The sequence below is a fragment of the Thermobia domestica genome, chromosome 3 (assembly GCF_964235325.1).
Source record: "Thermobia domestica chromosome 3, izTheDome1.hap1.1, whole genome shotgun sequence".
Lineage (NCBI taxonomy): Eukaryota > Metazoa > Arthropoda > Insecta > Zygentoma > Lepismatidae > Thermobia > Thermobia domestica.
The window spans coordinates 203,813,588-203,885,676 of record NC_137456.1 but is presented as its reverse complement, the minus strand read 5'-3'; the positions used below and the strand labels follow the sequence as shown (position 1 = coordinate 203,885,676).

The 72,089-nt window shown below is 36.3% G+C and overlaps 1 protein-coding gene and 1 long non-coding RNA gene across 2 annotated transcripts; both read left to right on the top strand.

Annotated features, from left to right (window-relative positions):
* Positions 1–13,211: 13,211 nt before the first annotated feature.
* LOC145681566 (uncharacterized) lies at positions 13,212–34,523 on the top strand. Its single transcript, XR_014130816.1, has 4 exons — positions 13,212–15,677; positions 18,546–19,029; positions 25,844–26,076; positions 34,434–34,523. It is a non-coding gene; the product is annotated as an uncharacterized LOC145681566 (long non-coding RNA).
* A 12,998-nt stretch (positions 34,524–47,521) lies between these two features.
* LOC145682085 (uncharacterized) lies at positions 47,522–54,740 on the top strand. Its single transcript, XM_081753680.1, has 3 exons — positions 47,522–47,547; positions 48,982–52,711; positions 53,981–54,740. Exons 1-2 carry the CDS (start codon positions 47,522–47,524, stop codon positions 50,063–50,065), a joined length of 1,110 nt encoding a protein of 369 aa, XP_081609806.1. The 3' UTR covers positions 50,066–52,711; positions 53,981–54,740.
* Positions 54,741–72,089: the final 17,349 nt, after the last annotated feature.

Genomic DNA, 72,089 nt, shown 5'->3' with positions numbered 1-72,089 from the left:
CATGATTGTAGCCTTCCAGGACTAACCGACAGAAAAATTGCCAAAAGTAAAAAATTCCAACTTTAAAGTGGTTTTATAGGGAACTGAAAAATCTTTCCCATGTTATTTATATGAGACAATTTTTACACCCTCAAATTATTGAGCACTTCCTGCAGGGCTACAATGATTAAATTTGACATGATTATAGCTTTTCGGGACAAACCCACAGGAAAATTGCCAAAAGTAAATATTTTTAATTTTTAGGGGTCTAAAGAGGGGATGAAGAATTTCCCCATGTTATTTAAATGAGACTTTTTCTGGACCTATAACCTCATGTTTTAGGTACATAGAATTGGAATAAAAACTTCAAATTCGGTATACTTGTGCGTTTTCGTTAGCTTTATCAGTGAATCATCAGAAATGAAAATTTCTAACCGTAAAGTGGTTTCATGGGGAACTGAAAAATCTTTCCAATGTTATTTATATGGGACGTCTTCTATACCCCAAAATGTTTAGGCACTTCCGGAAAGATTAGAATGATGAAATTTTGCATGATTGTAGCCTTCCAGGACTAACCGACAGAAGAATTGCCAAAAGTAAAAAATTCCAACTTTAAAGTGGTTTTATAGGGAACTGAAAAATCTTTCCCATGTTATTTATATGAGACAATTTTTACACCCTCAAATTATTGAGCACTTCCTGCAGGGCTACAATGATTAAATTTGACATGATTATAGCTTTTCGGGACAAACCCACAGGAAAATTGCCAAAAGTGAATATTTTTAATTTTTAGGGGTCTAAAGAGGGGATGAAGAATTTCCCCATGTTATTTAAATGAGACTTTTTCTGGACCTATAACCTCATGTTTTAGGTACATAGAATTGGAATAAAAACTTCAAATTCGGTATACTTGTGCGTTTTCGTTAGCTTTATCAGTGAATCATCAGAAATGAAAATTTCTAACCGTAAAGTGGTTTCATGGGGAACTGAAAAATCTTTCGAATGTTATTTATATGGGACGTCTTCTATACCCCAAAATGTTTAGGCACTTCCGGCAAGATTAGAATGATGAAATTTTGCATGATTGTAGCCTTCCAGGACTAACCGACAGAAAAATTGCCAAAAGTAAAAAATTCCAACTTTAGAGTGGTTTTATAGGGAACTGAAAAATCTTTCCCATATTATTTATATGGGACACCTTTTACACCCTCAAATTATTGAGCACTTCCTGCAGGGCTACAATGATTAAATTTGACATGATTATAGCTTTTCGGGACAAACCCACAGGAAAATTGCCAAAAGTGAATATTTTTAATTTTTAGGGGTCTAAAGAGGGGATGAAGAATTTCCCCATGTTATTTAAATGAGACTTTTTCTGGACCTATAATCTCACGTTTTAGGTACTTAGAATTGGAATAAAAACTTCAAATTCGGTATGTTGTACGTTTTCGTTAGCTTTACCTAAGTGAATCATCAGAAATGAAAATTTCTAACCGTAAAATGGTATCATGGGGAACTGAAAAATCTTTCCAATGTTATTTATATGGGACGTCTTCTATATCCCAAAATGTTTAGGCACTTCCGGAAAGATTAGAATAATTAAATTTGGCATGATTGTAGCCTTCCAGGACTAATCGACAGAAAAATTGCCAAAAGTAAAAAATTCCAACTTTAAAGTGGTTTTATAGGGAACTGAAAAATCTTTCCCATGTTATTTATATGAGACAATTTTTACACCCTCAAATTATTGAGCACTTCCTGCAGGGCTACAATGATTAAATTTGACATGATTATAGGTTTTCGGGACAAACCCACAGGAAAATTGCCAAAAGTGAATATTTTTAATTTTTAGGGGTCTAAAGAGGGGATGAAGAATTTCCCCATGTTATTTAAATGAGACTTTTTCTGGACCTATAATCTCATGTTTTAGGTACTTAGAATTGGAATAAAAACTTCAAATTCGGTATGTTGTACGTTTTCGTTAGCTTTACCTAAGTGAATCATCAGAAATGAAAATTTCTAACCGTAAAATGGTTTCATGGGGAACTGAAAAATCTTTCCAATGTTATTTATATGGGACGTCTTCTATATCCCAAAATGTTTAGGCACTTCCGGAAAGATTAGAATAATTAAATTTGGCATGATTGTAGCCTTCCAGGACTAACCGACAGAAAAATTGCCAAAAGTAAAAAATTCCAACTTTAAAGTGGTTTTATAGGGAACTGAAAAATCTTTCCCATGTTATTTATATGAGACAATTTTTACACCCTCAAATTATTCAGCACTTCCTGCAGGGCTACAATGATTAAATTTGACATGATTATAGCTTTTCGGGACAAACCCACAGGAAAATGGCCAAAAGTAAATATTTTTAATTTTTAGTGGTCTAAAGAGGGGATGAAGAATTTCCCCATGTTATTTAAATGAGACTTTTTCTGGACCTATAACCTCATGTTTTAGGTACATAGAATTGGAATAAAAACTTCAAATTCGGTATACTTGTGCGTTTTCGTTAGCTTTATCAATGAATCATCAGAAAGGAAAATTTCTAACCGTAAAGTGGTTTCATGGGGAACTGAAAAATCTTTCCAATGTTATTTATATGGGACGTCTTCTATACCCCAAAATGTTTAGGCACTTCCGGCAAGATTAGAATGATGAAATTTTGCATGATTGTAGCCTTCCAGGACTAACCGACAGAAAAATTGCCAAAAGTAAAAAATTCCAACTTTAAAGTGGTTTTATAGGGAACTGAAAAATCTTTCCCATGTTATTTATATGAGACAATTTTTACACCCTCAAATTATTGAGCACTTCCTGCAGGGCTACAATGATTAAATTTGACATGATTATAGCTTTTCGGGACAAACCCACAGGAAAATTGCCAAAAGTGAATATTTTTAATTTTTAGGGGTCTAAAGAGGGGATGAAGAATTTCCCCATGTTATTTAAATGAGACTTTTTCTGGACCTATAACCTCATGTTTTAGGTACATAGAATTGGAATAAAAACTTCAAATTCGGTATACTTGTGCGTTTTCGTTAGCTTTATCAGTGAATCATCAGCAATGAAAATTTCTAACCGTAAAGTGGTTTCATGGGGAACTGAAAAATCTTTCCAATGTTATTTATATGGGACGTCTTCTATACCCCAAAATGTTTAGGCACTTCCGGAAAGATTAGAATAATTAAATTTGGCATGATTGTAGCCTTCGAGGACTAACCGACAGAAAAATTGCCAAAAGTAAAAAATTCCAACTTTAAAGTGGTTTTATAGGGAACTGAAAAATCTTTCCCATGTTATTTATATGAGACAATTTTTACACCCTCAAATTATTGAGCACTTCCTGCAGGGCTACAATGATTAAATTTGACATGATTATAGGTTTTCGGGACAAACCCACAGGAAAATTGCCAAAAGTGAATATTTTTAATTTTTAGGGGTCTAAAGAGGGGATGAAGAATTTCCCCATGTTATTTAAATGAGACTTTTTCTGGACCTATAACCTCATGTTTTAGGTACATAGAATTGGAATAAAAACTTCAAATTCGGTATGCTTGTGCGTTTTCGTTAGCTTTATCAGTGAATCATCAGAAATGAAAATTTCTAACCGTAAAGTGGTTTCATGGGGAACTGAAAAATCTTTCCAATGTTATTTATATGGGACGTCTTCTATACCCCAAACTGTTAAGGCACTTCCGACAAGATTAGAATGATGAAATTTGGCATGATTGTAGCCTTCCAGGACTAACCGACAGAAAAATTGCCAATAGTAAAAAATTCCAACTTTAGAGTGGTTTTATAGGGAACTGAAAAATCTTTCCCATGTTATTTATATGGGACACCTTTTACACCCTCAAATTATTGAGCACTTCCTGCAGGGCTACAATGATTAAATTTGACATGATTATAGCTTTTCGGGACAAACCCACAGGAAAATTGCCAAAAGTGAATATTTTTAATTTTTAGGGGTCTAAAGAGGGGATGAAGAATTTCCCCATGTTATTTAAATGAGACTTTTTCTGGACCTTGGAATAAAAACTTCAAATTCGGTATGTTGTACGTTTTCGTTAGCTTTACCTAAGTGAATCATCAGAAATGAAAATTTCTAACCGTAAAATGGTTTCATGGGGAACTGAAAAATCTTTCCAATGTTATTTATATGGGACGTCTTCTATATCCCAAAATGTTTAGGCACTTCCGGAAAGATTAGAATAATGAAATTTGGCATGATTGTAGCCTTCCAGGACTAACCGACAGAAAAATTGCCAAAAGTAAAAAATTCCTACTTTAAAGTGGTTTTATAGGGAACTGAAAAATCTTTCCCATGTTATTTATATGAGACAATTTTTACACCCTCAAATTATTGAGCACTTCCTGCAGGGCTACAATGATTAAATTTGACATGATTATAGCTTTTCGGGACAAACCCACAGGAAAATTGCCAAAAGTGAATATTTTTAATTTTTAGGGGTCTAAAGAGGGGATGAAGAATTTCCCCATGTTATTTAAATGAGACTTTTTCTGGACCTATAACCTCATGTTTTAGGTACATAGAATTGGAATAAAAACTTCAAATTCGGTATGCTTGTGCGGTTTCATTAGCTTTACCTAAGTGAATCATCAGAAATGAAAATTTCTAACCGTAAAGTGGTTTCATGGGGAACTGAAAAATCTTTCCAATGTTATTTTTATGGGACGTCTTCTATACCCCAAAATGTTTAGGAACTTCCGGCAAGATTAGAATGATGAAATTTGTCATGATTGTAGCCTTCCAGGACTAACCGACAGAAAAATTGCCAAAAGTAAAAAATTATAACTTTAGAGTGGTTTTATAGGGAACTGAAAAATCTTTCCCATGTTATTTATATGGGACACCTTTTACACCCTCAAATTATTGAGCACTTCCTGCAGGGCTACTATGATTAAATTTGACATGATTATAGCTTTTCAGGACAAACCCACAGGAAAATTGCCAAAAGTGAATATTTTTAATTTTTAGGGTCTAAAGAGGGGATGAAGAATTTCCCCATGTTATTTAAATGAGACTTTTTCTGGACCTATAATCTCATGTTTTAGGTACTTAGAATTGGAATAAAAACTTCAAATTCGGTATGCTTGTGCATTTTCGTTAGCTTTACGTAAGTGAATCATCATAAATGAAAATTTCTAACCGTAAAGTGGTTTCATGGGGAACTGAAAAATCTTTCCAATGTTATTTATATGGGACGTCTTCTATACCCCAAAATGTTTAGGAACTTCCGGCAAGATTAGAATGATGAAATTTGGCATGATTGTAGCCTTCCAGGACTAACCGACAGAAAAATTGCCAAAAGTAAAAAATTATAACTTTAGAGTGGTTTTATAGGGTACTGAAAAATCTTTTCCATGTTATTTATATGGGACATCCTTTACACCCTCAAATTATTGAGCACTTCCTGTAGGTCTACAATGATTAAATTTGATATGATTGTGGCGTTTCGGGCAAACCCACAGAAAAATGCCAGAAGTGAATATTTTTAAGTTTTAGGGGGTCTAAAGAGGGGATGAAGAATTTCCCCATGTTATTTAAATGAGACTTTTTCTGGACCTATAATCTCATGTTTTAGGTACATAGAATTGGAATAAAAACTTCAAATTCGGTATGCTTGTACGTTTTCGTTAGCTTTACCTAAGTGAATCATCAGAGATGAAAATTTCTAACCGTAAAGTGGTTTCATGGGGAACTGAAAAATCTTTCCACTGTTATTTATATGGGACGTCTTCTATATCCCAAAATGTTTAGGCACTTCCGGAAAGATTAGAATGATGAAATTTGGCATGATTGTAGCCTTTGAGAACTAATAGTGAAAAAATTTCCAAAGTGATTTTTTAAAAAATTTTTCTGGGGTCGAAAGGGGATGAAGAAATTCCTATGCTATTTAAATGGGCGTTTTCTTGGGATGCAGAATCTTATCTTTCAGATAGTTGAGATAGGAAAAAGAAAAAAGAAAGTCGGTAGAGTTCCGCTCCGCTGCAACTGCCTTTGTCCCCACTTTGAACTCGTATTGCATACACGCCCTTATGACGCTCTGTGGAGGTCTCATTCATTCTGTTCTTACGCAAGTTCACAATGTAACTGAACTACCATAACCAGGCAGTATGCTGCACATACGCAGAACAACAGCTGACCTTCGTGTTATTCTCATTCGCATTCAACTCACGGTGGGAGGTCCAATTGAACACAGACCTCCAGAAAAGCGACAGAACTTTCTTGCTTACCTTTATAAATTAACAGAAATAAAAAATTCCAACTTTGGTGGGGTTTATTTATAGGAACTCCTTTTATATCTCAAAATTATTGAGCAATTTCTTTAGGATTACAATGATTAAATTTGGCATGTCAAAGGAAAATTGCTAAAAGTTAATATTTTTAGTTTTTAGGGGATTTTTGAAACGGGTATTACGGAACGTGTTTGTTACAGTTGCTTTATATGTTGTATTCTTATTGATCTCTTGTTAAAATGCACGGTTATTGTTACCTTAAGTTATCATTATAGCGGTTGCTGTTAATTGTTTAATTTCATTTAATGTTATTTGTTTTAAACAGTTGTGTACTACATATCAAATGAGTACCTCTGATAATTGTAATCGTTCCGAGGACAAGAACCTGCGCTCTCTACACAGCGCAACATTCGCATATGAGCATGAATCTCCTTGACATTCCTGGAAACATCTGTACATATTCATTACAGACAAAAGTTATAGACGCCGTGATAAAAATTGGCAAATGATACTATAAAACGGAGATTTTTTCGATTATTTTTTCAATATCTCGGACCGTTTGCAAGATTTGAGCCTACTTCCGTTTGAAGTTTCTAATTCATGTATGATAAGTGTATTCTTTCTTCTTGCATTCAGTATGTAATAAGCAAACACATTACATACACAATTAATTACAATGTCAGTTATAGATGGTGTTCAATGGGCAAAACACTGCAAAAATAAAAGTTCGTCTTAGACTGCAGAAATGATTATCGTTCCTTTTCAATTATTTGGCCATAAAACAAACGTCTGAGACATATACAACCCCAATATACAACGATGTGGTGTTGCAATGCATAATGCTTAGGATATGTTGCTCTTTTTTGTTTTTTTTTTTTAAATTTCAACACTTCCAGTGTACCCGTAAAAATGTAATAAAGAAATAACAACTATGCTTTTTAAATATTCAATTGGAACTGGACAATCTACAGAAAATTTGCAATCGATCAGTGAAAATGCCATCTATTTTGAGCCTGTTGTTTCCGAGATCTCATTTTCGAAAGGTTTCAGCACAAACATATAAAGTCCACAAACATATATTCTAAAGGAACTCCAAAGATGGCAGGGCCGTTCGTTTCCATTGATTTTCGAGAATACTTATTTAAATACAGTCTTTGAACACTAATTTTAAATCATAAACTTTATGAAAAAAGTGTATTTAACTGGTTTATTTAAAGCACACAGACTTAAACTGTTTGTCTCTCTGAAACGTAAAATCACAAGTAACCGTAAATAAAAGAATTCAAAGCCGAAGTTATAAGTTGAGTTGAGGCGCTTGTATTCGAACTGGCCACCTGGAATCTCTAACCAGGTAAAAAAATAGGGTATCCGTTGCTGGCGGAGAAAAATAAACTAGCCACTTAGGCATTCCATCCCCACTGGTTTATTTTTAGTCGCGATCTTCGTATATACGGTTGGATTACTTGCCTCTTTGAGGCTGAGGAAACAACCGTCGAATTATATTTAATACCTCCACGGAGGTTAACGCACCAAATTGATCTTTTCTGTTGACGACCTAGCTATTCCTCTTGGCTTAACGATTTATTTTGATACTCTCCTCTTCGGAGGAAGAGACAAGCGAAATTAGTTGACGACTTAGGCATCTCTACTGGTTACCGATTACTTTTTGTGCTTCCTCTTCGGAGGAAGCAGATTAACAACCTACAAACTTAGAGCATTGCTCTAAGAACAAACCATTTCAAAGGTACACTGTTACCCTCTTTTGTGGTAAGCTGGCGCCATCTCCTACTTTAAGTATAAAGATGGTCTCTCAGAAGACACCAGTGAAATCTGAGAAAAAGGCCCAATCATCCAAGATTCCTAATACCAGGGGCAAAATAATAAGATCAACATATAAACCAGAAGACTTCCTTGTGCCTTTAGGTAAAAACAAGCAAACGACCGCTCCAGCGAAGTCAAAATTGAAACCGAATACAGTTAAACAGACAAGTAATTCGCAGCCATCAACGTCGAATAACACGGAAGACATGGATTTCACAGTAGTGGGAACACTTAAGCGGCGTAGGTCTTCCTTGGAAAATCTCAACAACGCTGAAAAACTATTTAATAGCACTCAAGAATATCCACCTCTTCCCACTAGCAATAAGTTCGCTGTTTTATCATCCGAACAAACAGACAATAAGAGTGCCAGTAGCATCACTGCGCCGAATAACAAGCCCTCCAGTTTTAAGCCCCCTCCAATTTTCATATATGGAATTACAAACACATATACCTTTATCAAGACCTTGTCACGAGCATTGAAAGAGCCCCCTCTAGCTCAGCCCAATAAGGAGCGCATTCGGATCCAAGCGGCAAACAAAGATGACTACAATTCTATCAAGGCTTATTGCGAACAAACAAAAACTGAGTATGCTACAGGCGTGGCGAAAATGAAAGGCCTATTAAGGTAGTTGTCCGAAAACTGCCTATAGACACCGACATAGACGATCTGAAGGAAGAACTATTGCGTCTCGGTTACAAGCCAATAAACGTCCACCAAATGTCTCGTAAAAGCAAGACGGATGACAAGAAAATAATGATGCCACTGTTCTTGGTTGCTTTAGAACGTACTGCAGCAGTCAAAGAAATATACGCTATAAACAACTTGCTTCACTACTGGGTTCAAATTGAACCTTACTAGCCTCCCTCAGTCTTGCAATGTTACAGATGTCAACGCTTGGGGCATTCGCAAGACACCTGCCAAGCCCACCCGAGGTGTCTCAAATGTGGGCAATCACATTTTACACAGTCATGTACTAAACCAGACACATCCACACCCGCCACCTGCGCAAACTGTCAGGGAGATCACCCAGCAAATTACCGAGGCTGTCCGGTATTTAAATCCTACTCAGAAGCTCTCAAATTGCCGGTGCAACAACCGAACAAACACCCAGGTATACCTAAGAAAAATTTCCACACACCATCCTCAGAGAAAATTTCCATTCCCACTGCTGATAATATACAACCCGTGATTAAGGATAACAATGATGATGAAGCTCCCACTTCTTCTCACACCCAACCAGTTACTGCCGTCCAACAAGAGAACTCTAACGAAGATGTTGACTTAAAATCAGTTCTTTCATTTCTCAAGGGCTTACATTTCCGTAAAATACTTACACACATTAAACGTGGTATCACACGTTTTCGACAAGCTGCAGACTCAGCTTCCAAGGCTGCAGCAGTAATCGAAACAATAGCGGAAATGGTTGACGATGGCTGTTTCTAAATCCGGCGTCCTACACCACACACTAATACTTGCCACGTGGAATGCAGATGGTCTTGAGGGGCAGAAACAAACGCTTCTTCGCTTTCTAATAAAGCATAGAGTTGATGTCATGTTCATCCAAGAAACACATTTTACTGCTCGCATCACTTCTTGGCGCCTATCTAATTACATTGTATACAGACAGGACAGAGTGGGTAGACAGAAAGGAGGATTGCTGCTCATAATCAAAAAGTCATTACCAGCAAGGTCGCTTACAATACCACCACTACTTACTTTAGAGGCACTTGCTGTTGAGCTAATAACTCCAGGAGTTCCATTAGTACTGGTCACTGGTTATAGGTCTCCGGCCACACAGTTAGAACCGACTGACTTCGACATCATCGCAAATTTAGGGCCCAAAGTTATCTTAGCTGGTGACCTTAACGCAAAGCATGGAGAATGGAACTCCATTACTCCAAACACTGCTGGAGACGCTTTGCACGAATATCTCCTCACGTCCAACTTTATCATCAGTGCTCCACCAGATCCAACTCATTATCCAAAATTCGGCGGCCAACCTGACGTGCTTGACGTTGCTCTTTGCAAAAACGTATCCTTTAGTATTCATCCCTATGTTCTCTCGGACCTAGACTCAGATCACGATCCAGTCATTTTTCATGTCTCCCACCGCAGCATCGCCCACACTGCTCCTATTCTTAAACACATAGAAACTGATTGGGATTTGTTTAAACAAGAATTAAACACACTGATCGACCTAAGAGATCGGCCCGCCACCATTCAGGACATCGATCAGGCAGTCTCTCATATCACTGTAGCACTTCGTACAGCAGAGGCAGCAAGCTCCACTACTACCATCTCTCCAACGCAAACAGGTCAATACGACAGTCTACATCTGCAACTCTATGTTCACTTAAAACGTTGGGCTAGACGTCGCTGGCAGCACACACTTCATGCAGCCTACAAGACACTGTGGAATAAACTGCGTGCAAAGATCAAGATGCTGACTCAGCGACAAAACCAACAGTACTGGGAAGATACTTATCGCAACCTCACAATAAATGATCGTAAAATTTGGACATACTCTAAATCCTTCCAACGGGCTACTAATGCTTCCAAAGCCAGAGTTCTCCAAGGACCACAAGGACTGACTCAAGACCCGCAGTTGCAAGCAGCTACTTTCGCTGACTCCTTGCAAGCACAGTTCCAGCCCAATAGAGGCCAACTTGATCCTTATTTCCACCAGCACATTAGAACTACCTTATATAGTATACGAACTCAAAACCCTACACATGGCATCAACCCAGTTACACCTCGGGAAATAGAAAAACACATCAAATGTCTACCGACAAAGACAGCATCTGGGCCTGATGGGATTCGACCTGAGATACTGAAACATCCAACTCGAAAATCACTGGTCTTTTTGGCATATTTATTTAATGCCATCTTTCAAATATGCTACTTCCCAAAGACCTGGAAGGAAGCTCGTATCATCACTATCCCTAAACCCGGAAAGAATCCGCTACTTCCGGAAAACTATAGGCCGATAAGTCTTCTGTCACACTTAAGTAAATTATTTGAACGTGTGTTCCTCCGGAGGTTGAAACAACATGTCGCCAACAGTGATCTTCTACCCTTGCATCAGTTTGGGTTTCGTGCTCAACATAGCACTACTACCCAACTCGTACGAGTAGTTGATCACTTAACAGTGGCTTTCAATAGAAAACACCACACCCTTGGAGTATACCTGGATGTGTCAAAAGCATTTGATAAAGTATGGTTAGCTGGATTATTATATAAGCTATACACTCAAGGTTTTCCGGATCGTTTTCTGCATTTACTTCGCTCTTATTTAATTGGCAGATCATTTCATGTGTCGGTTGATGGTGTCAAATCCTCGTCTAGGCCAATTAAAGCAGGTGTCCCACAAGGCGCTGTACTTTCACCGCTCTTATATAATCTCTATACAGCAGATCTTCCGACTTTACCAAACTGCTTTTTCGCAACGTATGCCGATGATACCGCCTTTTTCACAACAAGTAGTTCACTTGCACAGTGCTACATCTATATGCAACGTCAACTAGATAGTTTTCAGGAATGGGCAAGGCGCTGGAGAATTAAAGTAAATGCCGACAAAAGTTGCGCTGTCATCCACAGTAGAAGACGCATCTGCGCCCCTCGAAATCTAATATATGAGAACGCACACATTCCTCACGCCACGCATGCGAAATATTTGGGTGTGACATTAGATCATGGGCTCGCGTTCGCCCCACACATCAAAGATATAAAGCAACGAGCATTACGGAAAATCTCGGCATTGTACCCCATTTTTCGCTGCAGTTCAATCTCTCATGAGGTTCGCGTGCACATATTTAAGATGATAGTCCTGTCCACACTTTCTTATGCATGTCTTGCCTGGCAACATGCTTCTAATAGCCTTCTTCAAACACTCGAAAGTGTGCAAACGAGGGCCGGTCGCATCATCACTGGTCACGACAGATATACACGCAACAGACAAATTCTGGAAGATTTAGAGCTGCCTCCTGTTAGAGAAGTTCTACGGCATCTCCATCATAAGTTCTGGCATACTTTACAAAGACATGTTAATCCAGCTATAGCCACCATCGGCACCGAATGCGCTCTACGGAATGTTCATCGCACGCCACGCATTTAATATCTTTCCATAGCTCGTAATAACAATATCAGCTACTCTGCGACAGTTGCAGATGTAGACTTCCAGACATAACAAAACAATAGTAATACACAACTAGCCACCACCACATCTATCTATATTCTTTATGCCATCTTACTCATGGAGCCAGGGGCTTCGGCCCGATACTCTTCACAAAACTTCAACATTACCGTGACCGTGACCGTGCTTGTATTCGATACTCACTCAGAATTCAGAATCGATCATCGATTCACAGGTCTGAGGTCGATTGCTAACGCTCTACGAGCATTGTCTACCATTTTTTTGTTCATTTAGGGAGGATTGTACTGTTACAGACAATCGACATCCCCTTGCAGTCCGTATTGCTGACTCAAGTGGGAGCCCGTGGCCATCATCATATTCGTTTTCTCATCTCTTTTGTGGAGGGCCAGTGCTTGCACTGACCGACATCTCCGCGAGGACGTATTGTTGCCTCAAGTGAGAGCCACAGTGGGCTTCCTCTCGATCGAGGACGCTTTAGAACCTCATTTCATTGTCACTTTCATCCTCTTCGCCGCAATATTTTGCGCCCATCTGGATGGCGTCAGGTGGCCATCCAGGACTACCACAGCAACCTCCTGGGCCGTCTCTGAATCCCACATCAGTGGGCCAGGGGACTGACCGAAGGCATACATCTGCTTCTCAAGGCAAAAATACTGGTAGATCCCGATCACGCACACCGGATAAACATAACGCTTCCTCAACTCAGCCACCGTCTAAGCGTCATCACACCGTGAGTGAATCAGAACAGTCTGTCTCGTCCATGAACCTTGACGACGGTAATGAATTTCCATCTCTACAAGATTCCTCCAAACCTCGTTCCTATATATAATTTCATATGTATTTGATATTTGTTTTGTAGTTTCTAAATATACATGGTCCAAATTACATTGCAAATCAGTAGGTCCTCATTAGCTACAAAAGTACTGTTTTACTTATTAATGTATTCTTTTATTAAGCTAATATAATATTCAATATTCATTGCAAAGTCGACATCACAACATTTTTCGCTAACAGATTATGCTTTCTAGTTATCCTTGCTATTGGCGAGTTTTGATGTACGAGTGTATTAGACTTACAACAATGAAAAGGTAATCGAACTCGTAGACTGTGCTTCCTAATATTAAAATTTAATGAATGTAATAGTTCCTGACTATCGACCAAACCATTAACTATTTTGTACAAGACCACTTGATCAATTAATTCCCTGGTATCACACAAGCTATCATAATGAAATTCCGTTAAAAGGGTTTTATATGATATACGGTTTTATACGGTATAAAGTACTTCAAACGATGACATGCTACATAGACATTCGAAATATCCATTGTCATTATTATTTTATTTTATCGCGGATAGTCTAAATTGTTTGAAGACAAAATTGAAACGATATTATGTTTTCTTAATTACTTACTAGAGAAATTATCTATTTAAAAGTTGTTTTCCATTTTTGAATTTTTACCATAAAATTTGTTATATTCGTTTAGTTGAAAATTTCATGTTTGCTTTTGCTATTAATCCTGACAATACACCACAAAACGTATTATCCGAGCGGTTCTATATTTTTTCTGAAAAAGAGAACCCGCAACAAATATTAACTTGTCCAGTTTTCTCTAACTCGGTGTTTCTCAGTAAAAGCTTTGGCTTATGAGAAAATTTAAGTTTGTTTGGATTGTAACCTTATTAGAGAACAGATCAACCTGCAAAATTAAAACCTGTAAAATTGAGTTTAGAAGTGTGAAAGAGAAGCACGTTAAACCAAACATAAGACAGTATAAATTTCATGTACGCTGCAGAGGCATATGATAATTATAACCAATTTAATAGGGGGAATTATATTCCTAACCGCTATCAAGATTATATCCATTTAAATAGCAGTGGTTATAATGCTAGTGTGGGTAACATGTGTTCGTCTGGGCATGTGGAACCGGGCAGAAGTAGTCAGATGCGACCAGTTGAGGATCTGATTGATTTTGCGGGAACTACAATCTCTCAAGACACCTTAAGTCATAACCCTAACCTACGGCAAAATACCGGTATCCTATGTGAATTCGGTAAATTTAAAAATTAAGCGCATTCAAAGCAGTAGAAAGTTTGGTTAATAATATTCCCGTATTGAATTCCGTAGATGCCTACCAGGTATGTCAATTTTTGATGCAGGCTAACAGTTTGATAAAGCAGAATGTAGTACCTACATATATATATTAGTACTATTATTAGGTAAAATTACAGGTCCATTATTTTTAGATTTCCACCAAATCATAAATGAAAATGCTAATTGGGCTATAGTATGTAATAGAATTGTAGAAAAGTATGTAAGCAGTATTATAAAAACTGAAATAATAAGCGAAAGGCTGTATAGAGTAATGAGACCAGAGGAAAAATTTAACGAATTTATATTCGAAAAAGAAAATATTTTTGAAATATTCAACATGCATATGGGTGAAATAGAATTTTGTAACATGATAGTTATTTTAATCACACCTGAGATTCGTAATATATTTTTGTTAACCTCCAGTCCGAACCAAAAACAATTATTATTGTCATTTGCTGAAACATACGACTCAAACCGGAAATATAGTATAGATTATGCAAATGCAACCGTGCAGTCTCAAGTACCTAGTAGTTCATTTTCACCAAATGTTAGAATTAATCGTAGTCAAAATAGACAGTGTTATACTTGTGGTATGAAAAATCATTTTTGTCGTCAATGTAATATAAGAGAAAAAACTGAAAATCTAGTAGAAAACAAAAAGTGTTATAATATTTCGGAAGCAAACAAGATTACATGGTGCAAATTATGGTTTCGGTGTGTCATATTCCTGTACGTTGTTACATAGACACTGGCAGTAGTACAAACTATATAGGCAAAATATTACTGGATCAGATTAAGTTAAACTGTACTCCCAAAAGAAAGACAGTTAATCATGTGATCACTTCCATGAGTCAAGTACCCATTTCCATAAAAGAAACAGTGGAATTCATTTCTTTATAAATAATAGGAAATTTACAGACCGGTTTTCCGTGATAGACTCTCCAGATATTTCATTATTAATTGGTGGACAACTTTTGGAAGAACACTATGCGTGCATTCGGTACAAAGGAAAAGAACTGTGTCTAAGTAAAAAAGATATCTCTGTATTTTAAATTGGAAGAAAATAACGTGTCAAAAACAGAAAACTTCTCGTTTTGGAATTCTCGTTTCAGGGTTGCCGGCTCAACAGCTATGTCGACAAGCACACTAGGCATTGCTGGAGAGAGAACAAACAACCTTGGACAATTGACTGAACAACCATCAACCAGTCAGCGAAACCTTCAACGCCCACAGGAGAGAAAAGGTGGCAGAGGAGAGCGAAAAAGGAGGCTACCGGATTTCCCCTGCTGCAGGACAGCCCGTGTTGAATCCAGTATACCATACTATTCATGACAATGAGTTGGATGAAGTCATGAATGAATCCCAAGGTAATAATGAAATACTTACTGATATTTTTGATGAAAGTTTGTGTGATTATGTAAAAGATATAAAAACAAAATCCTCTGATGTCATCTCAGATAAATTAGGTACTATAAAAAACTAAATATGAGGTTCTGTTAAAAGATGATAAACCTAGTATTCAATCGCCTTATGCTTTACCGAAACATAAAATGAAAGAATTGAATAGCTACATAGATGAGTTAATAAAACAGGGTGTTGTAGAAGAAATTAGAAGTTCGCCATATATATCCCTATGTTTTTTAGTAACTAACAAGGATAATAGTAAGAGATTAGTAGTCAACTATTCTTCTGTAAATGAGAAAGTAATTATGCAGGCCTTTCCAGCTCCTAATTGTGAAAGCATAATAGGGAATATAGGTAAACATAAAATTTTCAGCGTTTTAGATGGAAAATCAGCCTTCTACCAATGCTTATTAGATGAAAAATCTAAATTATACATAGCCTTTGCTACTCCCAATAGACTTCTAGCCTTCCGAAGACTTCCGATGGGCCTGTGTGTTTCACCCTTTGTATTAGCTAACCTCTTTAATAATATATTTAAAGATCTATTAGGTGAGCAGTTAGACATCCTATGGGATGATTTTATAATACACAGTCCAGATGTAGAATCTCATAAAAGAATTTTTGAAAAATTTCTTGAAAGATGTAGAGAATGGGGAATAACAATCTCACCCAAGAAAAGTAAACTCTGTAAGAAAAAGATAAAATTCATGGGATACGAATTTAGTGAAGGTAACATGTGTATTGACGAGAATAGAGTCAGGGTGTTAAGAAATTTACCTGCACCGAAAAACAGAAGAGGTCTACATAAGTTCATAGGCTTTTTACGATGTTATCTTAGATATTTACCCAATTATTCAGAATTACTTGGTCCTTTACATAAGTTAAGGTCAGAGAAAACACCATTCAAGTGGGGTGAGGAAAAAAATAAAATTCTAGATAAAAGAAAAAATAGAAAATCATATAATTTTGAAAATCCCAGACTTTGATTCTCCTTTTATAATTCATGTAGATGGCAGCACTAAGAACTATAGTGGGATTCTTAGACAATATGACGAAAATGGTAACCTTAGACCAGTTTATTTTTATTCCAAATTGGTTCCTGAAACAGATTGGAATAAAAATGTTTTAGAATTAAAATCATTAGCTTTGGCTCTTTCAAAATTTGAACCATATTTGCATAGGAAATTTACCATCTACAGATTCTAAAGCCTTAAGCTGGATTTTTAAAAAATTATGGTAGAGGGAGAAATATGGTACTCATATAGAGAAAATTAGTAAATTTCAATTTGATATAGTTCACCTGAAAGGTTCTCATAACAGCCAAGCAGATTTTATTAGTAGACTGTATGATACTACTTATTTTCATCCTCCATCTCCAGAAATAGAAGAATTTTCAGAATATGAAGGAAAACCAGTATCTTTATCTTTTATAAATTTTTGGAAGCTTCCTTCTTTGAACATATCTTTATAGGAATTGCAGCGTCAAGATCCATAATTAAAAGGCATTATTACACAAATAGAGGAAGGTAAAACAGTACCAGGTTATTTAATCAGAGACAGAGTGTTGCTAAAAGAAACTAAAGATAAATAAAGGTTTTAGAGCCGTAGTACCTAAAGATATGAGGAATACTATTATGCAATACCATCACGATTTTCTAAGTTCAGGATCTCATCAAGGAATAAAGCGTACAATAGTACATATTGCAGGAAAATTTACATGGTCAGGAATGTTCAAAGATATTAGAGATTATGTACAGAGCTGTAAAACTTGTCAGGAAAACAAACCGAAAAATACGAAAAGGGTAGGAGCATATTATTCAAAAACAGTTACTATGTCGAATCATACTTTTTATATAGATGTCAAGGACCTCTTCCTAGTAGTTCTGGTTATAAATATATTTTGATATTTACAGATAGTACCAGTAGATATTCATTTTTAGAACCATTAAAACAACTAAATTCCAGAGTTATAATAAATAAGTTAGATAAAATCTTGTGTCATTACGGGTGGATAAATAACTTAGTATCACATAGAGCTGTATAGTCAGGGTATAAAACATATTACTACTAGTCCATACAACACTTGTTCGAATTTAGTAGAAAAAGTGAATGTCATATTTAATCTGATTTTACGTTGTTACGTTAAGAATAATGAGAGTCATTGGTCGAAACTCTTAGATAAGATTCAATTCACTTTAAATTCAAATATAATTAGTGAACTTGGTGTTTCACCAGCAGAGATTTATCTTTGTAGAAAATTTTTTAGTTCATTAGATTGTAAATGGTCTCTAAATGTAAATCTTTTTGAAAATGAGAAAAATAAAGAAAAAAATGTTAGAATTTAAATCAGATAATATAAGTAAACCGTGGAAGAGAAAAGAACAAAACTATAAAAGGAAGAGAATCCCTGCTGAGTTTACTATCGGACAAAAGGTACTTATATAGAATATGACTAAAGCGTCATTACAGAAGAAATATAATCCTAATGTCGATAAAATCTATAAGGCCCTATGAAATCCTGGACTTCCCGACAGAATACTGTTTAGGCTAGACTAGTAGAAAATCCAGATGTAAAGGTTAAAAGACATGTTAACTTGCTAAAGAAATATGAGCGTAGAAATTCTGTAAATGCCAATGCAGCAGCAACAAATATAACAGTAGCATAAGCTTGTTTTGTAAATATTGTATAGTATGTTAAGAAAAAACTGTAACTAAAAAAGTCATTTGTAAAATAATAGCATGCTATATTTCAAAGTAATTGCAGTAGATATACTTAGAGTTAAGGAATTTTTGTGTAAGAAAGATACTGTTTTCGGTTCATTATTTCACAGCATTTTTGTAACCTGGGGAGTCGCCAAACACGAATGGAAGATCCTTTGGAACTAGAGTTAGGAGGACGTGGTACCACCTTCTGACCAGTAGCATCAGGATTACTTGGATGGAGAACTTTCGCTTGGAAGCATCATTGTATTTCTATGTAATAAGGGCCCTTGGAATGCAATATGGAACTGTCCAAGCACCAGAACTTAGTGATGTGATAGAAGATCTAGTGGAAGTAAATAGTGAACAAATAATCTTTTCAGTGATTTGATCATAACATTTTGCGCGCCTTCCCCAGAGATTTTTGTTGTGACAAAATTTATTTGTTCGAAAAAAAGAATATTAACCAGCTGACGTATGCCTCTTGGACAGGACAATGTCTTAGGTGCATATTAGCTGGATACCTTATTATCTTGCTGAGGTAGTGAACGGTGCTCCTATCTATGAGCTTTCGTGCATGTGCAGCGAACCTCCCCTCTTCAGTTAGAAAACTGGGTAAGCAGAAGTAGGATTACCTTTATTTTTTCTTATTAGTCTAATTTTGAAACATGTTATCTTTAGATTATTATTATAATTTTGTGCTTCGAAACAAATCCAGTGTGCATAGTGTGTTGAAACAAAGAAAGGAAAAATAAAAATTAAGTTGTATTGTGTCAAAAAAGTAAAATTATGAATGGAAATAATTTGAACAAACCAGTTTGACCTACTAGATGCATGTTAGAATTGGACCGTGTAGATGTTAAGTTACCTGGATTCTTGGTATGTATTCCTTTCTTTATTATTGGCATGCAGAAGAATATGGACAATTTATGTTGGGTATAAAGTACTTCAAACGATAACATGCTACATAGACATTCGAAATACCCATTATCATTATTATTTTTCTATCGCGGATAGTCTAAATTCTTTGAAGGCGAAATTGAAACGATATTATGTTTTCATAATTACTTCCAAGAGAAATTATCTATTTAAAAGTTGTTTTCTATTTTTGAATAATTACAATAAAATTTGTTATATTGGTTTAGTTGAAAATTTCATGTTTGCTTTTGCTATTAATCCTGAGAATACACCACAAAACGTACTATCCGAGCGGTTCTATATTTTTTCTGAAAAGAACTCGCAACATCACCTAATAGGTTGTTTCTTATTATGCTTTCAGCGCTGTGCATTTATAAAACTACTTAGACCATCTAACAATGATTTAAAACAAAAATGTCGTCAATTCTATGCCAAAGAAATTGCGTAATCCTCTAATGGCTAGTTTTAGGAGACTTATTACAAGAAAAGATGTTCACGTACTCACATACTCAGCGAAACCATTCACACAGCTAGACTACTGTTTAATATTCAGCGTCACGCCACGTACTTTGCACCCACAGTACATTTCCAAATCTAACCTCTTGAAGTTTGTCTAATATGGCGGAATTCGTTTCCAATTTGTTCTGTGTATTTATTATGACTTACACATTACTCTTTCTGAGCATACGCTCATTACTAACGCATCAAGTGCTTTTCACACAATTATTACAAGAACAACAAATATCAGCTTTTGTACTGAACGAACAATATCTGGCTCTTTCCCTGAATTGTTACATACTAAAATATGTCTTACTCTGTCATGATGCCCCGTCGGGACCACGTCTCTGTGATGACACAGCTATCGGTATTGGCATTCGCCTGCCATATCGATCCGTCACAGCACCTCATAATTTTAATCTTTCTGAAATAAACATATTATGTATTTTTCGAGGCCGCACCGTCAGCTTTGCTACAATTATTTTCGCCCCGGAAAATAATTAACTATGACTTCTTTTGCTTCATTGACTCACATTCTAAGCATTATATCATTATGACGGACCTGCATTTCCGTAGTCGTACCCAGTGAGGCAAACAGCACTTTCTCGATTTTCTTCAAAACACAACTATTAGTGAGTTCACATCTATCAGTACAAGAGAAGTTAGTAGCACTATTCCTGATGTTATTACCTCGTCTTTTCTGACTCAGCTTATCACTATTTCGATACTGGACTCCTGATCATTTTCCTATGAAGTTAGAGCTACACTGCGCAGCGCAATCTTCACATTCATTACGAGCTAAGACACTATAGTTATAGTCATGCTAATGGGATCAATAGCGTTCCGCTTTTGACGCTGCCATCATTGCGCTCACTGTGCGTAATTCTCAACATAACCTTGATCTAGTAATCATTGCGCTTACTCCAAACACTTCAGTGTTGCTGACTGCTTCGTTCCTAGTACTCACGAACATCTTCTTAAACCCACATTATCGTCGAGATATCTTTCATTAATAATTGGGTCACGTAGAACTTATCGAGAGTTCCGAGTGAGCGGCAACTTAGAAGAATTTCGATTACGTCGCCAGTATCTCCACCTAACACAGAACTACATCGTTGCCTTGAAGAAACCACACTGGATCTACACACGTAATATTATCACTGCCGAAACTCATCCAAGCGAATATTGGCGTAAATTTCACCTACTTATTGGCACAAATACTTGCACGCCATATCCGCTTATTCATAACAATCAAGCTCTCACTACTGACACAGAAAAGGAAAATACATTCACATATTTTTTAAAGATATAGGGGAGAGTTCCCGACATCGCACCGGGTCCTAAATTGCACCGCCCTAGTTTTGAAAGAACTGTAGTACTAACATGCCATCTAGTAGTTAAATTAAGTACCTAAGCATCTCCCATAATAGCACAGTAAGGTGACGACGTTCAGTAAGTTATGTGTGTGTGCAGTTGCAGAACAATATAATTGGATAATTCCTTACTAAATTTCGGGGTTTTTCACAGTCAAATAGGAATTAAGGTAAGAGAATTAGCTTATGTTTCAATAAATAACATTAAACAAAATACCATTAATATTATAGTGACAAAGTCAAGTTATTCTTTTTCTTAATTTGTGAGTATTTAAAGAACCATTTTTTAAAATAATGGCAGTTTCCCAAATCGCACTAGTACTGTGTGTCTGAAATCGCACCAGTGCAGTTTTGACTCCCATGTTGTAATTTTTTCCACGTGTTTCTTTCTCGGTACAATCCATACAATATGAGTACATGCCAATATGGGAAATGGTCTCCGGAGTCTATGAATCGTGCTTTGAAGGAGTATAGAGAAAATAAAGTGAAATTAAATGAAGTAAAAAATAAATATTGCATTCCAAAGAAACATTTTTTTTTGCGACATTACCACGGTGAGGTGGATGTGGAACTGGAAAAACGGAAAATCGCCAAAGCTACTAAAAACGGTTCATGAAATCATTACGCTGCCCAGTCCAATAGCAGGAAGAAGTAAGCCTACCAACAGATAACCACAGAGAACAGAAGTTTTCCCATCAAGTCCTTATAAAAAACATCTTGAAGAACGACAAAGGCAATCAAGAGTATCTAAACGTGTGGAGAGACCTAATCTGTCTGAACCGTGAGCTAGGTCTGTATATATGCTTCAGGAAACCTTAAAACCAAAAGGTGTACTTGAAAAGTAGATACATCCAAATCATGCTGCTCCGAGCTACATATTCGCAATGTTTCAAATGTGGCTGTTGAACACGATTGATTTTACATCCTTTCTTAACAAAATTTAGTCGAAGATATGGTACAATGTGTTTTGTGTGAAGTCTGGATACATGAGTCTTGTGCGGGTGTTTCAGAAAAATGAACGTACATTCCAATGTTCATATAAGGTGAAGCTGTCCGTGTTTTCCATAAATAAGTTACAGATACGTTTACGTTTCATAGGATTATGAGCAACATTGCTCTTCATGGATTATTGCTTATTGAGTTAAAATATGGATTTTTTCTTTCAATGATGTATTTTTCCTCTATTAATAACACTCAGATAAAAGAATTGATATATCATAGAAATATTAATTCGTTTTACTTATAGGTTGCATTTCTACTTAATTAGCTTATTTCTAATGTTTATTTCTATGCTCCGTTATTTACATTGCAGTATTTTTCTCTATAAGATGTATTATTCCTCACCTTAATAAAACATGAACAAAATAATGTGATATTCAATGGAAATGATAATTTGTTTTATTCACACACTATTCCATGTATTCAAATGGCGTTGCGATTTTGGCTTCACGTAGTGCGATTTGGGAAACCTTTTGCGTAAATCGCACCAATCACAGGCTTCTAAACTATCGTTATTTTTATCATGATAATGATAAGATATCGTTATGAAATCACTGTGAAAGGATCGGGTAACTATAAAGTTCAATACGATTCAAAAATCATTTTAAATTTCCTCAAAAGTTTTGTATTAAAACCATTTGTGTAAAAGTGGTGCGATTTTGGCTACTCCCCCTATCCACTTCACTGCAAGGGTGGCACACGCCACAACGACTTCAGTCCATCATTGACCACCAAACTCATCCAATCTTAGCCCACTTACAACCGTCGTCTCTTCATCTTCTCGAACCAAATAGTCCGCTTACACAATCTATAACATTGGACGATATCAGTACAAGTTTAAGAAAGAAACGCAATACCGCATCAGGATTTGCTTGCATCACATATTTACTCATCAAACATGCACTTCATTCTTTTCTTCCATGTCTCAGTCATCTTTATATTTACATCCTTCGTACTGGTTTCTTTCCACTTGTCTAAAGTTCCTTTATTTCTCAAAGCAAAAAAAAAAAAAGAAAAGAAAAGAAAAGAAAATACCACGTGATAGTCAGTCGTATCGACTATTCATTTAACTAGCTGCCTCTGTAAACTCTTGACACACACATCCGACGTCACAATCTTGTGCCAATCCATCAAGCTGATTTTCAACCTCATTTCTGTGCCCTATATCAGTTATTCTCTCTTATCACGGTGATTTCTAATCAATAAAATTGGGTTTTTCCTTCTTGTTTGGTCACGTCTTATCTCGAAAAGGCATTTGATCAAGTATGACATCCTGGGCTTATTTAGAAATTACATTATCATACTTATATATTTCCTTTATACGTTCGATCACTTCCTTCTAAACAGGACGTCTGGCATACACATGTATCATCAGGACGTCTGGCATCATCCAATATTCTTACATTTTGGAGTTCCTCAACTCTTACATTTTGGATTCATCTTTGTCTTCTCATCTCTATTTATTTTACGTTCCCCATCTCAGACTACCAGCCAACGTACAAGTCTAGCAGTTTGCTGATGACAAAGGTTTACTCTCAACACTCCATACTATTCAGAAAATAAATCTACTTATACAACCTGATATTGATATATTTGTCCACTGGTGTAACGATGGAGATTGAGTATTCACTCTAAGAAGAAACGCTTTATTTTTTTTACCACCAAACGACACATCAGAGTGTATCGAAATCCGCATTCACTGCGCCCCATGTCGACTCTTACTTATCTTGACATCGTATTTGACACTAAGCTATTTTGGATCCCAAATCTTGAAAAGGCTGTCACCCAGGCTCAAAACAGACTTAAACGATTAATTGGTACAAGCAGAGGCTTAAAACCTTCTACTACCTACCTACCTGATACTACATACCTACAAAGCCTTCACCAGAAGTACCTTAACTTATGGCCCCACAACTTAGTTCTCTCCAATCTGACAAGTATTATAAGAAATTGTCTATCATGGGGGGGAGATATGGTGTACAACTTGCGTATCAAATAAGCTTACTGGGCCTTACGCAGAGTCGTTTTGACGTATGATTAGCGTTATACTAAAAGCCTGACTACTGCAAGAAACATGTTAGTCGAACTCTTTAATATGGTAGTAATCACACGTCAGAACAATTCTGCATAAGACCCACTAAGTCCAACTATGCTCCTATACAACCTACCGCTACATTAAGTTACGAATTAATTATTATAAATTGTAAAGCTCCTTTTGAAAATGAAAACCCCTTTCAATGCTTTCCAAGATCGTAGGTGGCAACATTGACTTATCAGGCAACTACGCAGCTAGCTTGCTGTCGAGACCAGCTGCACGAGTGGAAGGGGTGATGTCATAGCCAAGGCTTCCACTTCGCGAGCCACGAACAGCTACTGCTGTTAGCTGGAAGAATCGTAAGTGCAATGTAGGGCGGAAATTGCAGAGCTTGATAAGGAATATGGGACGCCGGTAGTGGATATATTCTAATGGAAACCCAGTCTGAAATTAATTTAGTGAGAATTCTTGGCTTTTGAAGACGGATTGAAAACAAATGGATGTGAATATAAGTAATATAGTGATAACAGGTATTTAGGTGTAAGAATAAGCGTAATTAGCTGTCTTTTGGAGGGCCTGCTTAATTTGCAACATTGTGCGTGTGTGATCCAAGGTTTTGAAGTGAGTTATATTTAATGAAAGTTTTCTCTATAAACCTCTCTTGGATTTGTTTTTTAAACGTCGTAGAAAAACCAGTCATTGATAATGGTCACTTTTTCTTTGAGAAAACCCGCTCTTATTTGGGGTTCTTATTAAATTTAATAAAAGAAGGAAAAAAGGGAAAATAAGAGTAAAGGAAGTAACCTCACTTTAGATTCTGTCCGAAACCTTCCGATTGAGAACTTGAATGGTGATTTCATAATGAACGATTTCCGTCAAAAATTCTTGTGAAAAAAATATAGGCCTATTAGAGATAATCCATGTTTGGTTGAGAGAAATAAACGAGGGTTCCTTATCAACAGTCTTCGAGTGTTTTGGAGTATTTAAAAAGTTTGTTTTCATGTTGAAAAAAATTTCTGCTTAAATCATTATTACTTTTGCGAAAAGTTTATTGTATATATATATATATTTCGTTATAATAAATTGTTAACTGCCTGGGAATTATGGGATTTAGCATTTTAGAGCAAGGTACTTTAAATCCTTTCCCACAATTTCGGTATTCATTAAAAAAAGAAAAAACAAAGGAATATATTAACTTCAAGGCTATATATTTAAATTGAATGGATTTTTTTTAAAAAATATGGAAAGTATCAATGTGCTGAAAAACTTAAAATATGGTTATCTTTTGCCCTTGAGTAAAGTTGAATTCATGAGTTTATTCAAACACTTTTGTTCTCTTGGTTTGCTTAGAGTTAGCAACGAGAGAAGGGAAATGTGCAAACTATGAAAACAATTGATATTATCACAACGACGCAATATTATAGGAAGCTTACTCAGTGAAGATAATTCATAATACAAAAACAGGATACCTGATATTGAACTATGACCGCAATAAGGCAGTAACATAGGAAATTTAGTCAGTGCTTACGGATGCTTGGACGCGTGACATTGCATCATGCGTCGGACATTGTACACATGTACATGTGTCATCTGTATCGTATTCTAGGTGCGGCAGTTGATGAGAACCAATGAGAAGGCTAAAAGGGCAATAGGTTTCAATATTTAGGAATGGCGTAATTTATGGTCTGATCACCACGAGATTTGAGTGTGACCCGATATACTTTAAAAGTCTGAGGATCCCCAGCCCTCAGTGATTCGAGAGTCAGCCCTCAGGTGTTCCACAGTCAGTGCGACAACCATCGGAGTAACGACTCACTCAGCTTACAAGAATTCAGCAAGGTGCGTAACAAAGATTCTTATAGTACTATTCTCTTGTATTGGGGATGTCATATCAGATTCAACTATGTTTTGTCTCCCTACAATAAAGCTCTCACGATTAAGAATGAGAGTCTTATAATTGCATTTCGCCGTGTATCCTCTAAGAAATGTTGATAGTAAAATAACTATTGTGAATACTCAATAACCAAAGTAATGAGCTGTAAGTTGCTTAATCAATCATGTAAATAAGATTCCATCAATATTAACTAGAGCGTTTATTCAACCCCTGGACTTAAGTTCCTATTATTCCCAAGTAACTCTTGGTGTTTACCAATATTTTCTCTTGTGACAACCGCTAAGTGTTAGCGTAAGCAGTTCTCCAAATATATAGGAAAAACGAGCAAGATGAAACTAGAGAGCTGCCCCATCGTCACAAATGGGAGCTCGTCCATTTTATTTTCTCACTTTTCATTTTTCGGGACAAAGAATTGTCTGGTGCTGCTATGACATCCCTACTTTTAAGTTTCAGTGTTATGTTTATTGTGCATGTTTATTTAAGATAATTACTTGAGCCGTTATGGATTTTACGACAATTAGTTATTGATTATATTATTCATGGTGAAATAACCCCCATCTTAAATGTCAATATTTTTTGAATAGTGGAAACAATCTTTTAAAGAAGTAATTCGAGATGGCTTTGCATTGGTTCCCCTGTTTGAAATTTAAGAAATCTCCGCAGAAGCTTCATCATTGGTATATTGCAAATTCGGGTAAAACAAGTTGCAAATATTGTAGAAAAACTCTTGCTCAGGAAGCCGTGCTCACGAAGGCGTTTCGTTCTGAATTGTGTCCATTGGCAAAGGTAGTTACAGACTCGTCTGTGCAGCAAGCCAGTTTGCCAGGTACATGTCATAAAGTAGGCGAACCGCGATTAGATCATCCTCAGCAGTACAGTTTTACCAGATTCTAGCCGATAACGGAAACGCAGCGTTATAGAGAAAATTTGGCGAAGTTTGAAGAAGCTTGTTGTAAACCACCGTTGACTCCCTTAGATAGTACACGGTATAAACCAGTGGTTGCGAAGCGTACGATTTTCCTTAAGCAGGAAAGATTGGCTGACCCTTCATATGAAGGTGCAGCTTGTTCTTCCAAAGAATCCCCCGGTGTTATGACAAGTGATTTTGAGTTTGACCCAAGATTTGCTTCAACACCTTTAAAGAAAGAAGAAAAGAAACATATTATTGACTCGGAAGTGGTGGAGTATGAGGAAGTTCATTTTCCATTCGGTTCACCTCGTCAAGTGGGAAAATCCTTTTAAGGTAAACTGCGAGAAGTCTCGCCACCCGAATCAAGTAAATATGATTCAGATTATGAAATTAAACAATTGGCAACGAAGGAACCCTATGAGGAAAAGACCAGTGGAAAACGTGACGCACTAATTCCAAGTCCTCTTCCGTATGACTCGGATGAAGAACTTAGAGTTTATAAATGAAAAACCTTGTAAGGAAAATTTAAGTTTTCCTAAATATGTTCAAGTTGTTTCTAGCCCTCCTCAGGTGAAATATTCCCCCACTGCTGATAATGCACTTACACTATTGTTATATGAGAATATTAGACAAGAAATTTTAGATAACCACAATGTGAAGACTCCATCAGAGCATTCATTAACTTTAGATGAGAATAAGGCAATAGAAATTAATTCACCCTCTCCTGAAGAACCTCAATTAGACGACAGACAGAACCCTGAAGTATCTAGCGTAAAGGAAGATACTTTAGATCGAGTAGCTAATATACTAATAATGAAATTGGAAGGAAAAAATGAAATGAAATCTTTGAGTTTTACGTCCCACGGTTGTGCCAGTTAGGCTAAAGGAGACGGTGCTGATGAGTAATGAATAAAATGGTGGAATGAATAAAGTGGGAGGAAACGGGAGAACCCCGAGAAAACCCACGCACACGGTGTTTGTCCACCACAAAGTTCACTTGGCGGGGAAATTCGAAGGAAGTTCTAAAGAGTCTGTCGCTAGGTTTCTTGATAAATACCAAACCATAGCTCGTGCTTGTGATTGGACTGAACGGGAACAAAGTATTTATTTGGCAGCTTGTCTCGAAAATGCGGCTCTTGATTGATACCTATGTCATAAGGATGTCATTCAACAGATGCATTTTCAAGACTTAAAGGAAATGTTTTCTCAAGCATTTCCTGATGACTTATATAAAGATCAGCTGGAACAAAAACTGAAAAGAAAAATATTACCTTCCCTTTTCCCACCCGATAATTTCGTTTATACTTTACGAAGGGACTACTTTACTAAGGATCTTGTAAGACCTGAGATTTGAGAAAGAGAGTTATTGCGCTTATTGTATAAGGCGTTGCCTTCAAATTATGTTCAAGCCTTGGTGTTAAAAGAGGTGTCGACCATAGAGCAAGCCATTTATGTATTACGGTTATTGCATTTAGGTGACATTTATACTGAGTCTCGCAAGGAAATTAAGAAGAAAAGCAGGGAATCAAAAAGAATACATCATTCAAAACCTTACATGTGTGTCGAAGACACTCCTTATGTTAAAACAATATGGGTGTGTAAACGTGAAATAGGGAGAGATGGTAAACCTATTGAAGTTAGAAGAGCTCGAACACAATTATGTGATCAAAGATTGCCTACAATTCCCATTAGGATTTTTAATAAAAGTTAATGCATTACTGGACATGGGATCTCAAATCTCAGTGATGGTAGAAGAGCTGATTCCGTTAAATTTTCCTGTAGCTAAGAGAATGCGTGCTACAATCCGTTTACGAACATTAGGAGATAAATTAACTCAACCATTTCCTGTGGTTCGGTTAAGTTTTCAGGTAGGAACCAACGGTAGACGATCTCGTCAACTATGGTTAAATGTAGCTTTAGTTAAACAAACTCAATTGGATAAAAAAATGGTTTTAGGAATAGATTTTATTCAGCGTCATACGTACGGTGTAGGGTTATAATCTGTAATTATTAAAGGAAATCAAAGGCAGCCAAACATGAAGTTTAATGTTCCGTATTTGCCAAACCGAAAAGAACAAACAATATTGAATCTGTCACATGTTCAGTTCTATAATAACCCTAGAGTATACGAAAATGATTGTCAAACATCTAACCCCAGTACTGAATCTAACACGAACCGAAGCTATTTAGTGCTCTATAATTCAGGCTCTTTCTCTGAAAGTGACCCCCCTATTCAGCACTTGGAGACTGAATGTCCTATTCTGAAAATCAATTGCATTGAAGATCAACCATCGCGGATTTTAGTTAGAACTGCAGAGAGTATGCAAATACCGGCTGGAAAGGTTGGTTTAATAAAAGTCAGCGTCTGCAACCCCATTGTTGGAGACTATTATATATAACCGAATGATGCCTTACATAGATTACATAAATCCTTAATACCACCCACAATTTACGTGAAAGAAACAGGGTTTGCTAAACTTGCAGTTTTTAATCTTAGCAAAAGGGGTGTAACTATACCCGAATCCCAGGTTGTATGACATGTGGAGGAGTGTATTCCTGTATCAGAAGCGGGAGTAAACGTGGTAAAAGCCACCCCATTTTCTCCTGGGAAAGTTAAAAAACGAAACCGAAATTACAGCGTGATATGTACAAGGAAATTGATATCTCTCCAGACCTTACCCCTGAAGATCGGGAAAAGGTTGTAAAACTTAAATGAATTTCGACATTATAGCATGGACTATAGAAGATATGACGGTAACGCATGAATATGAGCATAGTATAGAATTGATTTCAAATATCCCTGTATCTTCATCTCACTATAGAAAAACTTTAGAGACAAAGAAGGTAATGAAGGAAGAAATAGTTAAATTGCTCAAACAAAACATTATTTTTCCTTGTAGATCTTACGCGTGTACTGTCATTTTAGTCAATAAAAGAGATAATTTTAAGAAGCTCGTGGTGGATTTTCGCAAACTGAATTCTATCTTTCTCCTGACTGCTTCGCTCTCCCGTTAATTAACGACGTAATACATTTATTCGCAGATATCCAATTTGTAAGCTCGTGTGACATGAGAAGTGATTTTTTCAAATCCCGTTAAGGAAAGAGGATAAATTGAAGACTGCATTCATTTGTAGTGCCAGGTTGTTTACCTTCAATGTTGTTCCTCAAGGACTTTCCACCTCCCCAGCAGCATTCCAAAGAATGATTGACAAAGTGTTTGCAAGGTTAAAATTTGACATAATGGCATGGTACATGGATGTTTTGATTATCTTTGAAAAATCTATAGATGAAAAGTTTAATAGACTTAGGAAGGTGTTCACACGCCTTCGGGAGACTAATTTAAAATTAAACCCATCAAAATCTCATTTCATGTATTCTGAATTACCGATACTAGGAATCATAGTAGGACGTGACGGAGTAAAGATTGATCCCAAACGAACTGAGGCAATCACTAAATTTCCCGAACCAAAATCTGTTCGTGATGTACATAGCTTCGTTGGAATGGCCAGTTACAATGGAAGGTTTATCAGAAATTTTTCAACTGTCGCGAGACCCCCTAATAGATTTGACGAAGTCAAATGTACCCTTTCATTTTGAAGATAAAGAACGTCAAGCGTTCAATATTTTAAAGGAAAAGTTGGTCACTGCTCCTGTATTAGCCATCTTCGATCCGGAAGCAGATGCTACCAAGTAGTATGTAGATGCATGCGAATACGGGATTGGTGCAGTACTAATGCAAGTTAACAAAGAAGAAAAACGACCTATTCCTTATTATAGTAGAAAAATCTCCGATCATGAAGCTAAATCCCCAACTATCCGAAAAAGAAACTATGGCTTTAGTTCAAGCTGTTTTGCATTTTCATGAATATTTAATAAGACTGCCTCACTTTACAGCATTCACTGACAGTTGCTGTTTGTGTTATTTGAGAAATATAAAAACCTAAAAGGGAAATTTTTGCGTTGGTTAGTTAGGCTAGAAACATAATTTCACAATTAAAGCAATAAAAGGTAACCCTTCAAACCGGCATAGTGATTGTATGTCGAGATACCCCACACAAACCTTAAGTGAGGAAGAGAATGCGAATCGAGAAAAAGACTTTGTATAAACATTATGAAAATTGACGCTAATGATGTAATTAAGGCTCAGGAAGAAGACGAATATTTTGGTAGGATATGTGAGTTAGTAAAGACCGATTCTACTCATAATGAACCCCGTTGTTACGTATTGGTGGATGATGTGTTATATCGTAAGTCTAGTAAGGATATAAAACAATGTGTTCCCCGAAGCATGTTCCCAGAAGTTTTGTAAGCCGCACATATATCATGTTTAGAAAGCGGACACTTCGGAGACCGCAGTGTTCTCTCGTGTCAATGAGCGATTTTATTGGTCCCGGATGGAAGCCGATATCAGAAATCACATCAAGACCTGTAGGGAGTGTCAAGAACGAAAGGACCCAACCACTAAACCATTAGGATTGCATGAACCCATCAAGCCCATAGCACCTTTTCATACCCGGAATTTGGATGTGTTTGGTCCTTTGCCCTCCTCTTATGGCTACAAATGTCATTACCGCTGCCGATATGTCTTCAAATTATGTATTGGCACGACCATTTAAAACTATAACAGCCAAAAATGTTGCGAAGTTTCTATTAGATGATATAATCTGTTATTTTGGCCCACCACGTAATATCCTATGTGATCTTGGATCAAATTTTGTAGCGGAAGTGATGCGTAAAGTTATGTCTATATTAGGAATAAATTTAGAAAGTTAGTACAGCTTATCATCCTAGGACAAATTCACGAGTGGAAAGATATAATCACACTCTGGCAAACTACTTGAGCAATTATGTGTCTACATCTCAACGGGATTGGTCTCTATTCATTAGAACCGCCTGTTATGCTTACAATACCGCGAGACACGAACACCATCCCTACTCTCCTTTTGAACTGGTGTTTGTTAGAAAGGCTGTGTTAGGTCTCGAACTCGAGACGCCATGTAGAACCCCATATGGAAAACTAGTGAAGAAGAATCTTCGTTGCATAAGAAAGCTGGCACAAAAGGCTCTAATTAGACAAGAGCAGAAACAAAAGGCCAAAAGAGATAAATATAGGAAGGCCCATACCTTTAACCCTTTGGGGATCACATGGTACAATTTTGTACCATACCGGTGTTTCATGGTACATTGCGTTATAACTCCTATTTGAGCTTTTTCGTCCGTTTTTTTGTTTTTCAAGTCCAGAGGCATTGTGGAACACGCTACGTATGGTTTCACACCTTCCTGCGTCCAGATATAGGAGGTGATGACGTCATATCTAAAATATATATTTTCATTTATGAAGCCTATGTTCATTATTTTTTTGGAGGGCTTATTTTTGCACGTAGAAGATTGAAATTTTGCACAAACATTCAGTTCACCGAGTAGTATTTACCAATTTTTTTCAGACTTCTGAGTTAAAACAGGGGAGATCCAGAGCGGCCAAGCGTTGAAAAAAGGTTTTTTTTTACCAAAAAATCCCTTTTTCGGGATTTTCCCTCCTTAGATACATGATGGAGACACGTGAGTCATACCGTCTGAAAGGCAGTTTTATTCTCAAGAGAATGATGGGCGAAACATGACCCTAGGGTAATTAGGGATGTCTCAGAGATTTTTTACAAAATATCCTTCCTTATACGGGAATAAGGTACATTGTCGGTATATATATTTTTTGGCGGGCTTACTTTTGTACCTAGAAGATTGAAATTGTGCATAAGCATTCAGCCTACCTAGTAGTATTTATCGGGTATTTTTCAAAACTCTGCGCTAAAACAGGGGGTCCAGAGTGGCTAAAATTTGAAAAAAGGGATATTTAGTCCCAAAAAATCCCTTTCTTCGGGATTTTCCCGCCTTAGATACATGATGGAGACACGTGAGTCATACCGCCTGAAAGGCAGTTATATTCTGAAGAGAACGATGGGCGAAACATGACCCTAGGGTAATTAGGGATGTCTCAGGGAATTTTTATCAAAATATCCTTCTGTATACGGGAATATGGGACATTGTCGGTATATATATTTTGGCGGGCTTAATTTTGCACCTAGAAGATTGAAATTGTGCACAAACATTCAGTCCACCGAGTAGTATTTAACAGATTTTTTTCAGATTTCTGCGTTAAAACAGGGGCGTCCAGAGGGGCTAAAAGTTGAAAAAAATGATATTTAGACCAAAATTCCCTTTTTTCGGGAATTTCCCGTCTTAGATACATGATGGAGGCATGTGAATGGTACCACCTAAAAGGCAGTTCTATTCTGAAGAGAATGATTGGCGGATTATAGTCCTAGGGTAAATAGAGATGTCTCAGGAATTTTTTTACCTGAGATCATGGTGTTTTGCAGTAATTTGGGTCATTGTGGGAATTCTTGATAAAATTTCTCCCGCCCTTAGTATTCAAGATAGAAACTTGAAATTTGGCACACACATTCAGTATACCAAGTACTATTCATCAGATTTTTTAGATCTCTACGTTCACACAGGGCCGTTCCGGAGGAGCCCAAAGTGTGAAAAAATTCCCCTCCGAAATGTTCCCTTTGACATCATTTTTCACTCTCCTGATATACGGTATGAGCATGCAAGTAGTACCATTTGAAAGCCGGTTCCATTCTGAAGAGAATGAGGTATGAACCATGATCCTAGGATAAATAGTGACGATGCAGTAGCTGCTTGACTGAAAGTCTAAAAAATACCCCAAAAAGCCGTGATCTCCAAAGGGTTAAGAAAAACGAATTAGCCCTCATTAGTGCACGATATGTAGGACCCTATAGAATTATATCTGTAATGTGTGTGCAGTACAGAGGGTAGATGGAAAGAATCAGCCAAAGAAAGTTAATGTTGAACGGATGAAGTTGTATTATCCAAGTTCTATGGTTCCAAATCGGATCAGCTTTGTTCGACCATCTCACACTGCAAAGTCTACTTAAAATAAGTTATTACAATAAGTTATTTTGATAGGCGTAGGAACCTCTAACGCGAAATTCTATTAGAGGGCAGGCTTTCTGAAAAAAATAAATAAAATATATAATGAATAAATAGATAAGAGTTGTCTAGACAAATACAAGACTGTTTTGAAATCCATATATGGTCGGAAAACCTGCCACAACAAAAAAGTAAGGGATATATATATATATACAACTAAAGAAGTTACTTGATTTCCTTAAGAAGTGTTACATTCCTGGTGTAGACAGACATGCCAATAGACGGACAGACTGACACAAAAACACCAAGTGAAAAAAGGTAGATAGAGAATTGTAGAGATTAAAAGATTAAAAATCCATCTTCCGTTGGAAAGGTTATAAGTCATGAGCAGCGTTAATGAGAATGTAATTAAAATAGAATACGCCTTTCGTATTTTGTAGGTCCAGATAGGGTCAATAATATATCCGGCTACTTCTATCCGGATGTCAAAGGAGCCAACAGCGATCAGAAGTTCCATTAGGACGCGAAGTAAGTGATAAGCAGTGTTTGGAAAAATCATTTTCCTTCTATTTCTCCCGTAAAAAGGAGAAGGCCTAATATAAAAACTGAAGTACGCTCAGAAATGGCTGGGATAATAATAAATTATCCTCTATCACCATTCCACCCTTTTTCTGGGAAATTACATGAGGACATCTCAATTCCTTGACGCGTACAAAACTTGCTCCAGTCTATATCAGTGGACAGATGAGGAGCAACGAAAATATTTGCCAGCGTACTTGCAAGGAAGTGCTGCCGATTAGTATCATGAAAAAGGAGTCGCTGTCGACTGGCGAAATTCGAAAACCTTGAAGGTCAACTAAGAAAGGCCTTCGCAGCCTCCTCCGAGCTTGGTGAACCTTGTGCCTTATTGGCAAGACGGAATAAAACACTTCATGACAGTTTTTTCCGAATATATGCAGTATTAAGATTATGCATTAAAATAGATCCTAACATGAGTGAAACTGAGCGAAAATGACACATACTAAAGTGATTGGACCCCAGTACTCTGGAATTTGTCATTACACGTGAGCCAGATAGTGTAGATGAAGTCGATAGACTACTTAAACTGTATGAATCGGCAAAGCTTCAAGCAGGTGTACGTGCCCTCTCTGATGCTCTCTTGGAGCTCCCTAATTTAGAATCCTTAACCCTTTCCAGCCCAATGATAACATTTAAAATCACTAACTTTTTATAATCATAAATCTAATATTAACTCATGCAGTTTCGCCATGTAATCATAACACTCTTCTTTCGGGTCAATCTCATAATTTAGTACCTCTACTTACTCGCGGTGAAGCAAAACAGAGGATCTAGGACGTGGCATCATTTCAAGAGGAAATACTGTAAACATATGTTTTTCCACCACACAAAAATATTCGGGCTGGATAGAGTTAAAGTTAGGATCTTAGCATAGAATCTAGACGACAGTTTAAATCAGTAAATCGAGGTGTACAGCGATTTTATCATCGTAGAGTACGTGGATCAAGAGGTCCCCGCCCTAATTTAGTCCGAAAATTCCAAAATATGAATATCCACGGGATATAATGTTTTTCTTGTGGTAAATACGGACACTATGCCCGTGAGTGTCGAAATCGACAACACCAAGATCAATATCGGAATCAATCGAACAATTCCGTCGTGGAAATCGCTATCATAATAGAGGCCAGCCGAATAATAGAGGACGTCCTGGAAGACGACCTGATAGGAAGAGAGTCAAATAATGAACGCAGAACTCAAAATGTAGAAACTTCCGACAAATGCCCAAAAATAAGGTGCGTACTAGTATCCCCCTTTTCTAAGATAGGCAATTACACAAGGCTATATTAAAAAAAACAACGAATATGTTCAGGATCAGTAAGCTTTAGTTAACTGGTATTAGAAAGAACGTTATTATACCCTATTATTATTATAACCTTGCATTGTAGGATTACCATGAACTATTATATGATACATCCTCGATTGGCTAGAGGAAATCTTAAGATTAAGTTTTGGAGATATTCCTGAAAGATATGTGAAGCTAATAATGTGAAGCAAAAATCCAGCTAATAATACTCCCTGGAGATTTTGAACAGTTTTAGCCACCCTTATTTTGGTGCTAGCACCCGCAGAGGCAACACTGTTATATGATAGCTGAAATTGCCTATCTATTACCCTATTCAATCATTATCTATTCCTACGTTAGCGTATGGCGGATTATCTATTATTCCCTTTGACTCACCTATTCTCTATGAATCGGCTGTGATAATTCTCACAAAATTTATCTATCAACAGGTTATCACTGAACAAAACGAATTTGAAAAATTTGATCAAATATTTTATCTGAAACCATATCAGTCGATGACCCCTATACAGGATTTCTCCACATTAAATCAACTGAGTTGTCTTCTCTAAACGAGTTTCTTAATATGAATGAATGTGGAGTATATATGTAAATATACGTGTATAGCAAAAAAATTTTTTTTTGCATAACTCTCATCAAACTTTTTTAATTAGGCTATTTATTTTTCAGATTGTTCCGATTAACAAAACATTACGGAAACAAAAACGGACACTTAATATATTCAACCCAGGTTAATCTCCGTAAGTAGTTGCTTTTATCATGACCACTAAATCTACCATTAAAGATCATGAGATACCAATGAGCCATATGAGTGGTCAAAATTCCTCTAACGATTCTAGTGTTAAATTCAAATGTAGTTTGTTTTCAGAATGAACTAAATATGTTGGCGTTACCCTGTAACCACTTGGCTTTTTGCGCACACTGTGCTGTATCCATGCAACACTGTTATTTGTAGACACCCCTTATCAGGATGTAAAAGAATATATGTTACTAAATGTTACTGTTACGCTTCAGCGATAAATATTAACTGTCCGTATATTTACATATAGATTTCCAGATTTAAAATGAACAACAGATCCATTCGAAGGCGAAATAGTACCGTCTCAATTCGGAGGCCGGGGATTGAATCTCTAAATTTGCCAGAGATGTTCATTTCCCTGGATAATCATTACAAATATGTGTTGTTCAAAGAACATGCTAAGGTAACAGTAGAATTCCCTTGTTTTTGTCTGCAGGATTTTTCTAAAACAAAGGATGTCATGAATTCTTATAAAAATTACTTTTATCTTGAGCTTAAACCCTTAAGGGTCTATAGAATAACATTTTCATTTTCGGCATGAAACTGTATGCTTTAAAACAAATCTCTACATCATTTAGACGCTCTTCCATGTTTCTTACTTTTGTCTGCTTTATTCTTCCTACTAAGAAATTGTCATACAAACTGGCCTTTATCATACTATCTGGTCTAGGCTATGACGAGATTCATTACCGTTTCACTCTACTCAAAAATGTGTTCAGACTCAAACATCTTATGCCAATTGTTACGATTGAAAATATAATTCAAAGCCTAAAGTTCTATAATCAGCGAGCGTTAATAGTAGCTTCACCGAAAAGGGCCCTCTTGAGAACCAGTGCTTATGCACAAAGCGCCCTCGGATGGTCTAAGCGACGGCTAATTTTCAATCTTAGATTTCCTCCGTGAACTCTGAATACACACTCATTAAGAACTAGGAGTACTCCATATGAGTAAAACACACTATTGCCACTATAATCCTAAAACACACTAGTTCTATAATCCTTTTCTATCTGACCTGTGCGAGATTAGATAAGTTTTTCTCTCCTTTCTGCTGACGTAAAAAAAGAAATAAATGCCATTCTTGTCTATGCTTACATGTATTTATTCGCTTTAATTTTGTTTATTAATAAGTAAATATTATATAAAGTATGCACTACTACAATATAACTACCCTAGTATTATGTATACAATAGTGTCCTAGGAATGCATATATTCATATTTATATGTATAGTAGGATATATATTGTAGAATATATTATTAAAGATTCTATAGACATATCTTACCAACATCCTAATTACTATGCAATATTATTCTTATGTATAAACATGTGGGTTAAACATAGGTTATTCGTATTTGTTTCTTTAGATGGGTATATCGTAGGTTGTTACCATAAATTTAAGTCATATTCTACCAGCATGTTATATATATATATATATATATATATATATATATATATATATATATATATATATATATATATATATATAGATAGATAGATAGATAGATAGATAGATAGATAGATATAGATATATATAGTTTATTTCATATTATTCATGTTCACTATTAATAATAATTAATGTGCAATATTATCCTTATATTATGTATATAAATATAAGCTATATATTTTTGCTTCGGAAACATATATTATTCACATATTTTTACATCCAAGTAATATTCATTTATTATTACAATTATATACTATTCAATACATTCTTATACTGTATATTCATATAGTTTATTGTGGTATAGTAATTTTCATTCGACCTTATCTGCTAATTGTAATTAGTGTACTCACTGCTCTACATTTTCTTCCAGACCCAGAATACAATACGTGCAATATGTAAAAAGTATATTTACTTAATTTCCTTATTTAATCTTCCAAACACCTCCTTAAGATGCTGTTACATACTCTACAGTCCTGCTACATGCGATATACTACAACTACATACACCATGTTCATGCTTCATGCTACATGTTTGGGTTCCAAATGATCTTCAAGCCTTGCTCCACTCAGTCCAGCTAGTTATTGCATTTTAAGTGGCAGGGTGTTGCTTAGGGTAGCTCGTACAATTTCCTTTTCCACTTGGAGGAACACATGCAAGGGCTCTGAAGTATTGACCTTTCCTCGATGGATGCTCCAGCAGTAGGCGATGTTAATAATCCCCGTCTACTGTCAGAGCACCCCGAACGGTGGGTCATCCATGTCGATCCCCTTCAATCCCCTTTAATTTGTGTACAGCCCTAGTCAATGATTTTTCTATTCTCATCCTTCTTGGTTCGTTCTATCCTCCATTTGCCTTTAGTGTAATTATATTAATATTATTCTATTATACAGATTTCATATTGAAGCAGTGAGAAATTGGAAGCTCTAAAAGTATTATTCCCTGTAGGCACCTCCGTTACTGCAATTGTCGTGAATTATACTGACCCCCTTTTTTGTAGCATTATATTTTCTCTTTTCATTTTGGGAATAACACTCTCTTTATTCGTAAGTCTTGATACCCTTCCAAATTTTATGTCTCGTTATAATCATGTTTTGATTCTCTTACAGATAAACTTTTCTTGTTGCCTTCAGTTGTGAGTAATTACATTTTAGATTACTTTTATATACAATTTTGTTTAAATTGTTTGAAATAATTACATTATGTTATTAAAGGATATCACAGATGAGAAGTTAATATTCTCGAGTCGAGAATACATTGTGTTGGCCGATGCAGGTCAGTCATCAACTAGTTGTGAATGTCGGGATAGTACTCTAGCGAAAGGCCATGGCCTCCTTCCTCCCTTTCCTTTTTTCTCTTTTTCCGTCTAGCCTTGCAACATAAAGTTGCAATGTCACCTACATGCTATGTTCTGTACCTACACCGAAAGCCTTAAATATTTTGTAATGTATTTCATACTTGTTACGCAATCTCATCATTGAGCTTTATAACCAAATAACAATAACATTCAGTAAAACGTTTGATATGTGGGGCGATCACTTATTGTAATGAGTCATATATAGACAAATTTTAGTTCTGCATGTGAATCTGTCACGTACGTACATGGAGGTATGTTTATTCTAATTTTCTGTATAATTTCTACTAATGAGGATTACTTCTGATTGATAACCAATGACTACAATTGAGCATTGTTATGATTTAACTTACTGCATTCTGAAGTTTTGCGTATCGCGATTATTTTGCTTTTTGCACGTTGATGTACTAACAAACAAGTGTAGTTTTGTAACTACAGTGAAACCTCTGAATAACGGACACCAATGGGACATGAATTTTTGTCCGTTATTGAGAGGTGTCTGCTACAGAGAGGTTCAGAAATTTAATTTCTCCCAACGGTAATTGTATGCAGTAATATACAGTAAAAACATTATGTATGAGCGTAAATACGTAAAATTCAATATGAAAATACTGTATTTAGTACGTACAGTATTTGAATTACGGGGAGGGATGAAGGAGAAATTCAATTGTTAAATAATATTATTGCTGGGAATGTGTTAATATATTTGTATATTGCAAAAGATAATGCGTGTATGGTAATTTTCTTAAGTACATGTCATCACCCTGTAAAAAATCCATTAATTCACATACCGCCTACACTAAAAGTAAAAATAGCTTAATAAGTGCATACAGTTTTATTTTTAAGTATTGAAAATGTTGAGAACAAACTCACCAACTATGAATTTCTTGGGAAAAAGTCTGCAACAGCTGTCTGCCGTGTACATCCTACGGACACTAGTTTCTGTTCGAAATTTGCTTGTAACTGTTGGATCAATTGGAGAGCTTCTGCGTCACTGCGATTAATGGCAAATTTCTTTAACTGTTCAACTGTTTGACACGCCAATTCATAGTTTGGTATCTCGAGTTGATCCAACGAATTTGCTTCTGCTGTTCCCTCTTCATTTTCACTGCACTCATTGTCTTTCACATTGTTTACGATTTTAGCGATTTCTATACCGTTGTTTTCAATTGACAAATCTTTATCAATAGACGTGTAATCGGACGCCTCAACATTTCCGTGTCCAGCTTGAACGAGAAGTGTCTGGATAGAACTTTTGATTTCATCACCCTCTACGTTTTCCACGTTTGCCTCGCACGGGACAGAAAACCCAGCTTTCGAAGAACAGTTCCGAATGTTTTTTTTTTTCACTGCTTTCCACGACAAATTTACCCAACCAATGGCATCGAGTACATTGATCGATTTACTAAGTGCTGTAGAAGAAACTGAATGGTCCATTTTTGCAATAAGACGTCTGAGTATCATCCGCCTATAATGACTTTTGAATTTTCGAATGATACCTTGATCCAGTGATTGACAGACTGATGTGGTGTTCGGAGATAAAAAGAATTACCTCTACATTTTTTAATTTTAGTTGTGGGTGGGAAGAAGCGTTGTCGAGGAAAAGTAGAATTTTTCTTTTTTGTTTTGCCATTTTCTTGTCAAAATTTGTAACCCATTCTGTCATGATCTCCCGTGTCATCTATGATCTTTTGTTCGCTGTCCATTCTGCAGGTAGTTTTCTGACGTCAATTCCTTTAAAACAGCGAGGTTTTGCTGCTTTCCCAATAACTAATGTTTTTTCTTTGTCCCCTGCCATATTTGCACACAAAAGCACAGTTAATCCTTTGATATTTTCCTACCCGAACATTTCTCACCGCGAAAACTTAACGTCTTTTCAGGTAAAGCACAAAAGAGAAGACCCGTTTCATCTGCGTTATAAATATTTTCTTCACTATAGCCTGAAATAAAGGACTCGTTTATCCTTCCAGTCTTCAACCTGCTTTACTGGAACGTCGATTGATTCCCCACACATGGTTTTAAAAGTTATGTTGTGCCTGGTACGAAATTTTTCCAGCCAGCCATTCGACGCTTTAAAATTTTGGAACCCTAGCTCTTTTGCTGCTTCCCTAGCTTTCTTCGGAACTAAAGGACCGGAAATTGCTATGTTCTTACTTCTTGCTACTGAAAACCATTCGAAGACAACACTGTCGACAGCTAGACCTTCACTTTTTGGAAATTTATTTTTCCTACTATCGCTGCCGTTTTCACGCCACTGCTTTAAAATATTGTCCTTTTGTTGCAGAATGGAACTAATTTGAGTCTTACCAACATTAAACTTCTCGGCAGTTACCCGAGCACTGCTTTTCATTTTTTCAACCCACTCGATCACTTCAACTTTTTCGCAAATTGTTAAAGTTTTCCGCTTCGCGGCTACAACGGTATGTTGTATAGTGTTGTACTGTTGTACTATTATTTACCTGTACCGGTATTAGAAAGACGATCAGAGGTGCGACAACGGAGCATATTTTGTAAAGAAGAAGGAAAAGGAAATTGTAAAGATTATCATTGCTCCTTAGTTACTGTAATCGGATATAAATAAGAGAGCGAGAGGTTGTTAAGTGAAAGATTACGAAGTTCTCAGAAGAATTGATGTTTAAGAAATTAATGGTTTGTAATAGGAATATTAAACGAAGGTATAAATAAATAATATTTTACGTTCCTATGTTCTGTTATAGATATTGTGGCTCAAGAAATACTTATTAAGAACCAGTGGTGTTACATAATTAAATGGTGCCTTCATACCGGGAGTTTGTGTATCGTTCTGAAGTAGAGTAACAACGAGCACAATTGAGCCCAATATTTATGTCACGATACTAAGAAGTGGTAAACGAATAAACCGAGGTATGTCGGAAACTGAAGAAATCCAAGACCGACCTATGCAAAGTGGTAGTCATGCTCCTGATACCGTGACAGATCTTTTAAAGCAGATATCATGCCAAATGAACCAACTTCAACAGAATCAGGTTACTCAACAACAATTTGAGGAATTCCAACAAAAAATGGTTACTCAACAACAATTTGAGGAATTCCAACAAAAAATGGTTACTCAACAACAATTTGAGGAACTCCAACAAAAAATGGTTACTCAACAACAATTTGAGGAATTTCAGAATGTAACCCATCAGCAATTGGAGGAATTCCAACAAAAAATGGTTACTCAACAACAGTTTGAGGAATTTCAGAATGTAACCCATCAGCAATTGGAGGAATTCCAACAAAAAATGGTTACTCAACAACAGTTTGAGGAATTTCAGAATGTAACCCATCAACAATTGGAGGACTCCTTAAAGCAATTGCAACATAAAATTGAGGAACAACTGCAAGATAAAATGGATCAATTACAACCATTAGGTCAATTGGAGGAACAGATTTCCACGAGATTTAAGCAGTATGACCAAAGGATGGAACGAGTATCCCAAAATTACACTGAGGTGCAGGATGTGGTTAAAGCCATGGAATCGGTAATTAACGAACACACCTTTCACATCCGAGAACTTCGAGAGGATATGAATTGTTTGCAAGAGTGGTACCATGCTACTAAGGAAGAGCACGATGGTGGACATAGACATCAGTCCCACAGTGGACATAGAAATCAGGCTGCATATAATGGATTAGAACCAGTAATCTCTCATGATGGTGGGCAGTGTGCGAATTAGATAATCTATATTGGGGAGGATAAAATTAGGCCAAAGGACATAGTCTGAAGGTTCACATTTCAAAATGAGACAATAAATGCCTTACCCCCATATATATATATATATATATATATATATATATATATATATATATATATATATATATATATATATATATATATATATATATATATATATATATATATATATATGAAGGGCTCGGGTGCAATAAGGAGCTAACCCTCAAAAAGTTGTTTCCGAGATAATAGCTTTTGAAAGTTTGAAAAAATCCATAAATCGGAATTATTATTTTTATGTTGTGCAGTTCATTCGAAAAGCTTCACTAAAGTTTCTAGTTTATATAAAGACATACAATTATGTACAATTAAAATGAAAAGATGTTGAATTTGTTCTTTTTGTAATTCAATATTACTCATTGTTGGTTAGCTCCTTATTGCATCAGAATTTTAGGAGTCAGTTCTGTGGGATAACAACTAACATAAATGCACAAGAATTATATTGTGAACAAAAAATATACATAATAATGAAAAATCAAACTGAAGTATGTAAGGAAAACTAAATACTTTACAAGTTTAATGAATATGTAAGTCAGTCACAATGCTCTTAGCGCTGACATGAAATAGTGGCATATTATTGCAGGTCACAAATTACATTGAATTCAACCAAGGTTGACCCTTCTTATGCATCAATCATCAAGTCCATCCAACATTTCTACACACTCTTCTCCAGCTACTTCCGTCGGAACAAGGCTACGATAAAAATTATGGTATATTGGGGGGATCCATTCCAACAGAGACATTAGATCAGAGTATTTCCGGATATCTATAGGAATTCCTTCCTGGTACTTGCGTGGCAAATCGTTGAGGTTCACTTCTGGCTGTGGGCGGCCTCGTTTCTTTAGGTTGCACGTAGTCCATACAGGTGCTTCCTTCTGGTACGAATAGCTTACATGCAAAACATAGGGAGTAGCTGATTCCATCTTAAACACGGCTGCATCTGAAAACTTGAGAGGCTGTTTGGTGTCTGTGGTTATTTTCTTGGAAATTGATGACACAAGTGGTGTGAAATCCTTGAAGTCGGTTTGCTGCATGCGAGTTACATGAAATTTCTTCTTTCTGTTGGCACTGCTGATTACATGTGCCCACTCATCTGTTGTATACACAATGGGGTGATGCCTACGTGCGTACAGTTCTATGCGGCCAAAATCACGATCGCATGGCAGTTGTGTGTGGCCTACGACTGGAAAATGATGAAAAATTTTCTTAAATCGTCCACACCGAAGCAGTGCTTCATATAAGGCAATCAAGGTCCAATTCTTATTTTGCCCTTTGCAATTGTCACTAATAATATGAAGTTCTTCACTTTGCACGTTATTTCCCATAATGTATTTAAGTATGCAACTAGAAATTTCAGAGGAACCGCGTTTAGCTATATTTTCACTCCAGAGAAACATAAAGCCAATGTCCGAGCCACAATCATGAACTGCGAAATTATAACTCCAGAGTTTTCTCTTGTAGAAAGCAGGACCAACCGTTAATTTTGGAGTTGGGAGGGTCTTTTGTAAATCAACGCAGATTACATGATATTTCGTAGGATCTGAAGAAGCAAGCTGTGAGAGATAGGTGAGTTTCTCCTTAGCGGCTTCTGCCCTAGCTAGGTGTAGCGCTCTACTGGCTTCTAACTGTTTGGCTTCGTTTTCGTCATGTACAGATTTAGCATGATCCAAATTTATTTTATTCGAGTCGCAAAAGGAACAAGTGTCTGACTTAGGTAATTTAAACCCTATACAAAATTCCTCACAAAAAAGCCTTCGGAATCTGTCAGAACTAATGGACGTTGTCTGCTGAGATTCACACCACGGAATATACTTTGTCTCATATAGAGAATTTATCGTGAGATCGCAGTCCAGGTACTGCTTGTTCGCGTTTTGGCTCCGGCTGTAGTGACTGGCATATTTCGGTATGGATGTTATAAACTTCCTTGCAGATTCCAAACTGGCTTCTGTAAAAGCATTTGGCCGGTTGTGATGCCTACCCCTTCCATCACTTTTGGCTGTGATGTTTCCACCCTTGATTTGTTCCTGAAGTAGCTGTATTCGTTTTCTGCTGCGGTGAAGTCCATGAACTGCAAGAAAGGCCTTCTTGCACACACTAACATCTACACCATTAATTTTCAAATTATAAGAAAACGTGAATGATCTCCTCGAAGATTGTCCTTTTGTGTAGGAACGTTTCGTATTCTGAATTCTCATATTTTGCATGAGGTAGGTGTTTTGTGTTGCATAATCAGCCAAGTCCCAGAATGAATGAAAAATAAACTCTATGTCCCCTTTAATTTTTTTCCAGCAATTTTTTGGACATTTACATGGTTCACCCACTTTCCTGGCTGAAACAACATCCTTCGAATGACTGGAGGTATATTGCTCCCCTTTATTTCTTCTTCTCTTACGCTTCACTCTCTCCCAGTTATCCCTCTCACATCGTCTCTTTCTGGCTGGAGGACGTTTGATTGGAGATCCCTCTGTCGTCCTTGTAATGTGAAGGTCATTCTGAAAAGGATAAGAGTACGATTTTAATAAATACACACTAGGTTCTTTACAACAGGAAATTAGAAATACCTAATGAAAATATTCTAGCCATAGTGCTATTGAATCTACTGTATTTCTAAACCGATATGACGTCTCAACCCCACTGCTATTCTGCGTGCGCGAAATTTAGCAAAAATCCTAGTCAGTAACAAAAATTATTTCCATTTGATGAAAATTGTTTCGTAAATAACTTCAGAATGTAAGGGAAATTTGAATACATTTTTAGCAAATTGAAAAGACTGTAATTTTCTGTACATTCCAGCCACACTAGCATTATTCCCAAAATAATTTTACGAAATGGAAAGAACTTTTGTCACTGACTGTACAATCCACTCGAAAATCATAAATATTCGAAACAAATTCATTATTGAAAATGACAAAACAATTCTGATCATTTATCGTGACACAGTGTTGTCACACTTGGTGCAATTTTACCAAATTCAGCACTTTGTCATTCAACGGCCCATTTTCATCCCCTTTTGTGAAAAAGTTGGTACAATTGTACCCAATTGTACCCAATGTAACAAATACTTCTCACATTTTCAAAAATGTCAATAAGACTTTTCCTACATTTTACAGTACTCATACTGTGTGTTGGACTCTTAAAAAATGCTGTTGGACATTCATTCTTTGACGTTGCATCGCTTAACGCTAGAAACTATACCAGGAAATAAATGACGATACATTGGCGCATCCGAGCCCCGTATGAACTAGACGAGAAAGTAACAGTGTTGTGGAAATATATTCTTAAAATAATAATAATAATAATAATAATAATAATAATAATAATAATAATAATAATAATAATAACACACAAATACGTTGAACCAAGTGTTGAATATTCTGAAGAAAACCAGCCTATGCTCAAATAAGTCTATAATTTATGCGTCGTTGCAAAGATTTTACACCAAACGAAAATAGCACGAAAAATATATTGACATAATTCCTGCCTTACCGCGGTAAGTTGTTTCTAATTACGCCATATTGACGTATATAAAGATACCCGAACATTTCTCCGTTTTATAGATCTGTATCGACGCGTTGATTTGGACCCTTGAAAGAGGGGGGGGGAGGTCTAGAAATTTACTTATTTTAGTTTCGTGTTACAGAGTCATGTATTACACTGGAATAAATTCAACCCTTTTTGTTTCAATTTGGTACTATTTTTCAGCTCCCTTCAGACCTAGGACTGTGGCAACACTGTCCTGACATGATTGCTTTATTACCTTTCTCATTTCATAGCATTTACAGCACCGTTCTTGACGCTACATTGTCAGAATTTGTCATAATCAGAGAAAAATGTACATGTGTAATGTCGCTTTCTTTGTGGTTAATTATTTCAGCAATATGGCGCTAACCAACATTCATTATATTAGCAGCTGTTGTCATCAGAAAAAGTTCAAGATTTTTCTGTACCAACTCGCTAGAGTCCTGACGAATGCATAGGGAATTGATTTGCGTATTAAGATGCACGTAAAAACTCACACTTAAAGACCGTTTTTTACAAGCCTATATCTGAGGCAATAAGGTGTTAACCAACATTTTAACAAAATAACAAAAATAAAACTCGTTTCTTACCTCAGAGTCGGTGCTGTTGTTGCTTGACACTCCAAACACATACTCTGGGTCATCAAAGCTGTTTTCACCGAGTAGGGGGCCATCTTCTTCATCAGAAACACTAATATGTGCGGAGGTGCTCTGCATAACATTCTCGATAACTGACATCCGCTTGTACGTTTCTTCTCAAGAAGGATATCACGTGATTGCGCGCGATGACGACACAGCACAAGCACCATCTGTTGATGAATGAAGCAGACCTTCATGCCTAATGTAGTACACTGTTTATCTCAATTTTGACAAAAGTGAGGGTTAGCTCCTTATTGCACCGAGCCCTTCATATATATATATATATATATATATATATATATATATATATATATATATATATATATATATATATATATATATATATATATATATATATATGTGTGTGTGTGTGTGTGTATGTGTATGTGTGTGTGTGACGTCTGTAATAAATAAGAGATTTATTAATTTAATAAATCTACCGACAATAACTATGCACATATATATTGTCTGACATACACACACCCCACTAAACCTTTCTGAACGTGTTTTAATGTTGTACTCACTCTTGTCCCCGTAGCTCTCTAAGGTTTATTTATTTAATAATTTGGCTCGAGCTATGGGCTACGTTATTCAAATAAAGTAAAACATTACACTGAAGTTTTTCAGACAACATTAATTGCGTGGACAGCAAACTGTACAACGAAAAGATGGAAAAATGAAGGGTTAACTTTAAAAAAAAAAAAAACGCTCCAGTTGAAATGCTTATACAGACACGGACAATGACACGGAGAACCAGTCGTATTAACAAATGCTGAAACAAATCTTGAATTATTCGCTTATTCACCTAAAAATCACCTTCATTAACATGTCTGCTCACTAGGAGCGTATCCCCCAGCGTGTACGTTAACATATACTTACGAGAGAATACCTATATTTCAGATTTTGAGTACAGTTTCAAAAGTTCATTTCCGTAAACTAAAAGCAGTGATTACTATGCTAATTATCACAAATTAAATGCAACTTTTGAGTTGCATACACACAACCTACTAGGGAATGAAGACCATGTGCTAACAAAGAGTACACTGGAAAATGAAATAACATGTTATAACAAAAATTAAAATAAGATGATAATCGATACAAATATAGAGGCTGAATATGACATATCCGAACTTCGCCAAGTATGGTAGAAGAAGGTACAGTATTTGTTTACTTCTTCTTGGCCAACCGCTAATAACATTTATAAATCTATATGTGGCTTTGTTATACGCAATTAGTACATTCAAATTCACAAACGATGACGAACTGAAGGGTACGAAGGTACAGTTGCAAGTAACAACCGTAGTCATAATAATATAGTTCTACTAAACAACGTTGAAAATAGTGGGTAATTAGGTGGTAAGTAGAAATGACCAAAACTGAACAGTTTACATCGATCATTTCGAAATACAGCTAGAAGATTAAATTTACAAGAAATAACAAAAATCAGTGAAATTTTGAGTTATACTAAGCATAGTTTGAGGGGGAAAGCGAGCATCCCCGGTGGGGATACTTCAGCTGACTTCTTTGGGGGGGGGAACAAAATGTGATTGAGGGGGAAAATCCCCCTCATCCCGCCCGGTAATTCGCACCCTGATGGTGGGTATAGAAATCAGTCTCCTTTTAAGGAACCAGAACCAGTAACATCTGATCAAGTTTTGGAGGATAGTGAGTCTTCGGGATATAGTGAAGGTAGTACCGAAGTTGGAAGAAGAAAGAAATATTCATCCTGTAGGAAGTCAAAATGTTACGGTAAATATTCAAAATCACATAATAATGACAAACCTTTGCGATTTAGCGAGGTAAAATCATTGACCAAATTTAGCGGTGGACCTGATGATATTCCTGCACGGGTATTTATCGAGAAGTTTGAGGATGAATGCGACTTAATAGGCATCAAAGAATCGAAATTCTTGAAGATACTTCCACACGTCTTACAACCTCCATGCTTAACGTGGTTCAAAGCCATTCGAGAAAATCTCCATGCTTATTCAGATTTTAAAGCTGCCCTACTATCCAATTATGAAAACGACTTTATCCTTGCCAACAGGGATGCTTTATTACGTACTAAAGTTTTCGATCCCCGAAGCCACAAGAATGTTACGGAATTCGTAGTATCGACATACAACGAATTAAAAGCTCTAAATCCTAATCATCCTGAATCGCGTATAATTGCTTCAATTCGCATCCTATTGCCGTTCAGATTGCAACAAATGTTAATGTCAAATGCACAATGTGTCAATTTCAGTCATATGGTCATGCTAGTGCAGAACTTTGAGAGTCAATATTTGATGCAGAAAAACAATAAAAATCCCAATAGAGGTCAGGGTAATGTTAGCCGCAATCCTATTAATTATGCTCAGGTTCGCAATATAAGTGTACAGAATAGAAATACCTCCCACACACAAGGAAATGGCAATCGTCGTTTTAATGAACGAGCGTGTAATCTAAATAATAACGGTAACTCAACTCAATCTAATGGAAGAAATAATAATAGGAATTTCAGAAATAATCACCGAAATTATAATCGAAGTAACAACAATTATCGTAATTATGCACAAAATCGATTCATAGGTGATAGCAATTATAATAACAGAAATCCAAATTCTATGTATACATACAATCAATCCCATTCTACTCAAGAATGCGGAATACAATGTTCCTTAAGTGCGCCCTTTGAACGAATAACTTGAACCATTAAAAAGGCGTCCGACAGATTTGTATTAGATCGACCTTTGCTTATGTCTATGGTTAATGTGTTCTTTATTCAATTTATTACTAAAATGTACGTTAAAAATATATGTAATTTGAGAAATATTACGAAATGTCGATGAAATAAATTTATGGCAATCTACCAAAAATACTAGAAAGAAATGGATGGACTTAGTCAAAAATGTAGTCCCTCCTGAGATCATAAGTAAAGTTAATATAAATAATGTATAAAAGAGGGAACTTAATCTCAAATGAGATAAACACAGTATTTTATAGTTGCATAATTTAGTTATTGTATTTCTCCTCATGTTATTTTATTTTCAACTATTTTTCTAGTGTAACAATTATTTTCTTCAATGTTAACGTATGCTATATTGTTTTATTGCGTTCACAACACTATAATTACTCGTTAAGCCCTTTATGTGTTCTATATGTATATTCACGTAGAATGTTTATTCCGTGTTTACATTTGGATCAATTCTATTAGAGAACAAATCTATATTTAATTCAGTGCAATTATGCTTAATTTCATGAATTAAACTATATACATTATAGTAAATATATCCCAGTGAATCTAAAAATAATTGTGGACCGTATTATTATAGTTACTTTTCTATTGACGCACCTTGTAATTTATATTATAATGACAGGCCAAAGAATATGCTTAATTATGTGATTAATATATGATACTGATATAAAATGTAATCCTATGTATATACAAGGGCTGATCAAAATGTGTATTCTTGTACGGTCCAGGATTCTTTTCATTTATTGTTAATAAATAAATGAAATTCATGTTCGTGGCGCCAGATACAACGGTATGTTGTATAGTGTTGTACTGTTGTACTATTATTTACCTGTACCGGTATTAGAAAGACGATCAGAGGTGCGACAACGGAGCATATTTTGTAAAGAAGAAGAAAAAGGAAATTGTAAAGATTATCATTGCTCCTTAGTTACTGTAATTGGATATAAATAAGAGAGGTTGTTAAGTGAAAGATTACGAAGTTCTCAGAAGAATTGATGTTTAAGAAATTAATGGTTTGTAATAGGAATATTAAACGAAGGTATAAATAAATAATATTTTACGTTCCTATGTTCTGTTATAGATATTGTGGCTCAAGAAATACTTATTAAGAACCAGTGGTGTTGCACGGCCATCGCACTTAACTAAATGTAACAAACCCACAAATTATACGCTCAAAACGGCACTCTCTTTTGCACTGCATCAACAGATGAAGAATAATATTGCCGAAGATGTTTGGATATTTTCCTACATGAGAGGGGAAAGTGGGAGGCAAAGCGTTTTTCATTTATTTCATATTCTCAGAATCTTCTCAGAAGATGCATTAGAAACCAACTAACTTGTTAAACTCTTTTGTTTAGCGAAAAAGGTATGCTTTCTCCTCTACAAGAGCAATAAAACTCATTAGCAAGTGTCCTCTGAGAATCCTCAATGCGGTTGCGGAAGAAACATGTGTGTTTGTGTACTGGCGCGGTATCTTCGTTGGTGGAATGGATGAAAAGGCAAGTTATTGAGAGTGCATTTGTTTATTGGTTCCAATCACAAAGACTAGAGAAAGTAAAAAAGGAAGCCGGGAGAACTCCAACCCAGACTTGTTACAGCACCATAAGTAAAAGGAAAATGTTGCTTCCCTCCCCCCAAAAAAAGAGAGGAAACATTGCTCGTTGAAAATCTTATTGTAAAACAAACAATGTTTTGTTATCTATGAAATTGTCGGGAAAGATGCAAGGCCCAGAGGCAAAAGGGCTAAATTTGTTAGGGAAAGGAAGATCTTTCGCATAGAATTCTTGGCCACACGACTGACCTTGCGTAAGTGTTATTGCTTATTGAAGGTTTCCTAGGATTTCCACCAGAAAGCAATTTATTGCGGACAGAAAAAAAGAATAATTTCAAGTTCAGCTTGAAGTTCAAGAAGCTGTTCTGTTTGATGGTTAACCAGGTCAAGACTCATGATAGATACACTTGTGGGGAAAAGACTTTTCTGTCTACGGTAATATATCGCAGAACCGAGAATAATTCCTGTCCGTTATAAAGAGGTTATTGAAACGTTTGAGGAAAAAGGACTGTCCGCGTCTGCAGTAGCGTAGCCAGGATGTGTGTTTGGTTTGCTTAGAGTTAGCAACGAGAGAAGGGAAATGTGCAAACTATGAAAACAATTGATATTATCACAACGACGCAATATTATAGGAAGCTTACTCAGTGAAGATAATTCATAATACAAAAACAGGATACCTGATATTGAACTATGACCGCAATAAGGCAGTAACATAGGAAATTAAGTCAGTGCTTACGGATGCTTGGACGCGTGACATTGCATCATGCGTCGGACATTGTACACATGTACATGTGTCATCTGTATCGTATTCTAGGTGCGGCAGTTGATGAGAACCAATGAGAAGGCTAAAAGGGCAATAGGTTTCAATATTTAGGAATGGCGTAATTTATGGTCTGATCACCACGAGATTTGAGTGTGACCCGATATACTTTAAAAGTCTGAGGATCCCCAGCCCTCAGTGATTCGAGAGTCAGCCCTCAGGTGTTCCACAGTCAGTGCGACAACCATCGGAGTAACGACTCACTCAGCTTACAAGAATTCAGCAAGGTACGTAACAAAGATTCTTATAGTACTATTCTCTTGTATTGGGGATGTCATATCAGATTCAACTATGTTTTGTCTCCCTACAATAAAGCTCTCACGATTAAGAATGAGAGTCGTATAATTGCATTTCGCCGTCTATCTTCAAAGAAATGTTGATAGTAAAATAACTATTGTGAATACTCAATAACAACCAAAATAATGAGCTGGTAGTTGCTTAATCAATCATGTAAATAAGATTCCATCAATATTAACTAGAGCCTTTATTCAACCCCTAGACTTAAGTTCCCATTATTCCCAAGTAACTCTTGGTGTTTACCAATATTTTGTCTTGTGACAACCGCTAAGTGTTAGCGTGAGCAATTCTCCAAATATATGGGAAAAACGAGCAAGATGAAACTAGAGAGCTGCCCCATCGTCACATCAGTTTACTACATTGTGCGCTGAGTTAAAGTAAACTTGTATTTCAGGGGTCAGGGGCGTAAATAAGTGCCCCGCACATCCCGCATTGCGGGAGGCCTCAGGCTATCAGGGGCACCCAAATCGGGGGTGTTAGTCAAGTGGTTCCTCTTTTGAAATTAAAGGTATTATAAAGGAGGAAGGAACTAGGGCTGACCAACCGAGGTTCAAGTTTACATGTCACTCCGAATTATATATGTTGTGGCTACGCAACGTATATAATTCTAAAAGATTCTTCCAGCAAACAGGTGATACTTATCCATTTCTGTTAAGGTGGACAGGATATTTGAAAGAATAGAAAAATGTATCCCCCCTCTTTGTTTAAAGTTTGGAATTTAGAATTTATGAATGAAATTAAATGTTTTCATAAGCCTAACTCTGCGGTCATTTTGTAAAGTAGTAATATTGATATACCTATGTTTTGTGAAGGACGTTAGCAATATGACACATAATTATAATAGGAGGGATAGAGGTTCAAATTTTCCTTCGGGACATAATGAAGAAACTTTTAGTTCATGTAGCGATGAGTTTTTGGGGTATTCGTGTCATCCACTAACCCAAACTACTTTCAGTGGCGGAGCCAGGAGATAGTAAAGAAGCCTCAGAGAATATTGAAAATTCTCAAATAAGAATCAAACGCCATGTTAGATTTTACAAAAGGTATTTTCCTGCTAAAATGGGTGAAATTGTTGGTAATAATTAAAATTAAATTTGTAAAATTAATCCTAGGTTAATGGAAACATTTTATAGGTATAATTTAAAACGTTTGTTGGAACTTTTGGTGTTTGTGTTTTATGTTTCATTCTATTCCTGCAGGAAAAGTAAATCATCCCTCATCATTGTCAATGTCTTCGTATTGTAAACGTTTCTGTTAATTACCTGTAAGTTTGGGAATTTGGAAGGAAGAAGAATTCTAAAGAAGCAACGACCATGAGGTTTGGATAGAACATTTGGGGTAATATAACAATTTTAATAATTAATCTTTGTTTGGTCGGTATTCAAAATTGTGTCCCTCTGACCCCAGGGAATTATCTATGTTACGATTAATTATTATAAATTGTAAAGCTCCTTTTGTAAATGAAAACCCCTTTCAATGCTTTCCTAGATCGTAGATGACAACATTGACTTATCAGGCAGCTACGCAGCTAGCTTGCTGCCGAGACCAGCTGCGCGAGCAGAAGGAATGACGTTATAGCCAAGGCTTCCACTCCGCAAGCAACGAACAGCTCCTGCTGTTTCCTGGTAGAATTATAAGTGCAATGTAGGGGGAAAATTGTAGAGCTTGATAAAGAATATGGGACGCCGCTAGTGCCTGGAAAACCCAGTCTGAGATTAATTTAGTGAGAATTTTTGGCTTTTGAAGACGGATTGAAAACAAGTGGATGTTAATATAAGTAATATTGTGATAACAGATATTTAGGTGTAAAAATAAACGTAATTAGCTGTCTTCTGGAGGGCCTGCCTAACATTCAACATTGTGTGTGTGTTTGATCCAAGGTTTTGAAGTGAGTTATATTTAATGAAAGTTTTCTCTATAAACCTCTCTTGGATTTGTTTTCTAAACTCGTAAAGAAACCAGTCATTGATAACAGTCACTTTTCCTTTTGGGAAAAGCTGCTCTTATTTGGGGTCCCTATTAAATTTAATAAAAGAGGGAAGAAAAGAGAAAATAAGAGTAAAGGAAGTAACCTCACTTTAGATTCTGTCCTAAACCTTCCGATTGGAAACTCTAATGGTGATTTCATAATGAATTATTTCTGTCAAAAATTCTTGTGAAAAAATATTAGAGATAAGAAGGGGGGATGCCTTATGAAGAAAGTCTTCGAGTGTTTTGGAGTATTTAAAAGGTTTGTTTTCATGTTCAAAAAAATTTCTGCTTAAGTCATTATTACTTTTGTGAAAAGATTTGTTTATTGTATATATATATTTCATTATAATAAATTGTTAACTGCCTGTTAATTTTGGGATTTAGCGTTTCAGATTAAGGTAGTTTAGATCCTTTCCCACAATTTTGGTATTCACTTGAAAAAAAAAGAAAGGAATATATTCACTTCAAGGTTATATATTTAAATTGAGTGGTGGAAATTTTTTAAAAATATATGGAAAGTATCAGTTTACTACATTGTGCACTGAGTGAAAGTAAACTTGTATTTCGGAGGTGTTAGCCAAGTGGTTCCTCTTTCAAAAGAAAGTTATAAAGGAGGAAGGAAGTAGGGCTGACCTACCGAGGTTCAAGTTTACATGTCACTCCGAATTATGTATGTAGTGGCTACGCAACAATTACTACTGGTTTTGAGTTACACTATGAAGTGCTACAGGACGTTATACACTGATAGAGACAACGATTCACCACCACGATACATGGACTCCTGATGCATCACTACTTGAATTTCTATCACTGTCAATTGGATTTTGCTAATAGAGCCCCATATGTTTTTCCCTTGTATCATACTCATCATCTAACGCTTCACATTTATCCATCATATGCATAGTAATTACCAACTAATATGGGCCTCTTCTTTCTATATCAGTTCCTGAATATCTCTAAGACAAATACATCTGTTCACCAACGAAACCTAGTGGTGTGGCGTCTAGTGCAATTCATAATCATTTCATCATATCGTCCTTTTAATTTACATATTATCTTTTCTACTTTTTTACTTGCAAATTGTCTCTTATTATCCTTCATATATTTCGCAATGGTTTTATAGATAGAGACTAAATGACGTTCCGGACGAGTCTTTTCCCTCCACCAATTTTATTACAAAATTCTAATTAAAAATATCTTTGATTACAAAGAGTAAATAGTGTCCTTCCTTAATGACCAAATGAAGGGATATTGATATTTTGCCGACTGCCCCTTCCGCTCGTGGCAGCATCCAGATCACTGGCAAGGTTTATGGTGGAAAACGCCTCAGCTCACGGTTTTAATTGAAGATGGGATCCCTAGTCCAGTGCGACATAAGGCATAGGAAAGGTGTACTCTTAGTCCAATGCGACCTCAGAGCAGGTGATGATCGACTGATCGCCTGATGATCGACTGATCCCAGGTCCCTCCGTGGTTGCGCTTTTATTTGTCCTCTTCGGGTCCTTTCGTGAGGTCCGTCACCTTTCGGCTTCCTCCGGTGTCTTCCGTGTCTACTTCTCGTCTGTTTCATTGTTTATAATCAATAACACGTGTTGTGTTAACATGTGCTTCTGTTATGATGTGGGGATCCTTACACCCCCACACTGGAAAAAATAATCTGTAAGAGAAAATACATAATAATATTTTGAGAAAAATACATAATTGTTATTAATGAAAGCTTTTGCACCACAACACTGAGATATTTGGACACACTGTATAGACACTATAAACACTATGATACATTTGCAAATCACTATGAAAAAAGTTGTTGTGATATATATATATATATATGACTGGTAATAACAATATATTTCGGTCCCATCTAAGCAGGATAAAGGTAGTCACTATTATTTCCCTCAGAGTGGGTAGAAGTGCCATCAGTGTAATCAATCAATATATATCAGTTCGCTAATGGTTGGTATCGGTCGATGATGCTGTTTTTTAGAACCAGTATCTATGTTTAGGTCACACGCGGTATTTGTAGCCTATATTGGTTGAGTTTCAAAATTACCTAGGTAGTAGTAGTCGGCGGTGAGTTAAGTCTTTCTAATGGTAAAGATATGTTTAGCCAATTAGTTAAATTTTTGTTTTGTAACGGGCTTATAAAAGATGAGGCACAAATGAATTATTATCAGAACTAAGGAAAGAAGAATGAACAGTTTTAGAATTTGGAAAATTTTCGTTAAGAAAGAAGATAATAGAGATCGTGAATTTTTGGTCACTGTGTACAATGTTATTAAGAGCCTGATCTTTTGAACATCCTGTAAAAAATGACGTAATAGGTATTCATGAACTTCGTATTGAAGAAGCGATGTTGGAAACAAGAAAGCATTTTATTTCGACCTTGCATGGATTAATTAATGCCTTTTGAGACTAAAAAAGAGAGAAAAAATGTTGAGTTTGCACTTTGCTAGATGAACGGAAATACTGATATAGCGAAGTTAAATAACAGAATGAGATACAGTTTATAATTAAAATAAAGAAGTGCGATATTATGTTAGTGCATGTTTTCTTTTTTTCGTTTCTTCTATTGTTAGTCCATCTCCTGTTTCCGGTAAGTACTTCAAAGCTTGTTATATTCTTCTTCTTGTATTTGTGCCTCTATCTTCTAAATTCTGTATTCCCTCAGTTTGGTCCTTGTAGAATGGCTTCAAGCGGTCCACCGCAATTTCTGGAATTATGTTCCGAAATTTAGGAGGTAATTCTACACGATATAAATTTGGATTAAGCTTCTCTAAGATTCTTGCTGGTCCTTCGTAATGAATGGCTCAGATAAACCAATCTTTGTTGTAGGGTAATATACTAAACGAGGTCCCCTGGATTATAAAATGTCTGTTTATAGCGTTTGTCATAGAACTTTTTGTTTAAGATATGCCTGTTCCAGGTTATTTTGTGCTTTCTTCCTGATGGCTGTTAATTTATCCCTGTCAACTTGTATGTGTTGTCTAGATTCTAGTGTGCATTCTGTCGGGATCTAGGTTCGTATCCAAATAATAAGAAACTTGCTGAATATTTGGTCCCATCTTGTATGTAAGTATTAATGCCAAAAATAACGTGTGGTAGGCATTTCTCCCAATCCGTATGCTGTTCCTGTACAAAAAAAAATTGAGACAATTTTGTATAATTTTGTTAGTTTGCTCTACTAATCGTATTGGAGCGTGATTATATGCTGGTGAGTGTTTATAGGTGAAATCGTACTTTCTTGCTAGATGTTGTAGACGAGCAGTTCCCATGGACTGGATGTTGGTCCCAACACTGTATTGTAAATGCTCCGAATTTTAGAATGATGTATTCTAAAAATCTTGCTATATTTTCAACATTTATTGTGTCTACTGTCTTTGCAATAACATAAGGTGTAGCTAATTCTGTGCGTAATAACATATATTTATTTCGTCCCTCTTTGCTTGGGAATGACCCTAGTTCATCATATACCCATGTTGTTGCTATATTTCTACAGGGTGATTTATTAGTTCGGCCTGTTTCTTTTGTGGTAGCTTCTTTAGCTGTTGACAGTCTTGACACGTACGTATTTTGTGGACAAGGTAGATTTTGAGACGCGGCGTATAAAATTTCTTTATAGCGATTTTATAGGATTTTGAGAAACCAAAATGAGGGTTGGTTGTCTGGCGGTGGAAAGGTGTGAACTAGAAGTTGGCTAACGATTTGGATATGCATAGAAGATATAAAAAAAAACATAATCAGGATGGTTTTGTTTCCTATATAACATGCCGTTTCTAAGACAAAAAAATCTTGCTGATCTGTGTAGATCTTGTCCGGTTCTTTTCCTTCTAAAACAGAAATGATGTCTTTGTAACTGTCGTCCTTACGTTGCTCTCTTACAATGTCTGGTAGAAGGTCGTTATTTTCTACTTCTATAGTATTGACTTGAAGACTATTTGATCTAAATGCATAATAATCTTCGCCTTTTTCTTCGCTATTTTCTTTTTCTTCTTCCTTCTTCATATATTGTTTTTGTTCAAGGCTACTAATTATATCTGCTGGATGTTTGGACCCAGGTAAATACCGTATATTGAAATCATTATCGATTGAGAATAGTTTGTATCTGGTATATTTCCCGACTTTATCAGGTTGTGTGTTCATCGTTGCTATGCATTTTGCGTCTACGTAAAGATTGAATTTTCTATTTAGTAGAAAGTAGCGAAATTTCCGCAAGGTATATATGAACGCGTACAATTATTTTTGCCAAATACTAGCTTTCTGTTCACTTTTCGTGAATCTTTGAGAACAATAAGCAACTACCTTCTCAGTATCAGTTTTTGGGTCATAGCAAGCGAGTATGACAACTATTTGCATTTGTCTGTACTACTGTCGCTATATAGGCGAATTTCTAGAGATTCGTCAAAATGAGCGAGTGAAGGATCTTTTAGTATGTCTTCTTTTAATTGTTCAAAAGAATATCATGCTCCTCTGTCCATTGAAATTTAGATTTAGAGGTTACTAATTGCTGAAAAGGCTCAATTTTTATTGTGAAATCTTTAATACGCGCTCTGAGATATGAACATAACCCGATAAAACTTTTGAGAATCCGCTCGTTGTAGTTGGCTTTTTAAAATTTCTTATTTTCTTAGCTATCTTTGGATATATTTTAATAGATTGTCCACTAAGAAGGTGTCCTAACACGTTAAGCTCTTGGTAACCTATGTCTGTCTTCTTGGGAGATACCCGAAAACCGTGTTTTCTAAACTTCTTATATAGTAATTCTAAATCTTGTAACTGCTGTGGAAAGCTGTAAGCGCCGGAAATAATATCATCTGCAAAACTTGTAATCTTATCGGGTAGCCCTTCCAAAATCATTCTCGTTGCTATACTTAGACTTTGACTTGAAGTACGATGGCCCATCGGGCACCTTAAAAATTTGTACGACTTTGTTATGATTGAGCTCGAAGGTCATATATTTTCGGTTCTTAGGATGCAGCAAAATTTGGAAGTAACAACTAGAAAGGTGAATACTTGTTATGAAGGTTTTCCCTTTATAGAGCTTAGAACGTCTTCTGTAGATTGAAATGGGATTGATAAATACTTGGTATAGCTATTACACTTCTGTACATTGAGAACTATCCTAAATTCTTGTGTGTTATGTTTCCGGAGCACCAGAAGTGGAGAACAAAATTTATTGTTGTCTGTGGGTCTAATTATTTTTGCATTGATAGGTTGTTGAATCTGTTGGTCTACCTGGCCCCTGATATGTAAAGGAATAGGTGGGAACGGTCGTGAAATACTGCATACTTAGAAATCTTTATTTTATGACCATACCACCCTAAAATATCCAATGTCATCAGGAGCATACTTAAAAATATCCCCGTACGTGAATAATAATTCATAAACTGCTTGCTTTTGCTTTTCGTCTAAGTTGGGGTTGACGTCAAAGAGCTCTTTATTGAAACGTTTTCCTGTGTATTTTAATCGTTCTTCAGTTTCTTCTTTCGTCTTAAACAGGTAGGTTTTTTTTCTAAAAAATTTGGTTCTAAGGCGTTAAGAGAAATTTCGTGCCCTTCCTCAAGAACCACAACTGGGGTATTCCTCTTTCTAGAGACGCTGTTGCTATTAGGATATGAAATTAAAATCGTCATTTTGCCTGGTTTTGTCTTCTGGTCGAGAGCATTTAACCTGTTTCTCGAGTATTCCAGAAAGCAATGATATGTACAAGAATCCCGCATCAGCTATTTTTTCTTTCCTCCTACTTGAATGAACGTATGCGAGCGTGGAAGAAGTATTATCTGCTTAGTCACGTATAAGCAGTTTTGGTTTGTCTGCGATATTATCTGAGTTGTAAAAGGTGGCAGCGTATTTTCCCTTGTTTTCAGCTGGTAGCTGAGGCTTCCGACGATATTTAAAGAAAGAAATATGTTCTTGTTTAAGTCGATGGTGGAATGCGAACGTTGGAGAATTCAACTCCTATAATTATGGGCATTGTCTTGTTAATTATTCGAAAGCAATGAGTGAACGTTGTTTATCCTATTTTAAATTTTATCAGCTCTATTTGATTTAAACATTGTTTCCCGATATTCCTTTTACTATTGTCTGAAATGGAATTAGACTTGTCCCAGGGACAAGGAATCGGATGGCGAGACCGATATCGTACTCCTTGTATCAATTATTGCATTTTGAGGTCCTGATTTGGTTCTAATTGTTAAATGTGATCGGTTGTTTTCGTCTTCTAGAGTGACGTTTTCTCTTCTTTCTGCCAATTGTTCTGATTGCTGTTCTATCATAAGAATTTCGTAAACTATATCATTGTGCTTGCTAATTGTCATTGGTCTTCATGTTTCGAATGCTGATGGTTGTCTGTACCCCTTGGCAAGGGGCGGCCTTACACGTATTTGGAAGCTTATAACAAATGGATGAACCCTGTCCCCGCTTCCGGCATATTGCGCATACTAAAATTTGATCTTCTGTGGGTGTAGCCTGCTGACTGTTCTCGGCTTGTCCCTGTTTTTTCTTCCTTTATTATTGTTCTTCCTATATCCCTGATTTCTATTCTTCGGTTGGTTTCTATAACTTGTCTGCGCTATCACTAGCGACAATGTTGCCATTTTATTGGCCGAGGTGGATAGATCATGCTTTGGAGGATTTTTCTCGCGGTGGGGAACGGTCTTTGGTTCTTGAGTCGTGTTCTGATATTCTTGAGGATTAGGTACTGATGGGTGAGAAGTCGTTAATGATGGATTCGATTGATATGTATTAAATTGTTTTGGGATACAGGTACATAATTGTTCATTGGTTCTGTGATGGGTTACGTCTCTATAGAATATGTATGGTGATATGACTGTGTATAGAATACATTATCTTTAGCTCAGTTGGTAATGCATATGATATATTCTGTGGGTTAGGTATAGGATTTTGGCCTATAGCATGTGCAGTTTTTGTGATAGCTCTGCATGCTCTCTTTTTCGTAAAAGGTCATTGACGGCTTCCAAGGTGTTCAATTTAGTCTGTTAGGCGTCTACTGTTGCAAACCTTTCTAACGCTATCTTGTTAAGGAAATTTCTCTGTAATCCCTAGAATAAATGATGGATCTTTTGTTCTTCTATGGCCTCCGGTAATAACTGCCTCATTGCTCGGAGTTTACCCAAAAATATGAATCTATGGACTCATCTATCCCTTATTGGACTTCGAATAACTCCTGTTCCGCCTTATACAATGGAACCTTCGACCTACTTAGTGCTACTAATTTAGATTTTAAAGTTTCGTAGGACATTGTTCCGAATTGATTTTAGTTTTTCAGCTGCAACACAAGATCTAGTGCCGTGACCTGCAAGCAGGTAGGTAAAATTTCCTTCTTTTTAGCTGGAGACCATGATTGCATGGTGCCATATGATCAAATAGCATGAAAATTATATCCGGGTCCTCATGCACGTGTCCCGAATATTTCGCCAAATGAAGCATATTAAAAGATATATTAGATGCACCCTCTGTCATATTTGTATTATTTCCTTCTGACTTATATGTTTGTTTACCTGATCCAGTTTCCGGCATAAAATCGCACTCGGTGAAGATAAGAAGAAAAGGAGGGAGAAATAGTGAAACTTAGATGGATTTTGACACTGACCTCATCAGTGCCTGCTAAAAAGTTAATAAAAAGAGCGTCCCGTAGAAACTCCGGTGCCTACACCCCGCAATAATTTTATAGGTAGAGACTAAATGACGTTCCGGTTGAGTCTTTTCCCTTCACCAACTTTATTGCAAAATTCTAATTACAAATGTCTTTGATTACAAAGAGTAAATAGTGTCTTTTCTTAACGACCAAATGAAGGAATATCGATTTTTTGCCGGATGCTCCTTCCGCTCATGGCAGCATCCAGAACACTGGCAAGGTTTATTGTGAGATTATGGATAACCCCCTCAGCTCACGGCAGCCTCGCAAGGGTTCAGTTGAAGATGGGATCCATAGTCCAGTGCGACATAGGGCATAGGAAAGGTGTACTCCTAGTTCAATGCGACCTCAGAGCAGGTGATGGTTAGTTGATCAGTTGAACGACTGATACCAGGTTCCTCCGTGGTAGCGCTTTTGTTCTCTTCGGGTCCGTTCGTGTCTTCTGTGTTGACTTCTCGTCTGTTTCATTGTTTATAATTAATAACACGTGTTGTATTAACATGTGCTCCTCTTATGATGTGGGGATCTTACAATATATATATATATATATAAAGGATATGAAGGATAATAAAAAGAGAAAATTCTTATATTCTTTTTATTTTTCACCTATATACTAGTTTTCTGCACATATCACATTTCGTTATTATTGTTATTGTGTAATTATGGTTCCCTCAATTCATATTTCATACTGACGAATGTATGTGTGAATGATTTAGTAATTATTGATTAAAGACAAATTCCTTAGAGCCACTACAATTTTATAACGTCCAATTTTTTTCTGGACCACCCCTAAAGAAAGGACAGTATCATTTAACTGGGTAGCCAAAAAATAATAAAGTATTCAGTTTGGCACCGTGGCTTACTACAGACTTCCTAACTACCTTCTACCATCTTCGTACATTCGATTCATACATCTCATAATAGTGCAACTAGCTTAAATCTCGATCAGTGGAACGCTATCTTATCCAATCTTCTTGCAATCTGGCGTACCGCAAGGCTCATTTTTTTGTCTCCTTTATTATGCTAATTTACGTCGCCGACCCTGCTATTCCTAATACCACCTCAATATTTTAGTTCGCTGACGCCACTACTTTCCTTACAGCTGTCTGCGCTGTACGATCTCTTGAAAAAACGATGCAAGTAATTATTGACGCATTTGTGCGCTGGTGTCATGTGTGAAGACTGAATATTAACTATTTCAATACATAATCCATAGTTTTCTTATTACGTAGACGCCGCTCTCCAGTACACTGAAGTTCCTCTGTACTTCACCTTCACGTTGATCATACACCTGTTCCCCTGTCGACTACTATTACGTACCTCGGTGTCATTTTAGACATTCACGTTACCTGGACTACACATTTCACCAAAATCATAGGTCAAGCACAAAATCGACTTAATTTTTTCATACTTTTAGGTAACCAACCTGAGGGCTAAGGGCACATATCATACTAAGTACATATAAAACGTTCATGCAGAGTACATTAATATATGGTCATACAACCTGGACATCTTCACCCTTAGCTATCCTGGAGCGCTATGCTATGCGCCTAGAATAGGGAATATACCTGCTGCATCCAACACGATTATTTTATTAGCTGATCGACTTTCCACCACTCTTAACACATCTCGAACAATTTCGTATCCGATATATTTGCAAACGTTTCGCTCAGCGCCACTCCATATTGTTTGATATACTCCGCTACCACTGAAATACCGGTAAAATACTAGGACATTTGAACTAGTTCTGGTGGCGTAGAGTGTTGTGGATAGTCATGATATGTTGTCTTGAGAAGCTTAATCATTTGCAAAATAAATAAATAAATAATAAATCTCCCTGTCTTGCCATTTTCGTTCTATGGAGATGAAATGACTAATTGGTATAAATCAGTAATCCTAGTGGAACTGTAAGGGGTGGCATATAAAAATAATCGAAACTACTGATATTAGTGTCAAATCCATAGTTTTCACGGTCGCTGAGATGAACAGTTACAACTCTGATGCCGTTTAATTCCAAGTGCAGCCCCATCGACATGAACTATGTGTAAGAATGGGTGAAAAATTCTAAAGTGACGGAGAGTAATTCGAACTCATAGTTTCCAGGGTCGCTAAACTGACTAGTGACAATAAACTGACTAGTCCTAGACTCCAGGCCCCAACGAGTCTAGGACTCACTTTAAGGGGCAATACAGTTAAATTGCTTATACCCATTGAAATACAAAATTCAATTGCTTATACATGGTATATATATACCAGGGCATTTTTAAGCCAACTTTTTGTACCAAAAAGGATACCCGGGCCAAGCACTTGGATACCCGGGCCAAGCACTTGGATACCCAGGCCCAGCCGTTTGGATACCCTGTGCACTTCATAAATCTTTAAATTACTGGAAAAGTACTTGAACAATAAATTACTTGAATTACTGTAAATTTAAAATTACTTTAATATACTTCAGTTTTGTGACTACATGTTTTAGCAAGTATTTTGTGGATAGGTATAAAATTGGAGAGCTTCATTCTTGAAATTTTAGCTATTCCTCTTTCCTTCGTTTCGCGCACTCATTTGTCTATCTCTAGATCCTAGCACTTTCATTCTACTCTAATACAGAGAAAGTTAATGGACCGACTAAAGAGGTAGGAAGGTTGAAGCCGAACTCTCACATCAGTAACGATCCAAATGACGTTTGGATTATGCACCTTTTGTATAGTTTCTGGGAGAAAATAACAGAAGAAAACAATTTGAATATTTAATTTTTATGAAATTTAATTTTTACTTATCCTTAGCGTACAATACTCTCTCGGTTTGTTACAATTAAGACTCATTATTTCTGATAAAATATTGAGAATAGAACATTTACAACACTTTTGGGAACACTTTGCGTTGCGACGATAGCCACTTAGATCAAAATCGGCAATTTGTAGAGCAAGAAGGAGCTACTGATTCAGTACCGACGCCGATGGCTTTTTAGTGAAAATCTCTCATGCCAAATAGTTAATGTAGCTACGTCAAGTCAAATCCAAGATTGTCGTCTGTCATCTAGAAGGTAGGCCCACCGTTTACAACATATTTGAGGGTAAGATAACCTGCCTATTGAAGAGGAGGTTATTGTCAAGTATTAAAGAGGAGGGCGACAGAATTAGTTAGGCTTGCCATGTTTGTTTTGCTTTGCTTCTTGTATCTTTTCTGGAGACAATTGAATATCGGGTTTCCTAGCATCTATTTCCGTTTTATTGATAAGAGGCGATCACAGACAATTTTTCCTTTGTCAGATTGTCTTTTATTCTTTACCATAACGTGGTTGTTTCACACATCCTACCATCACCAAGGGCGCCGATCCTGCCCCCCAAAGCTCATGTGGGCCCCCCTATTGTATTTATGAATGTACAATATTAGGCATAATTTGAATGCAATTTGTCTTAAAATCCTCATATATATATATATATATATATATATATATATATATATATATATATATATATATATATATATATATATATATATATATATATATATATACCTTCTGCTTCTGAATCCCCCCCCCCCAAGATTTACAGAGAAATCGATGCCCGTGACCATCACACCGATCTACTATGCACTATATTGTTGATATTCATTTGATGCTACGCATATTAGGTTATAAATTTTGATAAAGCAATTTTGATTTTTTTCTTAGGTTGGGTCATATTGAGTGCATACATAATTTTGAAGTTATTATTTTAGAAGCCTGTTGAGGCTAACTTTCAGCTATTCCTGAACTACGCTCTTGCATTCGTAATTCGGTTCGCTTTCCAGAAATTCCCAATTCTCATTATCGCCCAATTCCAGTCTTCTCTAAGATTGTTCTTTTTAACCCAGAAATGCGAATAAGAAAAAAATTTACTCTCCCACATCCCACAATAGAAATAATATACTTACCTTCGGTATGATATTAAATACTCGCCCGCATCGATAAACCCTCACCCCCGGCGAGTGGGCGAGTGGTTATTTCCCGGCTTTAACCTAATCTGTTTTATCCTGGCCTAACATTTCCTGGCAATCAAACATTTCGTATCTATTATAGACAATATCGGTAACTGATATTTGTTCACCAATTTTTCTGGCGCAATTAATAAATGGCACAAACTTGTAGGAAATAGGGATGGCCACATTTATTCGAAAAATACTTTTTTCGAAAAATGGCTTTTTCGCAAACGAAAAACGAATTTTTTTTTGAAAAACGAAAAATGTTTCGGAAAACGAAAAACGAAAGAAATCGAAATAGAAGGACAAAGTTTGGAGATGGAACACGAAGGGACGAAACGAAAATGAAGAGAAATTTGAAGTTGCGAAAGAGCAACATTTCCTTCCCTGCCTGGTTTGATTGAAGTTATAAACAAAAGAAAATAAACGCATCATTACATACATACATTATCATTACATAAGCTTTAGTCCTGAACTGAAATTAAATAGTATCTTATTTCGCTGATGCGGCGTGTTCTAATCGTAATAGCTATTTGAGACTGCTTTTATCTCGTACTCGACTTTGCTGATACCGTACGTGGTTTCATATTCGCTGTGACTGAATATTTTGATAACAATAAAAGATTGTTGTTTAGAGAAAGGACATGTGTTTTACGATATCAACACTTCTGATATGTTTATTGGTCTAGTGGGAGAAACATTAGTTCGTTACGAGGAATACCCAACCGACGTTCACTATATCAGTTACCAACGCAGAGCTTGTTTCGAACTATATAAGAGAACTGCAAGAAGAGATATTTTCGGGAAGTATTTACCATGGGAAAGTCGAATATATGGGAACATTTCACTCGTGAAAAGAGTGGTTTTTCTTCAAAATGCAATTACTGTCGAAGTATTACCCACAATCGAAATTCAACGACTGGCTTGTGGTACCATTTAAGATCACAACATGTTGGTGTTATACAGGAAACATCAAGACAGCAGTCACTGGAAGAGATTATTCAAGCCGAGGGTGATCCAGAGATGGAGCCACAAAAGAAACAGAGGTAAGTGATTGTATATAGGGTCTACATATCTATTGGTGTCATTTGAAGCTTCTACCCTCCTCCCCGAGTGGTGTTTAACACTCTTAGGGTAAAAATGAAAAATACCGTGACACGAACACACTTAGTGGACTATTTATCTTTACACTCTTGCGACTTTTAGAATAATATATAAAAAAGGTGAAATTTTGTTACAAACTAAGGATGCTACAGTATCACGAACATCCACAAAGATCCAAATGTTTTTGGCTTCTATAACAGTAATTAATAACATGAACGGGGCATGCACATCCACAGTACATTAGTGTTACATACTATGATCATGATATGATTTATTTCAAATAAATAGGTACAAAAAGTTGTCATCATAGGTATTTTGCCATTATTGGCAAGTCACTTGCCGCAACTGAGAAGCTTCCATGCTCCTTAGTCTTCACGTAAAGGATTGCAATTTGACTTTTTTCCCGAAAGATTTTATTTCGATAACTGCTTGGATGAGTATCATATCCAATAACATAGAAGGTTTTCAACGGACGTAAAGATCATAATGCAGTTTACAGCAATTTGATATCTCAAACTGATCTGGATATGATATGCATTGGTAAAGTTTGCAACACTGGTTAAAATTATGTAATTGCAAGAATTTATTGTAATTACAAGTACCAAAATCTGTTTCTGTAATGTTATAAAAGCAAAGAGGATCAAGATACATTACAAACAATCCCCAAATACGTCATTTTTAGGAGTATCGCTATCAGTATTCTCGTTTTTCATACCCCCTGAACGATTTGAGATATCAAATTGCTGCAAAGCAGGGACGGCACTAAGGGTGGGCGGGGGTGGGCGACCGCCCACCCGATGAATGGCCTTGCACACCCATCCGCCCACCCCAACAGAAGTAGAATAATGAAGGTGACATCATGTACTTCAAAAGCAATAGGTATTACTATTGATTGTAATGTAATAGGTTCTAGGACCCCGTTTAACTCTGCAATGAACAATGATTTTATTTATAAACATAATTCCAGATACAGCTGAACGCCAATTTACACTGGAATAAGCAGTCTTCATCCTAAAAGTGAACATTTCCTCTCATTTGAGAAAATTGGACCACTTGCACGTCATTATGGATGCGATGTCGATAGTGTAGAGGTGGAAATGAAACTTCTCCCGAAAGTCTTGAAACGCTATGAGGAGGAAAAGCAATGCAAAATTACCTCCGTTTATCGGTTTACTGAAGTGATGGATCGTTTCAAAATTGCTTTTCATGAAATTCACAAATTAGCCGTAATTGTTGTCGCCATTCCTGTATCTAGTTCACCACGTGAACGTTCTTTTTCGTGTCTTAGACGGGTTAAAACATATCTAAGAAATCGAATGGCAAACTGTAGCCTAAGCGATCTTTGTTTCCTTTCAGTCGAAAGAAAACTTGTAATGACTATTGCTGTAGAGAATGTGGTAAAATTATTCGATGTTGGACATAACAATCAACGCAATGTACTCCATTAAAGTGCAGGTATAAAAGTTTATTGTAAGCTTGTTCGTACCATGTGATCAATTGTTTAAAATGCATTGTTGTTTCTGTGGATCATGAAGTTTTGTCAATTGCTATTTAATCTTTATCCAATTTATAATTGTTTTATTTATTTTTTTTCAACTTGAGTTTCAATTTCAAAGATTTCTGTGTAAGGAATGATCAAACAATTATGCTGTCGAATTTCCCTATTCTTTTAGTAACATAGATCTTTGCTGTTGCATATAGAGATTACGTCAAAAAATCTAATGTGCACAAATTAAGGATATACGAGAGAAAATATAAACGATTTATATTTTTTGTCTCTTGCTTTTTTGTAAAAAAAAATGCTTCAAAGATAAAAATGTTTGCAATAGTCTATTTTATTCTTGTTTTACTTTAATTTATGTATTGTGTATTTTATGATATTAACGAAAGGTAGAGTATTATCTGTTAGTCTGTGTTGTTTGAACCTTCTTTATTTCTATGCATTCATGTGCATTCTTGGAGGGAGAGAAGGTAAAGCTGTCTTGGACTTCATCGACTACACAGTACACACAGTTGTTAAAAAAACTGGAAATAGAGCTAGTGTCTTTGCTACGTGGAATTCGGTAGGTCGAGCATATAGCCTCGAACTCCATCAGCCCATCCTAAGTCCTGCATTTCTTCAGTCCCACCAGGTGAATGCCGGAATTGTACCTTCTATAAGGCCAAGACAGCTGTTTTCTACATCCTTGTCCCTCCCCTATTTCGGTCTGAGCCTTAGCTAACTAAAGAGTTTAAAGATTGAAACTTAACTATTTTCCAAAAAATCTCTACATTGCCCAGTTCTTATTTTCATTGTCCGCCCACCCAGCAACTAGGTCCGCCCTTTTCCGCCCACCCCATCAAACTTTTGTGGCGCCGTCCCTGCTGCAAAGGCTCCGAGAAGTTTACGTCTTTTGAGAATCACCTACGTGATTAGACGTTTTATTTATGTAAGACATTTTTCGAAAAAAGTCTAATTTTCAATTTCTTATATTCATTCGAAATAAGCCATGGTCTAGTATTCGACACTAAGGTACTTCGGGTTTCCATTTCACTGTCTGTCTCACTTCTATTCATAGACAGATCAAGGGGGAAAGGTCATTCACCTTCCTGAGTTTCACAATCACCAGTGCTACAAAAGTCGGTAAGAGAGAAAACAGAATCTTTCACTACCTTCTTTCCTCACCATTGAGTTCATCCAGAATCCGCCTCTGCTTTTATAAATACTATTATCAGGTTTCTGAAGTTTCGGTGCTTGTCATATTGCAGCGTCCTTAATTTGCAACACTGGATAACAAATTTGTGTTGTAAGTTTTCGTTTAATATTTAGATTTGAGATACGTAATAACATGGCATAGTGCCGTTAAAAATATAACTTTATATTGTTGGCAACACTATTAATTTTTTGGTACTGCAGAGTTTATTAGACAGAGTTCCCTTGTCGTTATTTGCATCTTACAAAATTCCAGCCATTTTTATCAATTAGTTTTAAAATTACATGGGCATATCAAGATCAATGGTCCATCTCAAATTTTTATACTATAAAGTCGAGAAGTTCCATTATATATAATATAAGCCTAAGTAATCATTTTTTCTTTCTTTAAATGTAAAACCTCAAATGATTGTCGCGTTTCCCTCTTTTAAAGAGACCCAAGATTTTTTCAAGTGAAAAGAAAAGATATAAATAGAAGAATCGCAATCTAGTTTTTATTTTAAGCTTAACACCTTGCAAATGTGTTCCGATGATGATGATGAGGATATTGGTTTTAGTTTAGCGTTCTCCTCAGCTATAGAGACGTGAACTCAGCGTAACATAAGACACAAACAACTTGAGTTCCAGCCTGGAATCGAACCCGGTCTCCCGAGCCGAAGTTGCATACGCTAAACATATAGTCACGGGAGACCTCGAATGGGGCTGCGTAACTAAGGGAGATGCTAATGAGCAAAATAATGGAATTAAGAAATTTAAAGGAAAGGGAAGAACCGGGAAAGCCCACATGCACGGTGTTTATCCAGCAAAAATCTATACAATTAGTGACGACGCCAAAGAGGGGAAGAGGTTAGTTCTTTGATGCAACGCTACGCCGCCTACAGACCTATTGTAATGTAGGCTAAACAATATCAGGATTATTTGATAGTTTCAAATTTATCTGTGCCTGAGTGGTTGATGGAAGATAAGACACCCCAAAACACAGTTTCAACATAAATAGAAATTGGAAGCTAATTATGAATATTTTTAACGTTTGTTTGTGTATGAGTAAACATTTAAAACATAACTTTGAACACTTCTGGTGTAAGCTAAAAGCACTTTTTTAATTTTCTACTTTATTTTCTCGGAAACAAATGTAAGCAAATATTTTCTCCTAATTCTGTACCTAAGCGTCGCTTCTCCCTCAAAACCTGTGCCCCTCAGTTGTATAGAACTATCATTTTCGCTGTACAAAACATAGATCCTCCACCATCACCAAAATTTTCTCTGTCCCTCTCTTAACCCCTTGAAGAAATTAAAGCTGACGTCGTCACTGACTTTATACTTAACATTCATTATAATACACAATTTTTTTCTACTAGTCAACTCAAAGGTTGGTACAGAGATTGCCGTAGTTGCGAGCAGTAGTTTTGAATATTTGATAGCATGAAGTAATTATCGACTAGTACTACGGTTTTCAATGTTTTAGTTAGTGGCAAGATGGCCACATTGAGTAGGGACCACTGGTTGGGCCAAGTTTATGAGTAGTGATCCTAGCCCCCAGTCTTCCTGTAGCTTACCACTGATATATGACTCGTCGAATTTTCTTCTGATTTAGGCGCTAGTTGTAAAAATGAGGCGCCAACTCAGAAACTGCTGGCAGGTAAAAATTGGGAATAGTAATTTTTAAAAAATAGCTTGGCGCCCGGGACTTTTCGTGAAACTACTATATATATACACAGTGGTGGATCCAAGGGGAGCTATAGCCCCCCTTGACCCTCAGGTATACACTGGATAAAATGAATATATATAAATGAAACTACTTCTTTCGGAGAGTCTGGTCTCCTATCTTTCAAAGTAAAATTTAAAATGATGCTACTGCACAAATTTAATAATGGAATTACGTGCATAGTCCATTGGTTATATTTTAATATTTTGGATACTTGTTTCT

What these genes read in the sequence shown, in the direction of transcription:
- LOC145682085 (XM_081753680.1), top strand. Translation starts at nt 47,522, where the DNA reads ATGACGACACAGCACAAGCACCATCT. An exon ending in ACACAGCACAAGCACCATCT is followed by an intron (nt 47,548 to 48,981) that starts GTTGATGAATGA and finishes TGGTGGGTATAG; the next exon opens with AAATCAGTCTCCTTTTAAGG.